The sequence below is a fragment of the Opisthocomus hoazin genome, chromosome 2 (genome assembly GCF_030867145.1).
Source record: "Opisthocomus hoazin isolate bOpiHoa1 chromosome 2, bOpiHoa1.hap1, whole genome shotgun sequence".
Classification (NCBI taxonomy): Eukaryota; Metazoa; Chordata; class Aves; order Opisthocomiformes; family Opisthocomidae; genus Opisthocomus; species Opisthocomus hoazin.
In genome coordinates, this window is record NC_134415.1 from 122,012,892 (window position 1) to 122,084,980 (window position 72,089).

The following is a 72,089-nucleotide window of genomic DNA, read 5'->3' on the forward strand; positions in this document are numbered from 1 at the left end:
GAAATCTTGTGCTGGGAAATCAAAATGAGGTTAGAACTTGTGGTGGGTCTCTGCTCACAGCAAATACCTGGCAAATTCTTCACAACAGAAGCATGGTGTGAGCATCTCACATGACCTTTATTACTTCTGTCAGTTGTTGGTGGTACTGCTTCTCCGTGTGCTTGATCCTCTCACTCTGCCAGTACTCAGACTAGCAGATGACCCTTCTTCAGCCATTCTGAAAAGATCTAATGATGCTGTTTATCCTCCTAACAGCTACCAAAATCACACTGTCAGAATATAAATGGTAGGAATCACAGCATGCTTCTGTGGTCAGTTGCCGTATGCTGGGAAAGCATCCATGGTTTGGTAAGGCAGAGGGGTACTTCTGTGTAAATTGACATGAATTACACAGAAGAGGAAAGATGCAGGACTGGCTCAGAAGATTTCAATTGCTGGAATGCAATGATTGCAAAATTAGTATGGACCAGATAAAGAGTACAAGATACGATTGTGGGGAATGATAGCATTAGCCATGAAGAATTTGTCCTACATTGTTACCTATACTACCCACTTGAGTTTGCAAACTTAGACTCATGTAGGTACATATGCAGTATTATAGGACTGACTGGCTGATTGTGAACACAGTTACATACCCAAATACATAGCAGGCTCACAGAAGAAAAATACTCTAAGGAAGGTACAGAGCAAGCCTTGGCCTGTCCCCACTGCAGAGACTTTCTCATCAGTAAGAGAAACAATGAAGTGTTGCTTCTTGTACAAGAGTAGGTGAAAGAAAAGGTTTCCAACCCTATAAATTAAACCAGGTTTGAAATCTCCTGGTGTCACAGATTCTGGTGGGCCTGGAACCCAGAAATATTAAAGAAAAACTAAGGAATATTTCTGCAGATGATGGTCCAGGTTGATACATTGAGTATCACAGGCACTGAGGGTCACAGGAAATTATGTATTATACCAAAGAATAATATCAGATAGCTGGCAGGTAATACCCTGGGAACCATGCAGTTTGCCAGGGGTTTTGTGTGTTTTATGTATGGTTAAGGATGAAGCTATTTCCTGGAGAGAAGACAGCTGGAATAGAAACATGGTGGAAGAGCTGTTGTAATATTTTCCTGTCAATCTAAAGACAGCAGATCAAGCCTCCTAGCAAACTTGCCCTGACACCTACTTCCCCTTAGTTCAGCCATAACTGGTTATTAAGAGACAAAAGATAGATGGATGTGATCGAGTTTGCCTTGACCACACGTATTTCGGTTTCCGGCTATTGAAATGTGCTTCATCACACCAGTTCGGCAGCATTCAACACTGCCAGCAGTCCTCTAACTGAACTGTTGAATGGTGGATATAAAGGTTTTATCAGAAATACACTGATACGTACATGTGTGGTGTTTGATGATGCCAAAACAGTGGTGGCTAGTGACAGCAAGTATTCAGATTGGTGGTGGCATCTGAGTTTGGCATGGGGACCTACGCATCACGGTTGCAATCAGAATGACAATGCATTTACTTGCAGAGATACCATAAAACTTCTCTGCCTTTATATAATGATATATTAGAATGATGATGAAGCCAATTGCTCACAAACCATTTACCAAAGGGTAAGTATGGTGTTAAGTACAGTAACCTAAAGCCACACCACTTTAGTCACAAAGAATCACAGAGCAACTTAGGTTGAAAGGGACCTTGGGAGGTCAACATCTAGTACAACCTCCTGCTCAAAGCAGGGACAACCTTGAACTCAGACTGGGCTGCTCAAGACTTTGCCCATTTGTGTCTTGCAAACCTCCAATATACACTTTTGTTCTACAGGGTCCCAGTTTCCCTTAATGCCTTGGATGGATAATAAAATGAGGGAAGGGCTGATGAGAGGTATATGGAAATTTTCGAGTTTAAATATGGGACTAGAACACAGGATTCTTGCCCCTGGCAGACTTTCCCTGTGATACTAGGTAAAACTGGGTAAAAATAGATAAAGAGGCTCTGGTTAGTGTTGTGCAGGTAACCTTCATTCTGGCCTGTCTTGAATTTGTTAGTGATTATTTATCCTGTTTGAATGATTTTTCAAAGATATTTTTGTGCAGATTTTTATAGATAATAATATAGCCTTTGTCCTACAAGATCCCAAAGTGCTTCTCAAGTTATACACATAACTGGCCAAAGCCTACTCCTGCTGAGGCCAATAGACGTTTTGCCATTGATTTCATTTAGGCCAGGATTTGGCTGTGTAGAAACAGAATACAAGCAATTCTGTATGTCCGTACGGCCTTTAATAAATTCTGGTTTCCCATATGAACAATAAATCTGCCAGCAGAGGAGTAGTACAAAATTTGGTGTCACTTACTGAACAACTAAATGTTTCAATACAAACTTTGTAAAGTATCAGTAGGCCATAATGACAGTTGCTCTAAAAGTATCAATAGCATAATTTAGAGCCAGAGATGGATGATGTACCGTACCGTGTGTGTGGATGTGGATGCATGTGTAGAATCTCCATACATGCAGCAAATTATACACGTATTTTTACACCACCTAATAAAAGATCGGCTCTCGTTAGTTGCATAATCTAAAATTCTGGAACATTTTTGCTGTCCTACGTCTGCAAAAGTTTTTCATTTAGGAACACACACGTTTCTTGTCAATGCTATTTCTACAATCACTTACTTAGAGCAGGGCATATTGTTCTCTGAATTTCTTGTTAAAATGTTTCTCTTAATTAAACTTTTACAACCAGTTCTGCTCTATGTCTGATACTTGCTGTAAATTATAAAGAAAAGCCCCTCTGGCATTTATGAGAATTCAGCCGATGAAGACTATAGCAAAAAAGAAAAAGAAACAGTGTCACTAAGCCCGAGATAGTTGCTGATTCCCAGTTATCTCCCACAGAATTAAATTTAATATAACATTTCTTAGTGTATAAACTGGACTGAAAAAGAGGCCAAAATAGAACTAATAATATTTTAAATGATTATATTGCAAATTTTTCATCAGTGGAGTGAATTGCAGCATAATTTAAGTAATTGTGGCTTTGTCGACATTTCTGTAACTTATTACATGGAAAATAAGGCTAAAATTTGCTGGATCTAGACAGAAAAACAAACCAATAAACAACCAACAGGAAAAGCCATGGGAATTGAAGTTACACCTGGTTGTATGTGCTGGTGGGACGTACCTACGCACACATGCACACACACACAGCTTTCCTGTGTCAAAACATTGCCTGAGTTTCAAACGGGTGCTTGAGATGACCTCTCTGGCGTGGAGATTTAACAACAGCTAAGTGCCAGCAAGATCTCATTTCTGAGAGCAATGTTCTGCTTCCAGGTCCTCCCAAAACGTACTGCGGGATGACTGCAAGATGGCCGTCACACTGCTGACAGGATTGAGAGCTTTAATCCAATTGGCGGCGACGCTGCTATGAGACTTGGAAATCTCCTCTAACCTCTAACCACAGTTTAGTGTGCAAACTATTGTGTTTGCTCTTGGGAAGTTCCATTGTTGCCAAAGAGAGCCTGTATTTATGCTATTTGGCGTATTTATTATTCAGTTAACCCATTCCTTATAAGTAAATCCTTTTTTAGAATTTATAACCCTCCCAAGAACTATGGATGATGGACAGAAATAAATAGCCATGAGGGAGAAAACAAAAGGAAACAAAACTTTAAATCTCTCTTCTCCCATAACTTTTGTAATTTCTATTGTCCTTCGTTTCACAGGGCTATTTGTCATGACGAAGGGAATCAAGAATCAGACAGTGTCTGAGAAATCTGGTTGTGCTTAAACATTTTTAAAATTCAGGGAAACGAGTTGTGCAATATGACATCAAATCAGGATCAGATGACCCACAGGCTTCAGCTTCCTTGTGAATGAAGGTGAAAGGGCTCTGCAGCCAACATCTTTATTTACCAGGATGCTCAGTAGGACATGTAAACAGGCTTTTTTATACCTCTTGATCCCCTGGGCAGGGTGACATACGGAGATTAGTTCTATTCAGAATGAAAACTCCTTATTTTACAGTTCACAGGGGACTGCTCCATTTCATTATCTGAGAATTATTGCTGTATTTGTGACGGCTGAAAGCTCTAAAGAGAAAATGGATTTACTTTACTTTCTAAGAGATACCCACTCTGCTGACAGCTAGACAGGTGTGTGTATACTACTGCGCTTGGCAGATTCTGATTTTTGGGTTAATGTAGCTCATCCGAGAAAAATCATTACTGGCAGACCTACTTGGGTAATAATATTATCTGGCACCAGGGATATCAAAGTTGTTAGCCCAACTTGCTCTGAGATCTTGCTAGATTGGTGTGGACCAGCTGTGGAGATGGGAGTGTTATTGCTGCATAAACTCAACACCGGCACTGGGCTCTCCCGTTTCCAGGACCTGAGCTAGCATCTTTGCATTGTGCTGCTCTGTGCTGTAAAAATGTATCTGCTGCCACAAAACTTTTTCGGGTATTTGTAAACTGGTGCTCCATTGCTTCACGTATGTGCCCAATCATACCATGGGATGAAACCAGACTCTCTGTTTTCACATTAATGAACAAACAACAACCACATTACAGAGTGAACCGACTGTACCAAAACAGACATGTACACAAAATATTTAGTGCTGTTTGTTAAAGAGTTTATTCTCAAAGAGGCAACATTACTTCAGCTTGAGCATGCCTTTCTCAAGGACTACCTACATAGTATTCCAACAGCTGAAAATAAACGGTAACAGGTGTGTGGACCTCAATAGGTTTTTGATTTTCCACTCAAAAGAAGTCCTGTTTCGTGAGTGAATTCTTCAACATTATTTAAATTCATCTTTAACTTGACAATTCATTTAAATGAGGTCTAGGCTTCAGCCTAGGAGACTGAAAGAAAAACTTTTTGATTCCCATCATATTCAGTGATGTCAATGAAACTTGGACAGTTAACTAAACTTGCAATAACTAAAAGTTAGACAATTTGATGTACAGACAGAAATATCATGGGGAAACAGGTAAGAAAACCCTGTATTTCTGACTCGTAAACTAGCCAGTAGAAAGAAAACCCATCTAAAGTTCTTAGTACAGTTTTCTCAAAACTGATACATGCATAAATTTAATTTTCTTAACAGAACATTGGTATTATTACCTGCAGTATTCCAGAAGCCAGATTTCAATATATGTTGATATTTCTATGGTTTTTTTTCACTTTTTGATGTTATTTTTCATAATTTATTACTTTTTTCCTTCATATTTTTCTACATGCTCTTTTCCTCTTCTTTTTCTCCCAAAGATATCTATGAAGGTCTTTCTATGTTGGGAAATAGACGTGTTTCCAAGCTGTTCTTCAACTGGCTTATGAATGTGACCTGTATCTTAAAACCTGTTTATTCTATGCATTCCATAGCTTTTTTGACTATTTATAATATGTATTGCACATTATTGGTTTGATCCAACATACAGTGAAATCAAAGCAAAGACTTCCCACTGACCTTGACAACTTGCAATAAGCCCTATAGTCCAAGTAAAAGTAGCAGCTGACACAAAAATGCAATAAAGGACTCATTTATTGGCTTATTAAGTTTATTCAAATAACCTAGTATAGATTATTTAGTTTTCACTTACAAATTCAGATTCAAACAGTATCTACCTGAAGCTCCAGTATGTTGATTGCTGTTATTTTTAAATATATTGTGGTACAAACTTAGAACTTCTCCTCTTCTGCATGTCCATTCAAGTCTTCATGCGCTGCTGTATATTTTCCATAATCTGCTGAAGACTCAGTTGCTCAGTGGCAAGTTGTTCGTCAATGAATCTTTGCATTTCTTCCCACTTCCTTGAGCCTTGCTCAATGCCTTGCTGAATCAGCGTGAGTGTTAGTTCCACTTTTTTTCCGAGGGCTTCTCTGCTTTTTTGGGGCATTTGGTATATGGACTGCCAGTCAAATGGCTTGGGCACATCTATTCTAAGCTCTCCTTGACGAACAGCTATATATGGCTTGATGGTCTCAGCTGTTGTTTGCTCAAACCAACGAAGAAGCTCTGAGATATATTGCAGGAATGCAGTGCAATTTTCTATAGTTAGATCAATTAACCTTTTGGCCTCACTGATTAGCTTTTCTTGGGAATGACTAAGCTGCCCATAGATCTCCTGGAGTTTTTCTTTGACTTGCTTGTTATATTCATTGATTTTCCTCTTAGCAGCTGCAGACCAATATCGGATTTTTTCCTGAGCAGCAGATGACAGCTCCATGACCTTCTGTTTTCCTTTTCCTTCAACATCAGTTATAAGGTCATAGTATTCCTGGCTGTAGTTTTCCACCAGCTCTCTTGCTTGGTCTGTTAGGCGTGTAACTGAGTCAGCAAGATCTCCAATATACTTGTTGTGCCAATCCACTAGTGTATCTATTAGATTCTTCAGCCATCCTAGTATCTTGTCTTCCACCTCGTAGTATTTCACCGACCATCCAAGTGTAGTTGGATCAAAATATTCCTCCCGCAATGCCTTTACATAGAGGAGCAGCTGGCGCAGCTTTTCTGAGAGGTCCTGGAACGTCTTCTGGCTAAAATCTTTAAACTGAGAAATGTATTTTTTAACATCTTCTGCCAAGGATCTCAGTTTCTGCACATAGTCTGAAGCCATCGCATCTTTGTACAGCTGTTGTGTTTGGACTTTGATGTCTTCAAAATTTTTGGACTGCAAGCTTCTAACCATTTCTTCTACCTTCTGAAAAACTTGTTGCACTACTTGTTTCAGCTGCTTAAGCCTTCCTGCAAAGTCAGCTTCCCGGAGAGTAGCAAATGTCTGCCTGATTTTTTCCTGCAAATGTTTCAGCATTTCTTTAATTTGATCAAGTACATTACGACCTCTAAGAATTGTTTCAGAAGCAGGAACTCTGACTTCCAGCTCATTGATAGCTGTAATCAAGGCATCAAAATACTCCTGAAGTTTTGAAAGACATAAATCAGCACTTTTTGCTACCTTCTCTGTAGTCATCAGGTATATTTCCTCACCAGTGTACTTTTCAGACAGCCCAGGGACCTGGAATTTTGTGGTCTTCAGGAATTCAATGGCTGAGTCAATTAGGTGTTTTATTCTCTTGTGATACTCTTCTATTACATGAATTGTAGCATCCAAAAGCTTTGCTTTTATTCTTTGATAGTCAAACTGTTCAGCTTGATCTGCTGCTTCTTGATACAGCTGTTTAGCTTTGACCTTCATCTCTTGATATTTGCCAGAGGCCTCATTAGCAGCTGTGCGAAGCTGAGCATCTATTTGATCTATTCGTTTTACAGCAAATGTGTATGCTTTGTCAGCATTATTCTGAATGATATTCTTCATTTTTAAGGTGGCAGCACTAATTTCCAGTCCCATATGCTCCTTATGATATCGATTAACATACCTATAACCTGCATTTGTCATTTTAGATACTTTTTCTTTTAGACCCAACAGCAAGTCTTTGGCAGCATCCTCTTTCCAGTTGAATTTCATTTGAATCTGCTCAGGTTTCTTGAAGGATATTTCACTTTTTAATATGTCGATGTCCTTCTGAGGAGCAGACTGAAAATATAGAACAGGATAAGAAAAATGTAGCATGTATAGAAAACAAATCCGATAATATTTATGACTATATTTCAACACTCTCATCTTTGCATCTTTAATTTTATTACATATTAGGACAAACACACTACAATTTTTTGTCCACTGTAGGTTTGTTTTCATCTTGAAAGGTTATTTTGGAAGAAATTATATCATACCAAGATACCTTGTGCCTCTTCAAACAGCAGGACCAGAACATAACTTAGTCTGGTCTTTTTGAAAATTTGACCGCAAATACGATTTTTCCTTCATTTGTATTAAATGCCTATCATGTCTCGTAAGGCATGTGAATTACTTGGGAAAATGGGCCTTCTACTCATCCTGGAGATCCTTTAAAGTGAATTCAAAAAGCATTTTCTTCATATGAAAATATTAAAGGATTTAATTTTGTCATCATTTAAATCAATGAGACAATTTAGAGAGTTAGAGTAATTAAAGATCTTCAAATGAGAATCTATTTACGTAAACAAATTTTCCAGTTTTCAGTTGTAAATAGTGAATTATCAGTTGCTTGTGATTCTGACATTAGTATAAAATTTTGAAAGGTAAGATTTAAAGTTTGATATTACTGTAGTATGCCAATAATAATAGCATGTTTTGTTAACAAATCTAGTAAGGTTTTTAATTCTCGTAATGTATTATGATATATTAATGGATTAAAAAACACACTCTACAGATGGTCTGACCTCTTCCAGTGGCCTGTTTCCTATAATGGTCACTTTTGTAATAATTGTAGTAGCCTGATGGGTACACATTAAACCTGATGGGTGGCTTATTTAAAACTGTATTTGTACTTTCTTCACGTTCAGTGGGTGTGTGTTCTTGATCATAGTAAAGGGCAAAATTAATTGTGTGGAGGAGCTGAAACAGCTTCACGCAGATGCTACATTTAGTATGGGAAAGGCCAGTGTATGAAACAAAAATTTTAATTACCGATAATATAATTTTTTTTGGACAAAAGGGTGGTTAATTTATATCTTAACATACACATGCACAAACTTTCAAAGGGAACTTTTCCTCTGACCATGCCCAACTTTGTGCTTTTTATTGCATATATCAAGCTTACCTGAGTTCGGTAGTAAACTTTTGCCGTGAGAATGTCAGTGTCCATTTCAATGAGATATCCCAAGGTCCCTGCAGAGGGTGAAGATACTGAGCCGGATAACCTCCTGTCAGTCTCTTGATAACGCATATGAACGTCTGTAAAAGCTGGGCTGATGATGTCTAGCGATACAGTGTTGTCCATGACTCTACAACAACAGTGAATACACAGCTATCAAGGAATGCACAAAGCACAAGTCCAATGCAGTATGCCTAAATACATTACCACCTGTTATTTTATATATATATTTTTATATATATGTGTGTGTGTGTATGTAAACAATGCCTTTGTCATCAAAAGAAAATGTAGGGGTTTACTATCCACATTTCCTAGGATTTAGTCTAACACATTCAAAACTTCACGTCACTCCAATATTCCCGTTTTAGATAAAACTATAATGAGTTCTGTTGAGAATTTTCATTTAATTAGGGCAGCAAAACAAAACCTGTAGCTGTACCACTATCAGCTTTCTACAGATTTCAACAAGCTGACTGCATTTTTTTCCACTGACATAGGTATAGACAGTACTTTTTATCTACATTTGTACTCGCCTTCACAGACTTGTGTCGCTTGGATACGTCAACACAACACTTGCAGATCGAAACAGGCAGTTCAAAGGCCAAGTGCATAATCCTTAGTACTGGTACTTGTGAATAAAAAGTGCTCTTTAATGGCTTGTGGTGCCAGAGGGTTCCAGTGAAAAAAACCCTATATGTTGATGGTCAGATCTAGAACTGCTCTGAACAGAAAATACTGTGTTTACATCTCAGCAGTTTTCTGAAATGGGGCTGCTGAGAAAAGCTATTCTAGAAATGCTGAGAGGGAACAGCTTTCCAGCTATTGAGAGAGAGAAAAAGTCACATCTGATAATGACAGGGTAGCTACATAGGTTCTTAGTAATTACAGCAAAACACTCTGGGGCATTAGAGATCAAAGCAACAATACATCACTGGCAATTCTGTCTATTATAAATTATATTATTAGAGCAAATCTTTACCTAATTCCCGAAACAGTAAGATCTTCCTTGTAGTTTGCGCTCATGTCACGATGTGAAAAGCTGCCAGTTGTTTTCATAACAAACATGCCTTCTTCATACTTGTAGTTTGAAACAACTGTGAAAAAGATTTCAAATGTATGTATTTCCAGAACTTACCAGCAAACAAGACGAAATACATGTCCAGATATATGTTAGATAGCCAATTGTGGGCTGTTTCAGCAGTACGTAAAATTATGCATCAAGAAACTGAATGCTTATAATACCCCAAATAAAAAGCTATGAAAATATTTGTTCAACTGGAGTACTTTAAAATTCAGTTTTCATCTATGTATAGAACAAAATGGATATCACACTTTGCATTCATGGAAATCATAAATGGGAATTCTAATTTCTTGAGATTTTAGAATTTTATTCTGACATATATTTTTAGTATTATTATAAAGTCTAGAACTCAATACTATATGGGACTCCAGAGTTTTCCAAGTTCAAATAATTTTTTTGAAATCAAATATGCTTGGTTCCCAAGGAAAAAGATACGTATTTATTCATCTGAACTGAATCAGATAAAAAGTCAGCCTGCCCTCTCCTTTACATGTGTTGTTGCAAGTAATGGGGGAATGTCATGTTGTGCACAACATAAAGTAAGGAACTGCTACACAGAAAAGAGATCTTTTCCATTTTTTCCACAGTATGCCATTAATTATACATATATCCAGTCATTAGCCTTCAGGGTGACTGACTGAGACTCTGATTAAAGAAATAATCTAATGTCAATGCTAAATAGACAGCAACACCTTCATATGCAAAGTCCTGGGAAAAAAAACCCAAAACACCGAACTGAAAAAAAACCCAGTATATTGTATTTGCTGCAAAACTGTGGCATATAGAATATTAATGTCTTACCATTCAAGTCATATTCCAGGAACTGCAATGTTGAGCTGCAGGTAGAATCAATGGACTGTTCAAAAGAGTCCTTTTTGTTTGCCAAGTCTGTTCTCCAGGTGACATTGTACACAGGGGAAGCAACTTTGAAAGATCCAGTCAAGGCACCAAATGATGGGATGTAAATTCCAGCAGGCAAGGATATTTTGAGAGGAGGGATCTCAATTTTCTGTTCAGGAATTGTAATTGTAGGCAGATCAAAATCTGCAATCTTATTAGCTACTTCATCCAGATCTACATGAAAACTGCCAAGAGAAATACTCTTTGGAAGAGTGAATTGAGACACAGTTATTTGGTATTCAGGTATTGTCACCTCAAAATATGGTATTTTATATTCTTCTAATGTAATATAATCGGTGCCTACATCCACTTTGGGGAATCTTAATTTTGGCAGTGTGGGTAAATTGACATCAAATGGCATTGTGTTTAGTGTCTGTGGAATTTTTATGCTGCGCAAGTCAACGGTGTATGCTGGGACCTGGAGAGTGGTGAAAGGAACTCTGAACTCTGGAGTGCTGAGAACAAGGCTTGGAGCCTTTAGGTGTAACTCAGGAATCCTGAAAGTGAAGCCATCGGTCAGCTTATTCACAGGTATGGGGAAAAAGTAACCATCCTCACTCTTTGTGTACACGAGGGATGCCGAACCATTTAAGTACTGTTTTCTGTCAACACTGGTAGTGACGTCCAACTTCAAGATATCCCATAAGCTCTTCTCAGAAATAGGACACTTTATGTTTTTGAGGAAGTCCATGTATCCTTCCAAAGACCCAGAAATATCAAACTTTGCCTTTGATTTTTCATTTGATAACTGCATATCATGACTGACAGATAATGACTGAATTTGGCCTTTACCCTTCCAGGCAACTTTCTGGTTTGCAGTACTGATTTTCGTTATGACAACTTGATTAACTGAGGCTGTGTCCAGGAAGGAATTTGGCTGAGTGGCTTGAATATGAAGATCTGCTGACATAGCCCAAGGAGTCAGCTCTACGGTTGCTTTGCATCTCTGAGACCCTGTTGTTGTGAAAAGAGGTGTGTATCGTGCATAGTTCCTCCCATTGTGATCCCAGACTGCATAAACACGATGGGTAGATGCTTCAACTGCAAGTATTTCTTTCATTTCACCATTCCAGAGTCCATCCACTTTGGAGTGGGCTTCAAGCTTAAGAGATGATCGAGCTCCATTAGCATTCAGATAGGTGTTTGCCTCATGGTCTAGACTTCCAGAAAATGCATTTCCAGTGTAAAATACTCCGTCAATATCCCCATTTGTAGAAGCTTCTACTGATATGTAAGATGTAAGGCTCTCTAATGCTAGTTTGTGAGCAATTCTTCCCTTAGCACTGGTGCCATATTTAGGAGTATTAAAATCATACATTAATTTTAGCCCTGAGGAAAGAGTGGGTTTAGACTTAGTATTTCCAGAAAGTTCTTGGCTGAAATTAATTTTTAAAACTGGTGTGTTGATTTCTGCATTTGTTGCCACTGAAGCTTCCAAGTTCCTCTTTGTGAGACTAATAGTGCTGTCATGATTTCCTCCTAGAAATTTGTTATTGGTCAGGGACAACGCTGTGGCCAGCTTCAATCCCCTTTTTCTTGTCAAACTTGTTGAACCATCCAGCTTAAACTGCAGTGCATCAAAGAGAGAAGAGGATGAGACACTGAGTTGCCCAGCAATATCTGACTGATTGAACAGCCCGGCATTTGCAGTTAAAGTGATCACACTGGATTTAAATGACAAGTCATAAGTAATATTTCCCATGGCAGGAATTAAGATGTGGTTTGACGAGCTGCTGATTCTGAATCTAGGAAGCTTTAGAGTGCGTAGATCCTGTGGGACGTGAAGAACTGGAAGCTCCAGAGAAGGTAAGACTAGTGTGTAAGAGGGTACTGAAAAGCCAATAAATGGAACTGTGAATCCTGTTGTGCTTATTTCTTTTGGGAGCATGTAACCAAAGGCTGGCATCTCAGCGGTAAAAGGAGAAACCTCAATATTCACAATTGGAATGGTATATCCTGGAATCCTGAAGGTGCGTGGTAGTTTGTTCAGTGATGTCTGTATTTTGTATTTGTCAAATTTTGTTTTGGCTTCATTATATGACTTCGTGAGAAAATCCAAAGCAATGTTTCTTCCTCTCTCAAAATGTTTATTGAAGAAAATGATGTATTTATTAAGTGCTTCATGCACTGTTGCTAAAGGAAGTGGGATTACGTGCATGTCTTTGTTTTTCTCATACCGAGCATTCAAATTTAAGTCAAAGGATTGTCGTGTTGTCTTTAATAAATGCTTCAGGCCTGCCTGTTCCCAGAATGAATAATTTAGCTGAGGAGTTTTGATTCCAGTGTAGGGAACCTGAAGCTGAGGAATGGTTAGAGGAATATTTAGGAAGTCCAGGTTGGCGTCTCCATTCATTTCGACATGAGCTTCAATTCTGTCATCATTGTTGCCAGCAGACATATTATGGAAATATCTGTATTGATTGAACCTGCCAGTAGCTTGCCAGCTGACCTGCTGAACAGAAGAACTGAGTGCAAAACCATAGTTATTCAGGAAGTCAATTTTGCCAGTCAGTTTCATTGGGAAGCTGATTTTCATGTTTCCATCATTGTTTGTTAGTAGACGAATTTCAAAAGGCTGGGCCAAGAAGAAAACCTCATTATTTACAGTTCCAGTAATCCGTCCATTGAGCCGAGCATTATGAGAGCCTGTTAATTCTACTTTCATTCCTCCAAGCTGTGCTGTGCCTTTTATATTGAGAACACTACGTCCCACACGCTGAGACTCAATTTCAGACTGAATCTGAAGTGTTGCATAATTTAGGAAAGCACATTCACATCTCACAGCTTGGTTGACTTTCAGGTACTTATCATTTATTCTGTTGTTGGCAGAAAATGTAATAATGGGACCATCAAACCTGAAAGTGACATGTGAATCATGAGTGCCTTCATCAGAGAAACTAGGAGAAGCCCATTTCCAGTTTCCTTTACCAGTGGATGTAAGTGATATGAGTCCTGCATTTACTTCTGTTGTCACATTGTTGACCAGATCAGCCTGGCTGGAGAAATCAGCTTGTGGAATATTCAGTCTGTGGGAATATGCCGTTCCACTCCATATTGAAATTTTTCTTTGCAGCTTGACCATTAAATTATTCTGTAGTTCTATTGAATTTTTCGTTGTATATAAGTTTGCTCTAGTTTCAGCTTCACCTTCTACCGAAGCCCCTAAAAATATCACTTCATTGGTGTGATCAACTTTAAGGAACCTGTGGTTGACCTTCATGGAATTTTTAAGGTTCAGCTGCTTCATCTCAGGGGCCAAGAGACGTGAATCTACAATAACACTGAAAACTAGGAAGTCTAATTTGGATGTTGTTTGAGCTGAAAGGGACGTCACAAATTCTGGACTGTTTACAGATGTTGTAGTATTATGAACCTCAGCTTGTGTAGACAGTGTAAAGAATGGAGAGATGACTTTGAAAGCACCAGACAATTTGCCAAACATAGGGACAGTCACAGTATGTGGGATATGTGGAAGCTGGAACTCTGGTATCTTCATGTTAGGAATCTGGAGCTCATTTAGATTTAGCTTTGGAACCAAGAATTCTGGTATTTGAAACTGAGGCATTTGTATTTCTGGGAAAGAAATGTTAGAAAAAAGCATATCTCTCATCTTCAGATCTTTAAAATATAAATCAATTGCTGGCAACTGAAATTCACCAGACATGAGTTTGTCTATTGTTCTCATAATCTGAAGTTTAATCTCATTCAAGTCAATTGTGCAGGAAGGAACTTTAAATGTATTTAGAATGGTAAATTCTGGGGTAGTAAATTTCACTGGGATTTTCATGTCCTTTAGTCTCTTAATATTTATCTCATAGGACGGGATATGCAGATCAGTCAGTGGAACAATGAAGTCTGGTGTTCTAAATGTTGCTTCCCGAAGACTTCGGAGACTAACCTCAAAGGCAGGTATAGTGACTATAACAGTTCTGATTTCAGGGACTTTAAATCCTGTTTCAACAAATTGGTTTAAATTTTCAGCCCAATTTTTCAGATCATACTCTTCAGCCAAAGCAACAATTTTCTTAAAAGCTATGTTCCACTGTTCAGAAATGTGTATTACAACAGAATTGTAGAATTGGCTTATCTTCTGAAGATACCACTGGAATTCTTGGGAAATATCCATTTCGGAAATCCTCTCTCGCAGGTCTTCCAGATGTTCATTTACCTTGGCTTTCAGATTAGCAAATGTTGTTGAGTTTATGAGCTCCTTGAACCAGTTAACTATTGCAGCAAGCTTGGTGTCCCGTAGTTGTTCTATGTATTTTGAAATAACGGCTCTAAAATCTCTCAGATACTGTTTCAGTGCTTCTGCTTTCTGTGGAAGTTCTAGATTTCTGAGTTCCTCATTTATTTTCTGGGTCATTTCTCGGATTTTGTTATTTGTGTCATCAACAAACTGGTTATAGTCAAAAGACTTGAGCTTTTTAATAACCATGTCAAGGAACTTGTTGACTTCCTTTATCATCATTTCATAATCAAAGGTTTGCACTTTCTTGACAGCATCATCAATAAAAGCAACAGCTTTATCAAAGCATGACTTCACATCAATATTTTTCAGGTAGATGATCAGTTTCTGTATTGTTTCTTTTATTCTGTACTGGTTAAGCAGGTCTATCACTCTGTCCATTAAAAAATGTAACTGCTTATCAATTTCGTATTTTACAATCAATTTGTGCATATGACCTCGGAAAGCACTGATCTTCTCAGACACTTCATACTCTTCCATCCAATTTAGAATAAAGTCTTTGATTTGTTCAAGAATGTCCTTAATTTTTTCAATTGGCAATGAATGCTTCAATTTCTCTAAAACTTCTTTAGCATCAAACATTTCAATCTGCTGTTTCCAATTTTCTGCAATGCGTCTGACGTCAATATTCTGAACCTGAATCTTGAGTTGTTCTAGGTTTTCCTGAAACCTAGCTGTAATCCTGTACTTCTCATCTACATTTTTAACCCAGGCCAAAGTGCTGCTTCCAATTTTGCTAGGATAATACTGTTGAAAAAAAATTTGCAATCTTTGAATAGTTTCAACTACAGTTGTTCTTATCTTATATTTGTTATCTAGAGCTGTCATTGTTTCAACTATTTGGTCAAGAAGCTGTGCAATAAGTGCTTTAATGTCATACTGCTCATAATGGTCTTTGATGTATTGCTCAACTTGTATCAGATAGACTTGCAGCTGGGATAGTATTTCTTGAAGATTGACCATGGCTTTTTCCAGCATAATTTGGAGATCATCAGATGTTATTCTGTAGTCCTTTGCGAAAGCAACCAAATTATTTTTCATGCTGCTAACTCTGCCTTTCATATCTAATTTATCCATGTAATCATTAATGTGCTGTGGGAGTTGATCCAAAGTTGCCTTGTATTTTCTCATATGTTGTTCTATGTTAATGTTCTTCAGGTAACTTTGGATGGCCTGCAGCATGGACAGAATGGTGCCTCTGATTTGTTCAAAGTAAAGCGGCAAATGTTCCAAGAATGGTAGGTTAATAACATGCATATCTTTATTTTTGTCATACTTCACTGAGCCAGAGATGCTGAATTCCTGAGGCTCTGACACGCTGCCCCTGAGGCCCAATACATCAATTAAATTAACTTCTTCAGATATGAATGGTAATACGACTGATGTGTCCATTACAGCGAGATTTGCTAAAGCTCTCCCACTAAGCTCCACACCAGTCTTTTCTGCATCGTTGTAAGCACTGAGATCTTGTGAATATACATTATTGTTTAGCTGACTTTTCAATTTCCAAGCACTTGACTGCTCTGATGGAGTAAAAAGCATATGAACTTTGTTATCAAGCAGCGTAGTGTATCTTCCTCTAGACTTCAAGCTATGACTGGTAGATCCTCTGTAATCATGGGAGAAGGTGAAAGCAAGAGGCTCTGCTTTAAACAGGAATTTGCTGTAGAGGTCTCCTGTGTGTTCACCCATAGCAACTAGCTTTCCATTACCATTGGTATGTACGTCAGCAGTGATAGCAAATGGGGCCATAGTGGAACGCACAGAATTGCTGAAACGGAGAGATCTGGAATCACAGTTTGTGTTCATAGTAACTGAGGAAGCAAGGCCTGCCACGTTCAGATTAACTCTGTGGCTCACTGCTGCACCTTGAACATTTGCGACTGTATCTGTTTTAAAATTTGCAGCTAGGTCAGCATACGCAATGGTGTAGGTATGCCTGATTTCATCTGCTCCATAGGCTCCTCTGACATTGCCACCCAAGTTCAGCTTCAGAGGTTCGAGAAGCAGTTCAGCTTTGTTGGAAACTTCTGTTTTAGTGTATTTAATATTATTGCTCAGTTTAGCTGTAAGTGAGCTAGGCTGCAGTTGTAGGTCAAAAACATGCTTATGGAACTTGTCAAAGCTGAAGCTGTTGTCTAACTTCGAAGCAAATGTTAAGGATAAGCCAGGAATATTCAAATCATTTGTGTACTCCAACTTAATCTCTTTGAATGATCCTTGCAAATTATTTGAAAACTTGAGTCCTTCTCTGTTAACTCTGAAGTTTAAAACATGTTTGTTGTCCATACCCAGAACTGTACTCTGATATTCAGTTCCCAGTGTTATTTCTGTTAGGCTCACCCTTCCACCTAGATTGAATTTTGCATTGTTTTTACCATAGCGCCCAGAAGATGACAGTGACATGGAGCCTCCAGCAGTATCAAGTTTGGCATTCATTTCACTCTGCATTGTCAATGGACTAAACTGCACATTTGTGGTTGCGCTGCTGGCTAGACCATACTGATTTACATTAAGTGATGACTTATGTGCAGCTCGATTCCTTTGATCAGTCATAGAAATATCAGTGTTGAAAACAAGATCCTGGGAATTGAGAGAACCTGCAAACAAGGCATAATACTGGCTTTGCTTGTAAGTGGCTTGGTACTCGGATCGAAGTGCTGCCATCTTCCTTGACAAAATTAACTCCAGCTTATTGACACCTGCAATATGTCGATACCTCCCATTTGTTTCAGATGTCATTTTCAGCTGGCTGTTTTCATACTTCAGTGAAGCCGTGTTCTTTAATAGTCCACTTTGTACATCAGAAACTGAAGTAATGGAAAACAAATCATCACTGTATCTGCCAGATACCTGATTGGTAGCCTGTAGGTAAGAAGAATCCAACTTCAGATTTGATTTTCCTTCTAAAACTCGTCTCTTTTCATTGTACGAGCTTGACAGAGTGTAAATGCTTCTCGCAAAGACAGAAGCCACTTCCAGCTGTCCTTCCATCTTGACGTTATTGATATTTACATTATTTGTCTTTTCAGAAACAACATCACCGGAAAATGAAAGCTGAGGACCCAGAGTACTGGATGCCATCAGTGACACGGTGTAGTTTGCAACTGGACTAGGATCATAACTCTTTGTCCTGGCCAATTTAAAATTTGATGTTAAGAGTCTGTGCTTCAGGTGATTTTCATATGCACAGGTGAATCCATTTCTACTGTATGATGCTTCTCCAGAACCTGAAATAGGAAAAAGAAGACAAAAGATAACAGTGTAATTTATACCTTTTTGTCTTTAAGACTTTGTCTGATGCCACTAAGCTTTTATCTTACTGCTTGAATTGCTATTACTGTTATACCATTTTGCTTTAGAGGCCAAAATATTTTGGTAAATCCTGAATATTTCTATAAAAATTATTATTTTGATACTTGGGGTTAAAATTTTGAACTATGACTAAATTACAACTATGACTAAATTACATCTCTACACTACTGACCATACTGATGTGAAACAGCATGAAGTTACGTTGTTATTTAAACTTCAGTTGAGAAGATGGACTCTCAAAAATAACACATATCTAACATGCCTGTTTTTTAATGTTTTCTTTATTGTGCTTCATCTACGGTGGGGAGTTTAGGAAAGACTGAAGCTAGCTTGTCCTTTTGCAATTTGAGAACTCAAACTGCAATTTGAGAGGAACTAACTTAAAAATATCAGTTTTAAGACCTATCCAGTCTGAATCTGGGGTAACTGCTATGTAGTTATGGCAGTATATGGACATATATAAATGATAAAAAAATTATATATAAAATTTATATATAAAAAGGCAAGAAATAAACTGTGGTCATACCTACACATACACCTGCACACTTGATTTTGAAAACACTTGACTTGTCCGATATAAATTGCTTACAGAATCACGCCTTCAGTTTTGAAGGACTTTTTCTTCAGTAGGGAATATCTAGGAAAATACGGACCTTAAAAGTCTTTATTGAATTAATCTGACTTCACTTTTTTTGCCTGAATAAACAGATTCACATAATATCTTTAAAAAAAAAAAAGAGAAAATGATTAGAGATTATACAACACTTTAAATAAGGAACAGGAAAATGAATGTGCTGTACCTGATACACGGAAAATAAAGTCATTAAAATAATTTTGCCAATATTGCAGTATGAGCACACATTCTTACCTTTCACACTGTAGGAAAGTAGCTCAAAAATTGAATCAGCTTTCGTGGTATAAGTAGTTCTTATGCTGGATGCCTTCTCTGTGGTGCTATTAGCCAAAGTGTACGCTGCGGTCCAGTTGTAATAGTTGCTGTACACATTAGCAGAGACCTCTAAAGTGCCAAGTAAAGGCACACGTAGAGGATAGGATTCTGGAACAGTAAATGTTGGGATTCTGTATTCCTGAGATGGCACACTTATTCCCATTGACTCCATTACCAGAGGAGGTGTTTTAACAGTCTGTGGCACCCTTATGTCATGGGATGATCTTCCACCAAATGGCAATGGGATATTAATTAGAAAACTGTTTTTATTTAAGCTGTATCTGATCCGGCCTTCACTAGAAAATAAAAGTGACTCTGTTAGAAACTGTAAGTCCAAGAAGCATATACAGAAATTTCCATGATTCCTACTATTCCCACGATACTGAGCTTACTTACATGCTTATATCAATGCCCTGACTTTAGGTTTAGAGAGAAATGTAATGACCATCTATTATTATCAGCATTTTTAAAGCACTCATCTACCAGAATTTACTGAAAGCACTTTAATATCAGTGAATTCTGTCAAAGTTTTTCCCCGTATTTCACAATCAAGGAGATTCATAGGTCAAGTAGTCCAGAAACACATTCATTCGGTAAGACCTTGCCTTGGAATTCAAATGTTCCTGATTCTTTGTTCAGAGCTTAACTTCAGCTCACAGGTGGAGAGTGCCATTCCAGGGGCTAATATACAATGGTTATGAATCTTGTCTTTGATTTTCTATTCTGAAAATCCAAATCTGCTTTCTGAACATTAATGAAAAGATGTATTGACATGAAAATGATCCTCAAAATGAAGGAATCTGAATGAAAATAACTGACACACAGGAAAAAAAAATACTCCAAAAACACTGCTGCACTCGTGCAATGTGGCATGTCAAGTATCAGAAAAGGGGGATTATATTGTTCTTTAAAAAAGTGATGTAGTCTTATAGAAATGCAGAAAAAGTCTTATTAGCATTAGAAGTTATAAGAACCTGAATTATAAAGAATTTGTCTTTCTGATGATAAGCGTTTCAAAAGTTTCATCCAAACACTCAGGATTTATTTTATTCTGAATAAAAATAAATACAAATCTAACCATTTTAGCAGGAGTTAGGACTGGAAAAAACAGATCATTGGCTGAAAAGCTTGTGGGGGAAAAGTGTAATTATGAAAAGGCAAAACAGGAGGAAACGCGGCCTTAATTTGTGCATGAACAATAAGCTGGCAAAGATGCTTTTCTTGTTTGCCTAACCGGTCTTTTATATTACAAAATCTTCTTTTTTACACTTAGAGCTACATCCTAAGATGAAAATTATGGAAACACTTTTGAAATTTGTTCCTTTACATCAAATGGTTAAAAAAATCAACATCACAGAGCAGTAGAAATTCCTATTATTATTATTAAATGTGCAGTGCTGATAAGAACACAGAGGAAAAAGCAGTTTTTTCCTTGTTTATACTTAGCTTAGGAATACACTGGAAGCAATACAGTTGTGTATCATTAACATCCACTTTCATATTACCACAGTGAAAGATAGTACATGGAAAAATAGCGCTAAGAAAGATAAAATGCAAGACTGTTCTCCACCTGTTTTTGCAATCCAACCTTACACTAGCTTCTGTTGTCCTTTACATCTATTTCAGCCATCAATGTGTCCCCAGCTCATGACAAAACTACACAGACATGTTTCTACTTATCACAGTGGTAGCTGTGGATGTATTCTGAAGATACTACCAAACAACACTGTTTCTTGAATTCTTATGCATAGGCAGAGCAGCAATGTGCTATGAACACTAAATGGCAAGAACAATTATGTGCTAGGAACTGTAATGAGAGCAAATCTTGGCAGGTGCACGAGTATTTTAGTCTAGATCTACTCTGGCTGACTTACCGTCTAATTTCCTAGAAATAGAAGAAATACACTATTTATCTGCCTTCCAGTATCCCTTTTTGCTTGTCAAATACTACTTTTTAGACATTTTTAACATATTGGATGATTTGTATCAAATTTGACAGAAGGCTAAAAGCCCCAGGGGTAACTACTTTCATACAAGTTCTGTGAAACTCTCTATTAGCTGGAGGGGATGGGCCCAAACTAGTGCAAGCATCCAGTCCATATGTGTACAACCACAGCACGTGCTGCCTCTGAGCAGGTGACAGATGGAGTCAGACATGGGAAGAGGTCAGTGTACTATACGGGTGGAGGTCATCCAGTATGCGTAGGGGAACAGGAAGAAATGTCCAATAGGACTACACAGGAAAAAGTAGAGATATTAGGATTATGGCCAAAGACAAAGTGTCTGTGGGGGTGCAGGACACAAATCTACGGGAAACCTGGCTTCATTAGTAGCTTAAAGTAAAGATTGTTGAACACTGTATTTTTGTTCCGTTCTCATTACTACATAACACAATACTTCAGGATATATTCGTATACTGCAGGAGTGACTGCTGTAAAGTCAAATCTGTATTAAAGACATGCATCATTTCCTCCATATAATTTCATGTCTCTGGTCTTAAAATTCTTGGTTATGATTCCAATTTTAAGCTAATATTTATAGCAATTCCATGCTGTTTTATAAAACAAAGTAAATTAAAATAACACAAAAATATGAACAAATACCTATTTTCAGTTTCCTGTGTGACTATCCTAATTTCTCTCCCTACCTTTTCAGGAAGAGTTCTTCAGGAATGGTGATAACAGGCAGGTTAATTTTCTGAATGTTCAGTTCCTGCAGTCCACTTAGTTTGTCTTGCAGAATCTGGGCATAGGGGACATCTCTTGATGCCTTTTGCAGCCAGGTGTTGGTTGCCTGCAATGAGGAGACAAGACTTTCAAAGTAAATAACAAGTTTTAGGACTTCCCAGTAAGTTATCTGAAAGCCATTGTAGCTATCCATATACTGAGCACTACGCATCTGATAAAGTGACTGGTTCAATCGAAGTTGGAAATAGACATCTTATTCAATCTGATGAATGCTCTTACAAGTAGTTGCCATTTTGACATCCATGGGGGAGGTAAGAATTCACCAGAGCTATGTGGTCAAGCTGTAATATCTACTGCAGGCTGAAACATACCACAATAAATTGTGACACAATATGTCGCAGTGTCATATCTGTATGAGCCACCTTCCGATCCAGCAGTTCATTGGCATGCTTCTCTAAAGGTTTTGAGTAGTCTGAAAAGTCAACTGGGAAGCCAGAAGACATTTTTTTCACAGCAGCACTGGCACCTGAACTCCACTCTAGCTCAACTTTCTCAGAATCTGAAAAACATGAATTTAAAAGAAATGGGTAAAATTAGTAATATGCTTATTCTATTTAGGGATATACTACAAACTAACGTAATAAGATGTTTAAATTCGTAGGATGTACGTGTGGATCACGTTTTTGCCCCTACCATATCTGACAAGAAGTCTTTCTGAAATTGAGTTTCCATGAGTTGTTGCAGCTGAGCTCAGTTGAAGATATCCTTCAGTTGGTGAATAATTAACCAATGCTTCAGTTGTAAGTTCGGTTTGCAGGCGAGGAATAGAAATGGTGCCCCTTAACATTGCCTCTTCTATTCCAGCATATCTGTGACAGCAAAAAGTAAATGTGAATACAAAACATCTCACTCTACTTTTTCACTTGTGTTTCAGGAGAAATTTCAGCATTTAAATCTACAGTAAAGGCATAATAGATACTATAAAAAAATAGATTGAATCAAACTTGTAAATTTGTTCCAATTCAATGAATGTTTTCAGCTTCTGCTAGTTACTTTGGGAAATCTATGGTAAATTATTATAACGTGCACAGATGCACACAATAATAATTCTGTACTAATTTCATAATACTGAAATGGATGAAAATATATACCTGTCTTGGTAAAGTTATACCTGAACCAAATTCTGAACTACTGGCTCAAGCTGAATTGCCTACTAAGGATACGGCCTGTGACCACAAATCACACAGAAACAAAACACTTGATGAAACATATTATGCCATGGGGCTTCATTTTCCTTTATTCACATTTATTTTATATCTCTGCAACTTTGTTGACTTGAGCAAACTTCTAATATTATGTTAGTGCAAATGAAAGGGAATTCAGGTCCCTGACATCTGTCCAAAGCGCCCACTGATATCAGAGGCAATTCTGCATGAACAGCAAAGACAAAGACTCCCCAGGGCACCATCAAGATCACAGAATTCCATGGAAGACTGAGGTTTATTAAAGAATGTGATCAGCTCATTTCACTATAGGCTTGTGAGGCAGACAGTTTTAGAAACCCTGGCAGGCTGAACATTTTTGTTAGCTCCCCTGTAGATGTTCCCGGAAATATTCTCATCATGAAGCGTGGGAATTTTTACAGGAAGCTCTCAGTTATTTTTGGTTTTGTTGCTTATTGAGTGCCATTAGATTTCTTCACGGGGAGATGTAATAACTTTTTGTTATACTAAAAAGATAATACTTCTCCGAACAAGCCTTGCCTTGTTTATATCCTTGGATTATCACACCTGCAATAACACTACTACAACGTCATTTTTGTAGTCATGTGTGTGCAAACAGGGAAGAACTAACTCAAGGAACCTGTAATACAAACTATATATACATATAGTAGGAAAGATCAGTTGATGTATTAGATGTATTTATTTGATGTATGTGATGGATTACAAGTAAAGTATTTCAAGGGTTCTTAAAGAGGGTTTGAATGACAAGTTTATATGTCTCTCTATATAAGCATTTTCTCCAAAATGGGATAGAATTTCCCAAAATTTTCTACCTTAAATAAAACCTTCAGCTATCTTATTCAAAGATATCTGTAAAAGTCTAAGCGTCTTTCTGAGTTACCTGATCTGGCCAGTAAGAGTAACTTCAGAAATCTTCTTGTTGTTAAAGTCTAAGACAAAGGTATATGCTTTCTTCCCAGAAATGGATTCACCAGTAATTCTGAAGTTTGTACCAAAGTCAACATCAACATCTGGAATGTGGACATCACTGGTCAAAGTCTTTCTGTCTCTGTTGTACCTGAAGGTCAATGTGGCCTCATGCTGCTTTACACCTGGAAAATATAATGTACTTAGGTTCTTTGAAACTATGGAATTTGTTTGGACTTTTCTTAAAAGGAGAATAAAAAGGATCAACTGGAAATTATATCACCCTGAAGATCTAACACAAGCTTTGATGAGTCTGAATCAGTAACTGGGTCATCTTTTTTCTCCTCATCTAAACCCACCATGGGCTGATCCACTAATCATGTCACTACTTTTATTACATAAACTTGTCGTCACACAGATTCTCCCTTTGAAAAAAATTGATGTTCATGCACTTATTCTCAATTTGTATACTTTACTTCCATATTTCATCAGAAATGGTATTATTCTCTTGCTTATATAGAACTCATTAACTTCTCCTCTTCCTTGCTTCCATTCATCAACATAACACTTCTGTTTAAATCAAGGGAAGTGTTTTTGGGTTAAAATAATCAGCTTCTGATCATGAAAAACTTGCACTGGGATTGTATACATGAAATGCGAGTTAAAGTGTTCACCTGTTTGGGTGTGAAAATTCTGTTTTATACTCTAAAGAATTCTGTTATAATTTATTCATACAAATCTTATTCCCATCAAATGACACAGTCTAAAACTGAGCTAAACCACACTGCTTTTTCAAACTCTTACCTTCTGCCTGGACAGCAAACTTTAACGTGTCTATCAGGTCATTTCCCTCTCTCTGCAGGTCATAGTTTGCACTTGCAGAGTATTCCTTCACTTCACCTGTGGACACTACTTCAACTTCAAATCTAAAGAAGGAGTAAACAAACTTCTCGTAAATAATTATTTTGTCCATGAACACAAATAGCAGAAATCTTACAGTTCTCAATAGCTCTAAGCCGCTCCTGCTAGTCTATTTTTAAAGATTCTTAAAGATAAGCTTTATGTGAGAGGGTACTGTAGATACGAACCCCTAAGATGGAAGGTTAGTTAACACAAAATAAACATAGTTAAATCTGATAGGACTTACCTGGATTCTCCAGTCAAGGGATAATATGGAGCTGACTCTGTGGCACTGGCATTAGAGTACAATAATTTAGTGCAGAAATTTAGACCAGCAATGAAAGGCTTGCAAGAAGTCCAGGTTTCTCGGTTCTCAATCAGAGGTGGAATCTCTTCAGTTTTGGCTGGAGACACCAAGTGTAGCGTATTGCTGGAACAGAAAAGTGAGCCTTTTATTCCCAGGACAGGTGTTCAGACATTGTCCTACTAACAATGCTACTTTCTGAATAAAAGTGATTTATTAAGGTAGGGGCTTAATGAAATAATATTTAGTAGTTAAATGATCAAGTGATTTATCACTATAAATATTGTTATTGATAATTATAATTCTGTGTATTGAGCCATTTACCTTCTCTAAAACTAATGCAAGTATTCATTTAAATTCGGTCTAAAAATAGGCTTTGTTACTATAATAATTTTACAAGAAAGAAAACAAAATAATAGAAATGGTGAGAGTCTTGTAGAAAAATTCAGAAAATAGTGATAAATTAAAGAATCTGTAAGCCTTGACTCACAGTCACCACTTATCTGGGCTATTTGCTTATCTTACAAAAGAAGTTATCTCAGTTTCATAATGCCTGGGATTTTTCTGAAATTAGAATTTCTGCATACCTGACCTAGTGTCTCAATTCCATCACAATAAAAATCAAGAAGAGAAGAGAAGAACATCACCTTGAAATTTCTTATTCAGTTCTCATTACCTGATACTGAGGAGCTTTGTTGGAGTCTTTGGAGCAGGAATGCTGAATTTCAGCTGTCCGGCTTTCATACTAACATGTGCTTCAATTCCAGACTCATGGAATATATTAGAATTCACCTCCACGCCACTTCTAGCAAATTCAGGCATGTTTATTCCCAGGTGTGTTACAAATTCAATTGCTACTGAAGGTTTAGCAATGAGTTCTGCTTGCATCTATTTAATGAAAACAAAACAGTATATTTATTTGCCCAACACACTTCTTACTGGTTTTATAAAAAAAAATGCAATATTCTTGATAATCTAGAGGTAGGTTTCTATAATTGATTCTGCTATTCAAAAAATTTGATTCCCAACTCACACAGGCAGAGGGACCACAAGTGGTAACTGTAATGTAACAAATACAGCAAGATGATGGCACCAAGGAACCTTACCTACTTTAATGTAAAAATACTCATGCTTCAGAAAGGTTTTGTACATGGTGCTACTTGCATGTATTTTTAAAACTGAAGACAAGAGCCAGTTTTCCATTGTAAAATAGCAATTTGCAAAAACAATGAGTAAACTATTTGACAAAAAAGAAATCAGTCCAAGATTTTAATTTCTCTAAACAGGAAAGAGCTTATTTTCAAGCTTTTGGTTTGGCCATTACAGAAAGAAGGGACAGAATGCAAAATTCTCAAAAAGAGCCCAAAGGGAACTAAAAATGCAAGCAGTACTAAATTTGAGGACGTATTTTTTTATTTTTACTTAAATCATGTACATGGTGGAAAATTAAAAGTTTCAGTGAACTGAAACTATACAGAAATTTATACAAAATAGTAACTAAATTAGAGCAAAATAGTTACTAATACTGGAAAAAACAATGGAAATATTTAATTTAATTTTTTAAATTTTAACCAGATAATTAATTTTCTGTCACATGCTATTTAACTGTTACAATTTTAAAATGTTTCCTTTCAGATCAAAAAATGTTTCATTTAACTCAATTTTCAATATTTCTTTTAAATCAAAATAAAAATTTTCACTTTTGATTGGCCACATCAAAATTTTTTATTAACTGTTTAGTTTGAACAGCAAATTCACATGCTGTAGCTTTTGTATTATTCTCATCTGAGAGCATGGAGAGAGAACTAAACAGAGATTAAAAGGATTATTTTTGAAAGGGTGATTAAGATACTTTTAATTCATAAATTTTATTATGTCTCATAATTTATTGTATGTATTACTTCTTACTTTTAAGTAAATGTCATCCACAAATTAACTGGAGACCTCTAATTAGTGAGTTGTTTTAGGAATTTCAAGAGTATTTTGTACTTTTTAAAATTCTTCTGGTGTTATAGTTTTTTTTTTCCCTAGATAAGATTGCAGATTATTAGGAGGAGAGAAAATATAGACTGCTGTTGGGACTTACGCTTTTCTGATGAAGCTTCACAGCTACTTTGGCTCCAGGTGTCACTATTCCAGACAAGGCAAACTTCAGCTGCAAACCTGCTCCAGTTGGGAGCTCAAACTCATTGTCCATGAACATGTAGTGGACAAATAAATCCCTGTCAACACCTTTTGAGATGGCTTGTGCAACCTGTGAACCAAACAACAAAATGAACACTAACAAATCTGCACTTTGGAATACTTTAAAACTTGATCATGGAATGACTGTAACTGTCTAATCCAAAAATTAATTTCATGTAGAGTATGGAAACTAATTTCTACAGATTCCTTGCTTCAAAAAATGTACTAAAGACTGTTTATCAAAATCTCATCTTTAAACGAATACTAGATTTTATCACCTGCCTTGATACACACAGATTATCTACCTTGACATACACACACAAAAGTGAATTGATTTAGACAGTATGTGACATTCTGGCTTCCTCCAAGTCAATGGCAAAGTGTTTTTTTTTACTTCAATTACAGAAGGGTTTTACTTCCCAAACTGTACTACCTGTTCTTTTCTTTTTAACATGACAAATTATTGCTTAATAGTAATATATATTTCAATAATTAGAAATGGCCAACACTAAGATTTTGAGCATTGTTCCACTGATATCTCAATCATACAATAAGATCTGAACCTTCCCTTTTCGCTTCCCTTCACCCATCTTCCAGGAGGACTCACTTGGTTATTGAGGAGTCTTCATGGTTTTCTCAGAGTCCTTCAGACTAAACCTAGACATTTTAGTTTAAACAGTTTTATTTTCATGCTGGTCTTGAATAACCATTCTTTGCATCATAGATAAACACAACCTAAATTTTAAAAAAATCCTGTAGAAAAACTTCAAATTAGTAATACACAAATTAGTAATACACATTGGTGCATCAGAAACATACCATTTCGGGAATAGCCTGAAGAGTTTTAATGCTCTTTAAAACCATGCTTCCCAGCAATTTGAAATCATTGAGTTTCATGTACCCAAGTTCTTCTTCCAGGATTCTCAGATACGCTCTTCCTTCAGGAGCTTCCTTGTTGCTCAATTCTTTTATCAATTTTTCAAGGTTAAGCATTATTCCTTTCATGATATCCTGAAAATACAGTCAGAAAGTAGTAAAATGGATTTATGAGAAATCTGTAAGAACATCTATCTAAAACACTTACTTAATGTACATCAGCTAATCTGACAATTCTTACAGATTTGCCTCCAGACAACAGGCCCCTCCCACATACAATTAAAAAAAAAAATGGCTAAACAGCATTAAGGATTTCTATTTTAGCTTACCAAAAGAGGAGAAGGCTTACATATAATAAAGAGGGAATTGCTGCAATTATCGTGTAAAGACAGGAATGCTGTGCTGCGCAGAGAATGTTTTCAAGCCGTACCTGATCCTGCTTGGCATCCTGGGAGTAACCAAAATAGTCGAAAAGCACCTTGGAAACCTTCTCTGGCACTCTGCCATTAACCCAGTACAAGGCCTTGCTCGCCGTGTCTGGGAAAAATCCCTTCTCTCCAAACAAAGCTTCCAGTGTTGGTTCAAACCCTTTTCCATCCAAGCCAAGCTGAAATGAACCAGGACAATACAACAACTAGAGACTGTTTCCTTGCTGCTTTGGAGTTTACAACAAACAGACTTTCTGGGGAACAAACAATGCATTTAAAGTGTATCCTACAAGTCTATGATTCTTAAGGGAAGATACGGAATACTAGGACTTACAATTAATTTTATCTCTGTGGTGAGGTCCAACTGAAAAATGACACATAGGCTGTATCTCACTTAAAATCTACCATGAGTACTTCAGTGTGCCAGTAATGATTCATTAGCATGAAGTCAGTTTGTTACAGCTGGGTTCATTTCACCCTAGCTGAGGCCTTTAATAACTCCAACAGGGTCGGCCATCCAGTCAGTGGCAAGTGACATCACATAACGGATGGCTTGCTCTAAAGCCCATTGAGACCAAATGAAAGTAAATCCCCTTGTAAGCATAGTGATCTTTAGATTTCTCCCAAAGCTTGTAAAAACAATACATTTTTCAGAGAAAGCAGTTATAAGAAAACAGAAATGAGAAAGAAAACATCTGAATACTAGCAAAAGATTTTGATAATTGCTGTACCTCAAAGATATCGCTTGGGGCAAATCCATAAACATTCAGGGTGGTTTTTAGCATAGTCTCTTTAGGAACATAGCCGTTTGGATCAAATATGATATTTCCTTCTACTTTGGCAGAGATGGGATCAATTCCAGGTACAGAAACTGTTTTGGAAATCTGATAATTTTGTGAGAATTTTCTGAAATCTTTGGCTGTTGGAACATGGTTTCCTTTCAGAGCTTCTTCAACTTGGCTTTTTAGACTAGGAAAGAGGATAGCAATGCAAGTATGATTAGCATAAATTCCAAAAACTCAGTCTTAGTTGAGGGATTTCTTGTGGCACTTGCAGACACTCATACAACTGAGGTGACTGTAATGGCTAGCTCTCTGCACATATTAACAGTAAAAATAAGACTTGAGGGAAAGACTCTAACCTGGCACTGCTCTCACAGAGACATAGTTTTACTCAGCTAATGTGCTTGTTCAAACAAAGACAACAAACAAGCAAACAAAAAGAACCAAGGAAAAAATGCACTACTACTGCAGTTACAGTCAGAACTTTGTTCTTCCTAGGACACGAGTATATAACTAAATTTTACTTACCCTTCAATGCCTACTTCTTCAGATTCTAGGATGTTGGCAATGTGTGAGGCAATAAAGCTTTTCACTTGCTCGTTCTTCTCCTTTGTGAGGACTCTCAAAATCTTTGTGAGATCACTTGGGGAAGGATTTTTCATCAGTATGAGATAGGCTGCTAGACGTTTGTCTGTAGGTGCATCCCCTTCTTGGAATGCTTTCAGAAGTGCTGAATGGTCCTGTATAAATAGAGAAAGGTTTACACTGATGAGCTGGCTAGTGGATGATATTGTTAAACTCTTTTGGGAATATATAGGGGGAAATAATTTCCAGGATGAAACTTGTTCAGGAGACTGCATAACTATTCCTATACCTTATTTCTGTAACTGACCAAAAATGTTTCATTGAAGCTATTTTGATAAAGTTTCTTTTGATAGAAAATGTCATAGAAATTATGATTTTATTAAAACCAATTTTCTTATCCTATTATCTGGCAGGTTACTTTTTTGTTTAGAACACTGCGTTTTGATTGTTGGGAATCAGAAGTGTTCTGGTCTGCAGACAAATTCTCAAATTTTGGAAAAAAGATTATTCAGTTTAGGAAAAGAAGGTGATCAAAAACTTCTGCTGCAAGAAAATTAAAAACATAGTTTGAAAATAAATAATAATAAAACAAGTTAAATGCTTTAAATTAAACTGAATCTGAGGACATGAACTCCAGGAGTTTCCAGACTCCCACACTCATTAAGGCCTGTCTGGAAATAAGAGCATGTCTCTCAGACTAGAAATTTGTTGATATCGAAACTATTTCTCTATACTAAGCTGAAGTGCTTTGTACAACAACACCCACTCTGTAGGAGGTGCTTTAATGTCACTGTAATGTAAACACAAATCTAACCAGTACTATTAATAACAATGACAACAAAATGCCAGTATAAAATGGAGACCTATTTTTTCTTTGTTAAATCCACTTAAATCTGGAGTAATTTGTTAGTTAAAGCCACCTTTGAATTAGTAGAACTCCATTTAAGACACTCTAACAGGAACAGATCCAAACTTCCCATTTAAACTGAGACTATCCATACAAAGAAACTGCATCTCAAAGAAACACTACCCACGAAGTCAGAAGTCTGCAGAACTTCTCAGATATGTGTATGGAAACTAAACTAACTAAAGGAGTTCTAAAAAAGCTGCAGACAGCTAAAAGGGAGATAGCAACGCTATAAAATAATGGGAATGTTTTTGCATATTCAATAACTTCTGTGAACAGTCAAGGTGAACTGAAGACAGTTTATGCTCGTTCTTGTGACCCAGTTTACCTCTTCAGTAATAGTCATTTTCCTGAATGCCTGGATGGCTGCTTTCTGAACTGAAAGCGATGCAGCTTCGTTTCTGATACATGTCTTTAGAAAAGATTTCACGTTGGGTTTAGCTTTCTCCATTACTGCACCCATGTTTCCAATAGCCTGTCAGTAATGAAAACACAGAAAGATGGTAAACATTTTTTTCTCCACCAAAAGAAATAGAGTAATATATGCACTAAAATTTAAAATAATAGCCTGCATAAGGAAAGAAGGAAATAAAAATACCCGAAGTGTGAGGTATGTGAGTTCATCTTCCCCAGAACAATCAGTGCCAAGCAGTGATACCATGAAGTCTGCAACATCTATTATTTCCTCTGTCACAATCACCTTTTCATTGTAGAATCTAAAGAAACAGAGAAACACATTAGAAACAAAAGGAGAAAATGGGAAATGTCTATTTATTTTTTATTCCCAAAGACCAAATACACGAGAATAACAAAAAAATCCTCAAAAAGTGACTACTCCTAGGGTTTACTCTAAGCATTGCAATGTTTCCTTGAGGTTATTTTGTACAATGATAAGCTATCATCACTTACTTAGTAACAGAATGACTCAAGCCATAAAAAGTAGCTCTACTTGGCTGATACTGGGCCATGTTCAGAATTTCCCGTATTCTTTTTGGAGTTGGAGAAGGCAATAGTCCCAGGGTATATGTGACCAGGTCTACCACAAGCGGATTCACGTTTCCAGTTCTCAGGATTTGAAGGACTGCGCCATAGCACTCTGGAGTCCCACACTGAGTCAGGGCCTGAACTGTGATGGAACTGAAAGGAAAAGAGATGACTTCAATTAATTAATTCCCTGTTTGTAGCTATCGCTGCATATTGCATGTTTGAAATAAACATTTAACAGGTTTATTAAGGAGTTTTAATATAAATGATGTATGTTTATGCATGACTGTAATAAAATCACACAATTGCTTATCAGAAAGAAGCTGCTTAGTTTTACAAGTTATTTTAATAACTTGATTAGCTCTGAAAAACAGTATTAGTCTGAAAAAAAGTATTAACAATGCCATAATTACACTGACATATCTTTTTTCCTCCACAAGAAACTTTTTCACAACTTTAAGCATTATAATATAAATATTGAACCAGACTGAGGCTCTAGTCCCTCTGCAGACCGAGGGCATAAAGTATGTGTAAATTGACTCAAGTCCAGCTAGGACAGAAGACTAAGGGTGGGGAGTGGATGGCAGGGTCAGATCAAAGAATTGTGCCCTTCCATGTCTCCAAAAATCTTCCTTTCAAAACTGTGTTCTTTGCTATAAGTAAGACTCGGGAGTTTGGAATTCTAGTCATTGTCCTTGAGCAAAACTGCATGAAAGATATTTGGCTATAATAACATATCCACAGGATTATATCTGGCATACACGCTTGGGATGGTGGTGGGGAGAAAATCCCTGTAACTGGGCTGTGTTATCGTCTAATTTATGGCTCAGCTTCTCCAGCAAGTTTGGAAGACTTGATGGGGGAACGATTAAAACAATATTAGTTCTTCATCAAAAGCTAGAACTTTCAGATCTATTTGAATTCTTACACTGTTCTCATATATTTAATGTTCAACTTCCAATTAACAACTGAGAATTTCTGATGAAAAAATGTGAAAGCCACAGGTTTTACCCTCTCTTCGTGATTGCTCTCTCCAGATAATTCTGATGATATTTATCTTTCTGAAAGACACTCTTTACATCTAATCAACCTCTAATTTAAGACCACTTGCAGCAAATCATCACCTTTAGAATCTGCTATGGCATTGTCATGTGGTGTACTTGCACAATGAACTGTTGTAACATACCTTGAAGTTTCCATCATCTTTGGTACAAGAGAGCCAAGAGTGGTGTTATGTAAACTTCTCAGTCCAGAAACAAATCTGTAAAAGAGTCTTGCTCTCTGCTGGTTCTGCTGGGAGGCTGTAAGTATCTGCAATTCCTGAAGGATTTTCAGAACAGCATCCCCCTGCCTGGGAAATTTGGCATCTGTACTTTCCAGTGCAAGTCCCTTCTCTTCCAGTTCATCTAGCAATTAAAAAAATGGCACTCTTTGTGTCTTTATCAAGGAGTTATGTTCATATGTTCATTTTTAACTTCTGTCACACATTCAGTATAAATACAAACTCTATAGATTATTTTATATGATAACTGTTGAAGTTTAACAGCTGAACAGTTTCTAAAAATAATGGAGTGGAAATTAAATGTAACTCTCCCAAATTTAAACAATACCTATTTGCATAAATGCTTTAAAAATTTCATGAGGATGTCTCCTTAACACCTTTTATATTAGCATAGTTTGCTTTTTTTTAACTTTTAATGAATATATCTTAGAAGGAATACGTTATGACTAGGACAACAACTGCATGTCAAAAAAGTTGTTTCAAAACCAAACATATACTAATTATGGACTGTTTACATTTGGCAGCTGAAGCTAGAAGTTGCTTTAAGACATTATGGTTAGCTAAAAAGGGTTCATTAAACTAATTTCCAATAAGATTAAAATTATTTCTCAAGTAAATTAAAAATTCTCAATTATAAAGAATAAATTTCAAAATTAAAATGAAAATACTACCATTATTTAAAATTGCAGTATTTTTAAACTTTTCAGGTTATCCCATTTTATACACCAACCTTTTTCCTGACTAAACTGATCAAATAATTGCATTAAAAATAATAAATTATTTAGTCCCCTCAACTGCATCTTTAAGTGACTCACTGTTTAAAAGATACCTGTCCCTGTATTTAACCTGTATTTATATTTTGACCCTGTATTTGTTTTATTGAGAACTACAGCTATACCTCCATCAAAATTTCTGTTGTTGATCTTTGGGGTATCTTCAAGCTTCAGTGTCTGGTTGACCTCTGTCATCACACCATAGCGATTTCTAGCAAACAAAGAAAAATTCAGTGCTTTAGTTGAGTCTAAGTACTTTTGAGGGTCTTGCCATGCCTCCTGCCTTCTTGAGAACAAAATGCATATGTGGGGATGAAGTCAGGGCAGAATGTGATACATCACCATTTAAAATGAACATTTATAAATAAAGGGTGATGATAAATAGTGAGCAACCTACCGGTATGAGGAAGGCAGAAACAGGTGTCTTTCACTACAGACAACATCTCTTATATGCCTTTTCTTTGCATCAATGTTGTAATGACAGAACTGAGTGCTCTTTAGAAGGGTAGATAATGGCATGTTCTGTAAAATAAATAGTTTGGCAGTCATTTTACTGAATAGTATAGGAAACAAACAGTTTTAAAGGCTGCCACAGTTTTACTATAATATTAACAGTTACAGCATATTGGAAACAAAGGTGCATAACTGGAATCATTCTCACACAAAGACAAAATTGTGCCAGTATCAAACTTTAGTCCTCAGTCTCTTCACAGGCAAAAATCCCACTGAAATTTTCCCTCAGGCCTTACTGAGGTGTTTGGCTTAGTGGTTGCTTCATGATTGATCCCCTGCTGCCTACAACAAAGGACTCCTTCATAGAAACCAGTTTGTAATATTTAGAGTAGTTCAGGCTCCTCGCAACAGCTGACGCTCTTTGTAATGTCACTGTTATTATACAAATTTTAAAAATGTCTACAACAAGCTGCAGAAGTGGCAGAAAGTATAAAATGTGTTTTTAGCATGATATGAAATCCTAATTGTTTTCTTTTTGAGGGAAAACACTCAAAAGCAGATGCCTTGATATGAGGAAGAAATCTGCCAATATTCACACAAGCAAGTGCATTTGATCCTTGTGGATTAACAGGTAGCCTGAACAGCATGTCAAACCATTTACTTCAGGGCATTTAGAGCCCTCTCCTACTGCACATCATACACACATCAGGCTTTTGGTGGACTACGTGTTTTACATGAAATTGGAATGTTCAAAATTTTGACCCACAAAACTAAAAATTTTGATTTGATGTGATGGGTTCTCACGTAACCAATAGTATTAACTGCATCTGTTAAAAGGTCTCCTTTAAAAAATAATGAGAACAACATGAAAGAAGGTAATTACACTTTCTCTACATCTGTTTTTCTGTACTGACTGCAAACAAAACCACAGTATGATCTAATGCAAGGGTGCAGTAAACCTATTTAAGCTTTTAGAAGATAAATACAAAATTCAGTTGTTGTAGTAGTTTATTATTTTAAGTGATGTAGTGAAGAATGTTATATCATGTAATTTTTAATGGGATACTTACTAGTCCCTTTACAATGGCAATAGGGCTGACATAATCTCTGATGGGACTGAAGTTGTCACAGGCTTTCAGGTCCCTGTTAATCGAAATATCTTCTGCAACATTTCCTTTTCTAGATTTGAATTCAACTTCACTGTCACACTTTCCATATACAGTATCCTGGAAAGAAGAAAGAAATCTATGTCTGTTCATGCTGTCAGACATTTTCTGACCTAGCTGAAAGGCATCCTTTCTCATCTGAATTTCCAGGTCTTTTGAAAATCATGTTCAGGAGTAATTCTGTTAGGTGAGGTTTCTTCCATTTGTTAAAGAAAATAAAGGGAATGCTTTCAAAACACCTACCATTGAAATTGTTTTTACGTTTTCTACTGTTTCTGTTGGCACAAGTAGAGCTGAGATGATCCCTCTCTTGAGATTCAGTACATTCAGAGGTTCATCCTTCTCTGGATACAGCTTGACTTTTGTTCCATCCTGAATGCTGAATTTTAGCTCATGCCTGCCCCAAAAAACCCCAACATTAGCATGAAATCACGTTAAAGCCACCCAGTGAAGAATATGTTATCGATAAAGCGCTGGGCTATAGCTAAAGCATGTTTATGTTGGTCTATCATTATTTACTACTCGCTTTTTTTACTATTCAACTTTTTGCTACTGTTAGAGAGTACTACTATTAAAGCAGCAAAATTCTAACCAAGGACATTCTGATATCACCAGACTACGTCATCTAAGGACAAGCAAATATCAAGAGCAATGGCCGGAAGCTGGAATTGCACAAATTTAGAGAGGAGATAAGTAAATTTTCAGAACGAGGCAATTATTAACTACTGCAATAGGCTACAAAATGATGGTAAGGATTCTCTATTAGTTTCAGTCTTTAAATAAAACCTTGATTTCTGAAAAACTAACTTTAACACTGTCTCAAGTTGGTTTGAGATCCATGGCTTGTGAAACAAGATGGAGTGGATACTGAAGCACTGAAACAAGCACGAAGGTGCATGAGTAAAACATGCGTGAGCGGTAGAGACTAGTTGGGTGGAGGGAGTAGTAGCAATAAGTTACGGAAGCAGATAAGTAAGGAAAAGATAAGTTGCATATGTCATTAAAGACTGTGATAGGAAATCTGGACTTCGGTCTTAAATGCCTTTCTGTTGCACAGTCTTTGTACTATGTCAGCAAAAGAAAATTATCTTAAAATGGCTGCACACCGCCATTTGAGAATTTGCTTACCAGACAGAACATTCCACTTGCAACAATATTTTAGGGGACTACCCAAAAGTTCAAGTTAGCCCTAAATTATATCAGGGAGAGTTTTGCTGTGGAATCAGCTTATAAATCTACCATGTTATCATGAAATGTGTCCTATTCCTAGAAAAACATAGAGTAGACTGTAACATTGCAGCCTGCTCCATGTTAAGGGTAGAAGTATTGATAATAATTGATATTGCTTACTTGGACATGGCATTTGCAAAGTCCTCAGAGTTCTTTGACTTCTTCAGCATGGCCCTCCCCTCAGTGTCAACACCAAATGTCTCCCTCAGGGAGCAATGCATTGTCCTCAGGATGAAGTGGCACAGCTGTGGCACCTCCAGTTCAACCTGAAAATACAAACATGATATGTTTATCCTTTTTTATTCTTATGGTTCCAGGATCATCCAGTTACAGTTCTGAAAATACAGTATTCCTTGGGTTTTGTAAAGTGTCAGAATCACCCTGCTGGCAGCTGTTGGGAAAGATTCCAAAGTACTCTAAATAGCTTAAGGTAAGTTCAGGGAGAAGATATGAAAGCAGGTATTTGCTTGGCTAATGGCATGAAATATGCTATACACATGGCAAACAGCTTTTGTTCTGAAAACATATAGTACTAGAAGAATTGTAAGAAAACGTGAGTCATTACACTGATCAATGTTTAGACTCTGTCAGAACAGTGTGTGCTAAACAAAAAATATTTTCCCCAGTTACTCCCTTTCAGAAAAAAAAAAACACCCATGATGGGAACAAACAAGATGGAGGAACGTGGGGACATTCTACTCCTACAGCCCTGATCCTGGCTTGACTGTTACCATCAAGGGGCTATCAAGTAGTCTTTAGGGCATCAATGAGCTGTCTCAGTTCAACTTCTAGAATTGTTTGATAAACATTGGTAGACTCAGCCTGGAAGCTAAGGAAAACTGAACTACCAGGTCTTCCCCCTCTCTTGTGTAAAAGTACAGCCAGATCAGGATGGAAATGCACTGGTACAGTGGTATGAAGGACTTCTGTCATCCTCAGTGCCTTCTATCTAGGACAGCATGGGCTTATCTTCAGGACTCTCAACATGTGCCTTTCCTTGACTGGAAAAACACTGAAGGACGTTCCTCAGCTTCCAGCTCCCATGTTATTTAGTAGTTATACAGTCCCAATGGGTTGTATTTACTCCTCTTTCCCTACCTTGCAAGTGATCTTTGAACCGCTTCGAGAATCTGCTGTTCCCGTGATCCCATTTGACGTTTCTGCTTCGTATAAGTAAACATATTTTCTGAGGTGTTTAAATCTGGTTGCATCTTCTGCAATTAGGAACACAACAGTGCTTTTATGACTTGGGTAGGAAATGCAAATGTAGATCCTTACAATACACACTTAGTGTGGTGTAACTAAAATGAATGCCACACATACAGGAAGCATGAGGGCCCTCCCACTATTTTCTTTTACAGAATATCTTTCAGAGAAAGAAGTAATGTCTTTACGTCAGCTGGATACTTTCTGAAATGTAAGACAAAACTTGGTGGAGGAAACATAAGTTTTGGGGTCTGCTATTCTGTTTGATGAGACCTGACAACAGGACCCCATCTGGCCTTCAAACCATGCCCCATTAAAGTTAATGATAAAAACAGGAGAAAACTTCAGATGTGAAACTGTTTTAAAAATTACCCTATTGCTTCTAAATTAAACCAATCAAATGGTAGTTTTCAAATTGGTAATAAAACGATTCATTTCAGCTCAGATTTTTCCATCATAAGTCAAATGTAAGGAGCTGCTTATCTAAGTCACATGACTGAGACTAACAGCAAATAAACACAGAAAGGGACAGAACACCAAAACTAGCATTCCTCAATACCATTTCATCTGAATCTACAGAGTATCTTTCTGCCCCAGACTCTCCTGAAATACAATCTGGTCTAATTCACTTATTAGATCAGCAAATTTTGCTAGAGTAGACTCTTTTAAATGGAATTAAACTTCAGTTACATGAAGAGCACCCAGAACAAGGCGAAAGCACTAAGTTATGAGTAAGAATAAGGCAGGAGGAAGTATTTGCAGAGGTGTTTCTCTTTTTATCAAAGGAAGCCCCAAAACCTAATGTGCTTCCTCAAAGGCATGAATTTCACCTGTGTTTAATCTGTTCCTGTTGCTTTCAGAGCCAATTCATCTGTGATTTTAAATCCTACAAGCAGGAATGAACGTGGTAATAGAGACACGAATTAAAAATATTTTGTCTCAGTGTCAAATACAGGGATATAAGATCTTCTTTTGGTGTCTGGAATGCATAATGTAGGCCAACCAATGTCCTCAATTCCAATTCACTCTCATTCTAACCGCAGACATCGTGTTAAACTAAACATATGATGATCAGGCATTTCAAGTGTCTGTGTTAGAGCAGCTCAGGTCTATCTGAACCAGCAGCTACTGTTCCCTCTGTTTAGACTGAGCAGCTCACTGGGATTGTCATGCTGTTGTGATGCTGAGTGAATAGCAGTTTCCGAAATTGCTCCTCTATGTTTATTTGTGACTGTCTGAACATATTAGAATCCTGATCTACTTTTATAGAAAAAAGAGTTAACTCATCTCGGTGTAAACCCACACGGCCATCATCAAACCTGTGTGATTTTGCCTGCCTATACCTGCCATGAACATAGCTTACTCCTCCTCTTTTAGAAAACAAATGTCATGTCAGAGGCCAATGGCAACATTATCTTGCCCTTTATATCACAGAATTTCATACTTAGAGAGGAAAACAGAATAGTTCTATAAATCTCTTATTTCCTCCTTGGGCTATCACTTTTAAAAGCTTTACATACTTTATTAGTGTTATAACTGAGACTATTTTAATGTAGTTGCTAAACAGAATTAATATAATTAATACTAGCTATCATACAGTAATCAGCATGTTACAAACATCTGAAAACTGAATTATCTAATTAACCTTAAAATTAACTGCTATAAAAAAATCCAGTGCTATCTCTGTCATTTTTGGCTATGCTAGACTATAACATTGATTAACTGTACATTCTCAGAAATTTTTGCAACACCAGTATCTACTATGCTAAAGCCAAAAGGCGAGTTATTGCTTCATTTCCTTCTTTTAAACAGAAATAAACTGAAAAGGAATAGGGAAATGATAAGATTAGAAATGCAAATACCAAATAATTTATGATATCAAAAATACACAAGAAATTGGCAATGAAGCCCAGAAGTCTTTGAGTTGGTTTAGGCAGCTGAAATAAACCCAAATGCCTGGAGATGGTGCTGAAGTATCCAACGAGGGAAGAAAAAAAAAATCCCGAAGATCCAAAGGGACAAACAAAACAACCCATTCGGTACTTTGACCCTGTGGTGGAACATTATGTATCTAACCAAGCAGTCAGGGCCAGTCAGAGTTCATTATAAAGACAGGGCATAAAGTCAGCATTTCCTGAGTCCTGGTTTAAAGAAATTGCTGTTCTTGCTGACAGAGTTGATTATTTATTCTACAGGTATTTAGTTAGATATCCAAGTGCAGTTCTGTGGGTTTAGCAGCCTCTGTGAAGGGTAAATGAGAAGTGAGATTCAGCCCATGGTAAAGTGTAATGTACATAATCTCACTGCTAAAGCTTCACATCTGATAAACAGGGTTTCCTAGATTAAGAAACTTGCACCTGAGAATTAAGAAATCAACAAAACAGTGGAAAGTAGTTTCTTAATGGGAGCTTTTCTAAAAGTTTAGAAACTGAATCTCAGCTTCTCTGATCTTAGGAAACTTTTGAAATTCTTTGAGCCAAGCCTTATGGATAATTAAATACCTAAAATAAATGGCAATAAAAACTTCAGAATATTGCCATCACTTTTGTTTCACTTATTTCAGAGGAAGAGATTTATCGAATAGGAAAAGTGAAGCTTTCAAATATGTATTCAGTTAATACAGCAACATAAGATAACAAAAGCAGATGCAAGAAATCAGTTACTTGAACATCCTGGGTTTCCACTTTCAGGTGTTTCTTCTTCTGTAAAGAACAAAAACAAGAATTAAAGGCTTGAAAAGCAGTTTCTAGCTATAAAGTACAGGTTATGGAAATATAAATGGACATACTACATTTTCATTGTAAGACTTTTATAATTCATACCAATTTTTGATGTAGTTTGGCACGCTGCTGTAAATAAAGCTACTATTAACACTGACAATACAGAGTCAAATCTTAAGGGAGTTACAGTAGCTGCCTTGATATTGTGAACTAAGTCCTCAGAATAAGATCTTTAAGTCACTGAATTAAATTATTTTGATTTAAACTGAGAATGATCAGCTTCTAGAATAGTAAGTATTTTTAAAGGCTCTATATTACATGAAATCTAAACTTTATAAATGATGGACACAAAATACAGAGGTAGACAGATATAATGTACCATACAGCACGGTTTGCTTCAAAATTTTAGTCTATTTGAGCACACAAAAACACTGCATAATGGATGAATGGCTATATTTTGCTTTTTGTATATTTAAAGAAGGACAACTTTGAGAATACTACAATTCTCTGCTATTAAATATTTTCTGATTATTAAGAGTTCATTCTTTGAAGGAAAAGGACACTGATTGGAAGCCTATTCAAGTCAGGAAGAATAATTTGCTCCAATCTGTCTTGGGTATGTCCCATATGAGTCTACTTAAAATAAAAGCAAAATCAAATCAAATCAAATCAAATCAAAATTTGCTGCATTCATCTGATGCTATGTCATTCTTTGGGATATTACACATGAATTCCATCACTTTTCACAACATTCTCTGCACACTTTCCAAGTTTTCATTCTGGGAATTCTAAGGTTGACCACTATATAGAAATAGAGTGTAACATCAGTTATAGTAACAGCAATAGCAACAGTAGTATAACTGTTACAATAGTAACAGCAGTAACATTAATGACCATTAGAAACAAGAGCATCCTTTAAAATTGTGTGTCAACAACAGAATATTAGTTCAACAGAGGTGTATTTATGATGAATTCGATCTGCATATAAAACCAGACCTGCATAATTGGCCCTAGACTCACTTTCCTCCCTAAGGCTCCTGAAGTCTTAACTAACACAAAGTGTCATATTCTAAAAAGCCACTTCTTGGGAAGCAAGGATAGCTCACAGTCCACAGCACCACATTGATCTAGGCTGACTTTTCTGATCTTAGGAAAAAAAACTCTACCAGCCTACTTCTTTTACTACTACTACTGATGACTCTGTCCCTTTAACACAAAGTTGTATTTTAAATGTCAGTATTGCCTGCCAAATGCATTTTGCTTTACTGCTCTCCATCTTCACACTCGCTGCAAACTAGGTTAGCAACAGCTGAGACAAATCTGTGTGGTATCTCCAAGCTACATTAAATCTAATCAAAAGACCCCAGGCAACATTTGTGACTTTTTCTACGATTGTACAGCCCACAAAGTGAAGAGATTACATCTTTGCCACACTTACCCTCTCTAATTCTATGAGCCACTGTCCTGTTGATTTTTGTATTATTTTTGTTTTCACAGGTTCATAAATAAAGCAGCAAAAAGCACTAGCATAAAAGGCAGTACTTACGTGTGAGAACGCCACTGCTGAGCAGCAGCAAGAGCAGCAAGAGCTGCACAGGGCCCATGGTGAGCCCTGAACCCTCTTGCTACTCTTTCTCTTCCTGTTTTTCCTTCCCTCCCCTTTTTACCTCTTCCCTACCGCCTCAGAGGGAGAATGAGCCTTCTGATTTAGACCTCCATTTATATAGTCTGTAGCAAGCAGCTGAGGCAAACGGTTTAGAAAGTCAGAGCAAATTGCCAAAGGTCCAAAGGTGAGAGTCCCAGATCCTCACAGTGCTCCAGACAATGCTCTGCTTTGGTTGCTAGACTCACAGAATCACAGAATCACACAGAATGGTAGGGGTTGGAAGGGACCTCTGTGGGTCATCTAGTCCAACCCTCCTGCCCAAGCAGGGTCACCTACAGCAGGCTGCACAGGACCTTGTCCAGGCGGGCCTTGAATATCTCCAGAGAAGGAGACTCCACAACCTCCCTGGGCAGCCTGTTCCAGTGCTCCGTCACCCTCAGAGGGAAGAAGTTCTTCCTCATGTTCAGACGGAACTTCCTATGCTTTAGTTTGTGCCCATTGCCCCTTGTCCTGTGGCTGGGCACCACTGAAAAGAGTTTGGCCCCATGTGGTAACATCTTCACTGGACACATCCACTAGAAATTTTGTATTTGTCATTGCATTGTCTTAGGATAAGGTCCTCTTCAATTAACTCATTTAGATTCTTTATTAAGCTTTGCATCTCATTTTTACTCAATGACTTTTGCAAGACAACAATACAGAGAGTTTAAGGAGGCAATTACACTTGGTATGAAGTTGCTTATATTCCAAAGAATCCTTGTGTACCTTCCCTTTCATCCCTCTCTCCCTTCTCTTTGTCCTGCTTCTTTCCTTCCTTCATCTTCCTTTCTCTCCTTCTTCTTCCTTCTTTCTTCTTTTCTTTTCTAAGAAATACACTCACTACACAGTGTTCGTATTCTTAGTGCTATTATTCATTCAGGTCAAGGCCCAGCACTTTGGGTTCTTTGGGAGCTCCTTGGAAACATTGGTCTTAGTCTTCTACTGTGTTTCCCAGATCACAGTGTCATCTGTTTAGGTCTTAGCATGTCCCTCATTACAGAAAAAATGGTTGTATTTTCTGGCAAAACACCTATGGAGCTAAGTATAACCCAATGGCAATTGGAGGAAACCGTGTCTCCCAAAGGAGGTGTTGGAGGTGCATAAACATACACTCTGTTTGTCTAAGAACCACTGCCAGAAGCCTGCTGAGGCATCAAGAGTAGAAAAATATTTGGCATAAGCCATCTCCTCCAGAATTTCTCTCCTTGTAGGTAGTGGAAAATGTTTCCTTTTTACATATTTATTTAGTTCTTTTGAGTCCATTCCTGGGCAAAGGGTCTGTCTTCACACTAACAAGAAAATTTACTGATTCTGTTGAACCTTTTATTCACACTCTCCTTTCAAAGTATTAAACATACCCAGTTCCTTCATTTTGTTTTGTCCCTAGGCAAAGAAATGTATTTTTGAACTGTGGTAGACTGGGATCTCTAAATCTAGTTTTGAATTCTGCTGAGAGATTCCTACAAAGATGTTGCAAACCTCTACTTTATTGTCTCTCATCAACAAGGTGAAATTGTGAAGTGCTTAATGTATTTCTAAATCAGCATTTTTTCCATGTTTTTTTCGTTTCTTCCAATTTCTTACTTACCCATACTTTCCATTCAAATGCTCCATTCTAAGTTCATCACTGGAAGACTGATCTTCTACTGTTTCTTTTAGTACTAATAACACTGGTTCTGGTACTGATGTTCAGTGCAGCTGCAAAAAAGGTAATACTAAGAAATAACCCATTTATTTTCACAATGACAATCCAGGGGTTTCTTGTAGCAAAATTACACGCTGATCTTCCAGTAACTTCCACTGAACCAGTGGCATTTTTTTCATCCTTTTTGTCTAGGTTGTAATGTTCCAGTATTGCCAGCCCTGCCAAAATATCATATTCCAGGGGAGTGTCATGACACAAGTGGTTCAGTGAACCATGGTTTTGGAGAACTCCAGCCTGAAAATCTGTGCACCTTTTTGCTTCGTCTCTCCCATGGTTTCAATCCTCCATCATCTTCATACTGCCAGAGCTCATGCTGTCTCCACAGGCTTTCATGTACACAGGATGCCATCTCTGCCTGCAAAATTCCAACTGCTTTCCCAAAGTTAATTCACACCACCACTGTGCTTTCTATGATGTTTTTCCTCATCTCTGCATCTGGCCACTTCTCAGAGACTCAATTTGTTTTCCAGACTTACAAGTTGAGTTCATCAACACGCAAACCGTTTCTTTCCTTTTTTTTATGCTTCTTTTCAAATATTTATCTGTCACATGTTAATTTTTTACAGAATAACATGTTCCTCAAACAGGCACACTACAGCTAAATACTTAGCCTTCTGCACTTCAATTGAATGGAAGCTTCGAATGTAAGAATTATCATTTATAGAACTACTGCCTTGCTGTTTTTCTTTTTGCTGGCTTCTGCTGCACACAAATACACTGAGGAATAATGTTGAAATCTTTTCCAGTTGTTTTGGGACCTCATTTTTCCACCACTCTGAGCAGTTCATTTTTCTTTCTGCTTTTGAGAGCTGTTCAATAATCACTCAAAGTCAAAGAGTCTGACAGGTCTCCTTCACTCAGCGTCTGAGCTGATTCACAAATTTTGTATTTTTAACTTATGGATATTGTGCAACACAAATTTCTACACAATACTACATGGAATTTTACTAGATGATTCCTGAGCCTTTCAAGGCACTGTTGTGCTTAGATAAGGAAAAAAATTCTGTCTTTATATTAGCAATAGAGAATAGAACCATAAAAGGACTACTTTGCCTTACAGAGCACAGGAATCCCTCACTACTAGCTTTCTCCTAATGTTAGGTAATTAATACTGCAGAAGATGCCCCCTGTGACATACTAGCTGCTTGAGGGTCACAGGAAGGCTCTATGGACTGCGCTTGCACATGATAGTTAAGGAAATAGTTAGGTTTACTCAATGTCTCATCTGAGGACGAGAAACAGATTTTTTTGTTTGTTTCATTTTACTAAGGCGCTGATGCTATACAAGGAAGAAGAAAAACCCCGAGTCAATACTTTTTGCATGACATTACCAGCAACGATAACGAAACGTATGCAGCCACAAGAGTGATAGTAGATAGGACTGTCAGGTGGAGACTGAACTTTAATCTATATACAGACCAGGTTATAAATTTCATTACTGGATGGTGAACTGCACCTGTTCGGCTTGAGGCTCTGAAAAGTTAGAAAGGAAGGGGACATGTCATTCACATTATTGGTACTGACATCAAAGGCTATTCACTTTCTGGTCACCTTCGTAAATATAGCCTTCATGAGTGGTGGGTTCATTTTCCTTCCCAGGGTAAAAACATTTTCAAAATTAGAAACGTTATTGTAGTGATTGTGATTTTAAATTCTAAGACAGCCCAAGAGTCACAGAGATTTGAGAAAAAAACCCTGCCTCTTATTCCTAAAGACCCTTTGTATTATATCGTGGAAATGTCTTCAGCTTACCCATACTCCTGAGTATTCTGCTGATCAAAAAGCACAATTCTACTGATGATACCAAAACTCTTGATATTTAGAAAAGCCCTCTGAGAAGAAAAGTCTTTTTACCCTCTGTCTAGGTTCCTTTCTAAACTCGGTATAGCAGTATATTATTACACAAGTGACTCGAATCAAATTAATATTTTAAAGAGAGATATTTGGGATATTTTAAATTATTAAATACTTATACCCTTACTTATCTGGGGCAATGTTGTGTGGCAGGAAAATACCACATACGTCCTCTTCACATGTATAACTCATCTAAAATGTGCCATGGAATCTTCAACACTTTCAATGTATTTTTTTAAGTAAAGCATTTTTCTGTGCTTCATGAATTTTTCAGTTTACTGGTAAGTATCCTCTTTCCTGTTATTTGTTAATTTCTTATCACTCTCTTTCTGTTCTACTGTGAATATCTCACATGTGGAATGATTATTTCCTCACTCATCTACAGATACACACTTCCATGCATTGATTAATATAGACTTCTGCCAAAATCAAAGGGTTTCCAAATCTGAAATTTTTGGCTAAAACTTATTTCCAATATTAGCACATTTTTATTAGTAAGATCATGTTATTTTTGTCAACTCCACCATACAGTCAGAAAGAATGGTGTTGGAAATAAGCATGCTACCTCTTACTGGCTTTGCCTACACATCTGATGATGTCCCAAGGGCTAGAGTGACATCATACCATTATTCCAATTTTAAGTATCAAATTCCGTGGTCAGATTCTCACATTGGCCATGGAATTCCTTCTGCACACAGCTTCAGTTCTGGGATGTTTGAGAATCAGCCCGTGTTGTTGTGGAAAAATGTGTCTCTGGATAATAAAGGGTTGCAAACAGTCACCACTTAAGCTAAAACTCCTTTACATGAAGGATTCAGTGAAGATGGAGCATTTTGTTTTATGTTTGTGTATGGCTGTCCAATTGTCTCTGCTGTCAACAAAGTAGTGATTCATTACGCAGATCACTCAAATGAAACCAAATCTCATTTAACACTAAGATAAGGTATAAACTGAAAAAATAGGTTAAAGTTGATCTTTCAACAGCAGCTGGAGCTCAGAAAAGAAAAGGGAACATCCTGTTGTTCAGACGTTATTTAGTTCAGATGTTACTTAGTAACAGAAGGAAAACTTCTAGAAGTTAATTTTTTATAAGTTCTTTGAAAACATGCTTAATCAAGTTTAATAAAACATCTAAATATCTATTTCATTGGCAAGAATGAAGATTTCTGAATTATACGTTTTGTCATAAAACCCAACTTATCAACATGCTAATTATGACATAGTTTAATGAAAAGGACAGGTTTCTTAGAATAATGTAACACTAAGAGTCACTTTATCTGCAGGAATGAGTATGTTGACAATGATGGAGTTATGTTACTCTACCTGATGTGAGGATTTGGCTCAATTCTGAAGCTGCCTCTTTGTTCTTATTTGATGCTCTCAGCAGCTACTTCTTTGCTGACTGCTCCACCATTTGCTTTTCTGTTCCTTGACCTTTCGCTATCTTTCCCTTTGTATCCGGTATCTCTGTTTGATTTTTCATTGCCACAATTGCACTTAAAGAAATTTATTTTTCAGTGTTCTTTCATGTCTCCTTCCTATTTTCTCTGTTTCAGCACATCACCTATACCCTGCACTATCCCAATGTTACCTTTATTTCTTCTTCCTCATAGTTAGAATTTTGCTAAGTCTTGCTTTGGTGTTAGACTGCTGAAAACTTCTCTTCATCTTCCTGTTCACTAAGCCCTTGTAATCCATGATCCTATCTAGAATTCCTTCATAAGAACAGCCTAGCAGATTCTCACAAACCACTTCAACTCCTTACAATGGCCACTTCCATTGCATTAAATCATGCATAACCTCAAGAGTGTTTCCTGAAATAACGCTCTGCCCATTTCCTAAGCTTAAGATGCAACTGGTTTCTAGTCTAGTGTAGACTTCAGACCTACAATGTTCAGATGGTAAGTTCAGGTAAGATGTATTCCACTGTAATGGTAAGGATTTGGTGGACAGAGAAGGTGCACATGGTTGTGTGCAATTCAGAATTGTGGTCAATGTGTAGAGGTGGGCAAAAAAGCAAAGCAGTAACATAATGAAGGAAGAGCATGGAGAACAGTGTCAAAGTATTACAACAGTATTATAGTAATGCAAACAATGGTTTGTTCTCAACAGTAACAATAATAACAATAGAAGCAAACAGCCATTATTCAGTTACTGTGGTTCTAGTTCAAAGAATATATAGTGGAAACTCAGAAGCATCAGAGACAGTCAGGTCAGAGCCATGGAAAATATTCCTATCAGAGAGACTGAAGAGACTGTAATTGTTTGCTTTGAAGAGGAGATAAGAAGAGATAAGATAAAGGCACACAAACCAATTACAAAATACAGAGAAAGATGAAAAGCACTGAGTCTCTTTTTCTTGCAGTACTAGAAGACATCTGGGGGGCACTTGTGTGTGGAATCCGTTCTTGAAACATAGCCACCCAATTTTATTTTCAACTCTTTGGGTATCAAGGACATCTGTATGGTGGTTGGAGATAAGGATCTTACAGGAGATTTTCACCCTTCTCAGTTAGCAACTGAAGGTCCAAAAAGATCATCCACCAAGTAAAAAATGGAAAATGGTACTAGATGCCCAAGTCTATTTAATCTCGCTTTCAGTGAATTTGAAAGTTGGCAATAAATCTGAATGTAAAACCTAATATAACTAAATAAAAACGAGTATTAAACATGATCCACAGGTAGCTTTGGAGACCTCTGTTTCAAGTCTACTCATTTATGTACCTCTTGGTTTAACTCATCTATCTCCTGGATGTCCTCTTCTAGCTGGACTGTGACGTTATCATCTTTACAAAGACAGAAAAGAATATTTCTTTCCTTGACTGTGCTAGTCGTCTAAATACAAACAAAAGAGACTGAAACAAGGAGATACAATAATACGATGCAGAAAGGACGCAATTTATGTATTTACCAAAACTTGGATGTCTTCAGTCATTTCATATACTAGAGTATCTTGCCTGGTGTTCAGCTGCCTCTTCAAAAGGGTAAGAACCTCTTGTAGATACTGCATCATAACTGCCATTACTTCAGTAACAAGGAAACTCAAATAGCATCAGACACTCATGATTAGGCATCTGACTAAATGTGCAGATCTCCACTGACTGTAACGGAAACTCAGACATTTAGAATACCTGAAGACACCTACATCGCAGACAACATAATTTTGAAATTATCCAAATTTTCATGCTTAAGCATGTGAGCTAAGAATTCTCCTTCAGAGGAAGGTAATTCTGTAGTTCCTCCTGATAGTTTCTAGCATGTCTCTGTGAATCACCTAACATTGCTGCGGAAAGACTGCAGCTGATTCTTGTATGTCTACTTTATACTCTATAAAAATCCATCTTTTAATCTGAATACTAATTCATAAAGCACGGTTCTTGTAGAGCTAGAATATAAATTTCAAAGTTTCAATTATGTTCTTACATAAAATTTGCTCTCAACAGACTTACATCGATAGACATTTGTTTTCCCGTATCTTAAGTAAAATAATTCCCAATGCACCCTAGTGCAGAATGTAAATTAAGGAATAATGCAGAATGTATAATCAGGTTCCTCAGGGATGTACAGTAGAGTTTGAAATGGGTGAAAGCTGAGAATGTAAAACCTCTCCAATTCTTTGAAATGGCAACTGTGCTTAGAATGTCAGATGTTAGCATTTTCATTATTCAGTTTCACTGGATTAATATCAAGACTAATGCTGAATTTCAGTTATCTGAGATTTATATTGGGAAAGTGTTTGAAATTTTCCCAAGACTTTAGACTTTAGTAAAAAAATATTCTGAAATGAAGTTACACATGCGCTTAACATTTCCATGTGAGCTCTCAGCTGAGTCTGTGCTGGAAGCTCTCTGCCTTTAATCACTGCTGATGGACATCTAACTCAGCCACAGCACAGAAGTAGGACTAGATTGAAACACCAAATGGTCAGCAGTCAAACAGACCACAAACAGACTACTTTAGACAGGAATTTTTCCCTATTTCTTTAACGTTCGGGTTCACAGAGAGATGATGATGATGGTTAGGACACAGTAGGTCCATAAAGCTAGAATGTATATTATCTTTGGATGGGGACCTGAATGAAGCTACTTATTTTAAAAAATAGAATATAAGGGGAAAAAAGTCTGAGGAGTGGAAAGGTGGTGTCCAAATAGGGACAGAACACAGGAATGAGGAGAGTGAATGGGCCACTCAATTATTCACACAACTCAAGATGCCTAGAAATGCTAACAGGAACTTTCATAAAAAGAAATTAAGACACTACAGAAAGACTGACTCGACAAACGGATCTGCTGTAGTGGAGAATAAGAAAGAGACACAAACAGAAAAAGTCTAGCAAAGAAGAATAGAAATGAAACTAGTTCCAGGTGAAAAGGGTTATGAGGACAATTGGGTTTGTTTGTACTAAAAAATGAAATGGGCCAAGGATCACTTTTTGGCTCCGAGGCCAAGGGTCATGGTACAGTTCATGTCCATCAAGTTAAATTCTCTCATGTCACCAAACAAGGTTCTCACATACTATATGCGTATTGGGAATGGTTCCTGACTGGAGATAAGTCTGAAGCAGTACCTGGGCATTATTTGGGAAAGTGCTTGTTGGGCAGGGCTATTTAGATGTGAGAAAAAGTAAGACCCAACTGCCATAGTTCTATTTAGTTTACTAGTGTAGGCGTAGCCTGGGAGAGTAGAGTCCAAGGAGACATGAAGATAGTATGCAAAGAACTGCAAGCTTAAATGGAATGCCATGATCTGAGGACCAAACAAAGAAGGGAGGAAAAATGGTGGGATTCCTCTCAACTCCAGGAGAGGTCAGGTCTAAAAACCTGGGAAGCATCTTACAAGAAATACTTAATAACCCATCAAAGCCACTATATTTTGTCATCAAAGTGTATCCAGTGTATAAGCATGCAATATTTGCCAAAAGTAAAGATATGAGATATGAATGTGAGGAAGTCTGAAAAAAGTCTGTCTTCATTTTTAGGTACACTGGAAAGCAATGATTCTTCTGGTTTCATAGTGGAATAAGTCTAGATTATGTCAGTTTAGGGAAAACATTCATGAAAGTGGTATTATTTCCAGTGATTCTTCTACTGGAATTTCAGAGAATTTTTTCTTCTGAAGGAGGACAATAGAGATTTGACAAAGGAAGGAAAATAGGTAGATTATTGGCTAGCATTCCCAGGAAACTGAGAAATGTTCAGCCACTGACAAGCATTTATGAAAAGAGAACTGTTTTCAGGGAAAAAAAAATCAAATTAAGAGCGTGATCTTAAGTATGTGAAAGACAAATGTAATTTCTTTACTGCAGTATAACTTTGGAATTTCCGTATTAAACTAGAGGGAAAAACTTGAAAGGAAGAACTCCAAGCCTAATTGAATAAATAACTATGTCAGAAAATACTATTAAAATAAGCAGAACATTAACAATTAATAAGAAAAAGGAGCAGATCAGCAAAAGATTTAGATCTTGGAAGGGTTAAGGGAGAACTGCCAAAACTCCAGATGGAATTTAGCTGTAAAAAAAAAATGAAAGCAAAGGAAGGATAGGAAGAAAGGGGTTGACAGAAAGATGCTGTTAAGCTTGATCTTCAAATTAAATTGACATCAGCCTCAATTCTCACTATCAAAGCTTGGGGCACATGCAGGAACAGCATTGCTATGGTACTTTCTAGTGATACAGCGAGGTACTTAGCAACGACAATGCCATCAGAAATAGTGAGCTACTCAAGCAAAATCAGCGAACCTAAAATTTGTCTAAATACTACCATATATTTCTGTGGATCTAGCCTACAGTCAACACAGAAGAGATTAGAAGGTCACACAGGAAGGAACTAAATGATCTTAAGAACTAGAACATTAAGAATAGCATGAATTTCAGTAGTACAAAGGGAAAGGTCATTAATTTAAGAACAGATAGGAGGAACTTCTGCTTTAAGCTAGAAACTTGTATACTGGGAAAAAAAGGGAAGGGAAGGATTTATATATATTGTTTATGGGCAGGATAACTGTGAAGAGTGAGCTGTGACGTAAGTGGAGAGCATCTGCCATCTTAGGCTTTAGCAGTGAAGAATTTGTACTAGTGATAGGGATGTATCGTCTATTACCCATTAGAATATAACAGTAATTACTGATTATTTTCCCTGGTACTGCTGAGAGTTCACATAGAACATTCTAAGCACTTCTTGCTACTCATATTCAGCAAACATGAAATCAAAACTAGATGGGAACTGAAGGACTACTCAAATCAATACGGAAATGAAAAGTGTGGGTTTTTTCAAGAGGAGACAAAGCAGCCTGACACTTCTGTCCTACAAAGGTCTGAGGGCTATAAGTGATCCCTGTAAATTCACAGGCAAAGAGAAGAGCCATACAAGCTTAAGGATGATGTCGTTACAGGTCCGAAATAAAGCAATCAAATATACACCAAGACTGAAGACTGGAAATTATGCATCAGTCTACAAGTCTTTGCAGAGGAATGGTAGTATCTAAAAGACCAAACAAACCTAAACACTTTTAGAGTCTAGTTTAACACACTTATGACTAGCATAAGAGAACACAGTTGCCTGTGATGGCAGGCAGGACTCTGGTCCTAAGGATTTCAATAGTCCTTTCCAGTTTTATACTTCAGAAATGCTGCAGAACTTTGCTAAGCAGAAATGAATTAAGAGAATGATGAAAATACACAGTGGTTACTTCCTTGACAAGATCAGTAGACTAAATCTACAGAGTTTTTACAGAAGAACTTCTCTGTTTGCGTATACTTACACCTAAGGTTAAAAATTACCCTGAAAGGTGAAGCCCCTCATTGCAACATCAGATGGTATTTTTCCTCAAACACCAATGGACTCTTAAAAAACAAAAAGACTAAAAATCCCACAAAAATCTACACCAAAGATTTCAGGAATGTTGTTTCTAAAATAGGAACTGTGTCTAGTGTCAGTTGCTCACAACTATGCAGAAAACCGCAGATTATTAAACTGTTATGACATTGAAATACTCTGCCCCAGTATTGCACTTTTTATGTCTTCTTATTAGATGCATAATTATGTCAGGGAACGCATAAACAGAAAAGAAGACAAAAAGCAAGATTTTCACAGGCACCAAGAACAGTTTGTCAATGGAAGTTAAGTGCCTAAGGAGTATTATACATTTGCATATGGATTCCATAATCTCTGCAATTAATAATGTGCATAATGCTACCAATATATGTAAAACCACATGCAATCATAGTAATAAATTTGGGAGTTCTGCCAGAGCAACTGGTCTACAATGGATACATTCTTTCTCTGAGAGATTCTTTCCCTTAAAACCTTTGTCAAATTTTGCCTTGACAAAAGAAATTGGCCTCATCCCATCTCAGATAAAAATCCATGCTTTTATAATGCAAAAAAGAATATTAAACCCGACCTGTTTTTCCAAAATAACTAGAATTGGTAGAAAACACCAGTTTTCAAGGAGTTATCTAGTTTAGTGTAACAATATTATCCTTCTAAACTATCTGATAAACCTAAGTTAGTCAGCCTGCTCCCAAGAACTCTGCCGATATAAACCGCTGTTTTTATTAAACACTCCATAGTATAAATTAATGTAGAGGAATGACATTTTAAAATAATTTCCTCTAAACTATGTAATAAGGTCTGGAGTAAGTTCTGGACAGTATTTCAGGAGAGTCATTCCCATGGATGCAGATTTCAACGCTGTAAGAAGCCACCCATGGATCATCCCAACTTTCTTTAGCAGGAGAGTTAGCCACCTCTGTTGACAGTCACACCTTGCCAGGTCTCATTTTGCCCTTCACTGTTTTTTCTCCCAAAATGCTTTTAAAAATTTTTTCCAACGATGGGTCTTTTTATTAAGAAAACCAACCTTTTAGATCACTGTTTATTAGAAAATGCTTGATGATTTGTACAAGTCTGTGGCAAAAAAAGAATTATGAAGCATAGAAGGCAGTTCAATCAAGTGCTGAACTATAGCAGAGCTCATCAAACTCTCTTTGAACTTTAATTTATCTTTCTGTTGTAATTCGGGCAATGTGATGGCGATGCAAAGAGCTTCATAAAGCAGTTAATGATGTAAATGAATGCTGACACTTTACTGGTAGAAAGTAGTGACTACTGTCATATTTGCAGGGGGAGTCTATTAATCTACAATGCTGCCATTAGACAAGATAATTCCTAGGAATATTTTTTTAAGATTGTTTAAGATTTCTTTCCATTGGCTTACAGTTAGCTACTTACATCAGTCTAGCAATGATTTCCAAGTGATGTGGGGGGACAACATGCACATCATGTTTCACTAGCACAGGCATAAATTCAACAGTGAAAAACTCATGATGTCATGAACACTGTTAAAAGAGAGACGTTCTTAAGCTACATATTTATTGGGTTTTGATATAGATAGATTCATAAAAGTTCATGATGGAAAAGATCTGAGCCAAGATTTTGAAAAACAGCAATAATTAAAATGAGGCTGCTACGTGTGCTAAATATGTGTGTGCATATTTAACCAATTAAAATAAATGCCACAGATTTTTTCAGAATCTAGTAGCCTCCATTAAATTTTAAAAAGTTGATTAAAAAGGTAGTTGCAATGAAAATCAGGCTACTAGTGACCAATACTAAATACAGACTTGGGAGCTTAACTTTTTGAAAACATTTGGCCTTGTTAGACTAATAACTGATTGCCACTCAGTGATTCTTTCATTCTTTTTTTGTGGTGGATTTTTAAAGACACTAGTGAGATGCTTTGTGTTCACTAATGTATTTGGAGACCTGTGGCGTAAATTAATTCTAGCAGTTCTTGGCCACAACAGTGAAATTTCTTCAAGTATCTGAAATTGCTTAAAGGTAATAATTCTTGATGTATAATTTCACTGCATGTGAAATGCGTGCCTTGTGTTGACTGGGAATTCATTCATGTGAAACTCAGGAGAGAGGCACAGACTCAGACCAACTGCTTCTTGGACAGAGCAGTAGCTGCTTCCATGGAATAGCTCCAAGAAAGTAAGCAGTGCCATCAAAAATACTTTGTTTTTGAATTTGCACTCCTTTTAGTACAATGTATTTCTGCATTTATGGACATTAAAAAAAAATGCACAGAGTCAATTCTGTCTGCATCAGCAAAGCTGCTAAGATAATAATTGTCTTTCTACAATCCAAGTATCAATTTTGGTTTTTAACAGTAAAATAGAGGGAAGGGCAATTTTAGATTGTTATCAATCATGACAACAAAGCTGAGAGAAAGCAGAAAAATCCACCTCATGAAGCTGGGTGAATGATTGGGCAGTGAAGTTGCACTAAGGTCTGCCCTGCCTTGGCTCTGCTTGAGAACAGAACTCCGATTACCAAGTTCAGGATCATCTCCAGACACTGCAGTCCTTATTACACAGATACATGCCAAGCCCAGCTCAGCCTAACTGAGGAAGGGGTCAAGGAGCAAAGTGCATGGGATAAAAAGAACAATCAAAGTAAAGAAACTCAGCGTAAACTTGTTAATCTAACAGATAATAAAGGTGTTAAAAAAGAATAAACCAAATAAATAATATTCTGATATGAGGAAGTTTGCCATGATACAGTTGATTGTCAGAATCTATTTTACTAGATATAAAAGAGCCAGACCTGATGGAAAGAACTTCAGGGGATATCAGGGCAAGCTCCATTACAGCTGATATGGTCTCACAACACTTACATGGCACCACCAGTATGTTCCATGGAAGTAGACAAGGATGTTTTGTGTCCTAAAAAAATGGATAACTAAATGCCTTTTTATGGTTCATCCTATACTAATTTTTGTCAAATGTGCTGCAGGCATTACTAAAGTCTCCGGACAGCGATGGCTTTCTGAACTACAGGTTTGTCATTTGACAAAAAGATAACCTAAGGACACAGACAAATCAAAGCCAACAAATGTGACCACTGCTTCCATGCTGATTCTTTGTTTGGAAGCCCAGCTGAAGACTGCAGATGATGTTTCCAGAGCTGAGGAGTAAGCAAACAAGTCCTTTGAGAAAATGATGCTCAGCATCTTAAAAAATGAGGACAGGCATACAAAAATTCACAGAAGATTACAGTTTGTTACTCAGAAGTATGTGTGAGTAGGGGGGCTGCACTGGGCCCATGGTGAAATAATCTGACATGATGCCGAAGTATTCTTAACTGTTCAATTCAGTAAAACCGATGCAAGATTTTCGTACCATACCTCATCCATTACGATAAGGTTTGCAAGCCATCTTCTATCAAAATTTCCATTCTTTTTGCTTTCTCTTCTATTCTTTTCTCATTTTTAAAATATATATTTCCTCAGTGCCATGAGCCTTTGTGGTCTTCTAGTTAGGGTAAAAATAGATTTTCCAGAGGGTTCCAAATACAGCCAGAGTTCATCCACAGATAACCAGTTACTAGCAGACCAGTCTCATTACACACCTTATGGCCAGAGAAAACGCTGAATTGTTAGAACTTCATACAGAAGGAACAAAATTAAGATTCTCATTTTTAAATGACTCTCTTCCTCACGATGAGCACACAAAATGGAATATGTGCAAATGAAAGGATTAAAACAGGTTGGAAAAGACCTCTAAGATCATCGAGTCCAACTGTCAGCCTAACACCATGCCTACTAAACCATGTCCCACAGCGCCACATCTACACGTTTTTTCAACAACTCCAGGGATGTGGAGTCAACCACTTCCCTGGGCAGCCTGTTCCAATGCCTGACCACTCTTTCTGTGAAGAAATTTTTCCTAATATCAAGTCTGAGCTTCCCCTGATGCAACTTGAGGCCATTTCCTCTCATCCTATGCTAGTTACTTGGGAGAAGAGACCAACACCCACCTCACTACAATCTTTCAGGTAGTTGTACAGAGCAATAAGGTCTGCCCTCAGTCTCTTCTCCAGACTAAACAGCCCCAGCTCCCTCAGCTGCTCCTAGTAAGACTTGTTCTCTGCAAAGAGTGTTCATCTGCACAGCCTTCCTACCCTCAAGCAGATCGACACTCCCGCCCAGCTTGGTGTCATCTGCAAACTTACTGAGGGAGCACTTAACCCCCTCATCCAGATCATGGACAAAGATATTAAACAAGACTGGCCCCAAAACTGAGCCCTGGGGAACACCACTTGTGACTGGCCACCAGCTGGATTTAACTCTGTTCACCTCCACTCTCTGCGCTCGGCCATCCAGCCAGTGTTTTACTCAGCAAAGAGTACACCTGTCTTTGCCATGAGCCACCAGCTTCTCCAGGAGAATGCTGTGAGAAGACAGTATCAAAGTCTTTACTAAAGTCCAGGTAGACAACATTCACAGCCTTTCCCTCATCCACTAGGTGGGTCACCTATTCATAGAAGGAGATCAGGATGGTCAAGCAGGACCTGCCTTTCATGAACCCATGTTGGCTGGGCCTGAACTCTTGGTTGTCCTTCACATGCCTGGTGAGTGCACTCAGGATGAACCACTCCCTAATCTTCCCCGGTACCGAGGTCAGGCTGACTGGCCTGTAGTTCCCTGGATCCTCTTTCTGGATCTTCTTGTAGATGGGGCATCACACTGGCAAGCCTGCAGTTGTCCAGGACCTCCCCCATTAACCAGGACCTCTGATAAGTGCTGGAGAGTGGCTTGGCCTCAAATAATTAGTAGATGACCTGATTCTGTGTCAGGGTTTCGTGTGTAGCGGTGTAGCAACCTTGCTGAGATCTATTGAGAATCAGCCCTCAAAACAGATGTGCTGTATAAGCCTGTTGGTTCCTCTGAAAAGAACTAGCATAACTTTTTTATTTTTTTCTATGCAGAGAAGGGACCTGAATGTCTGTTTCCAACAAACCAAGCAGATGCTCTAATCACAGTGTTACAAGTAGAAAAAGCAGTAAAGCAAAGCATAGAAAAAATTCTGTGGGAAATTATCAATTTATCCACCTCATTCCAAAAAACATTTAGATGTACACTAGATACTAAATTTTGTCCTTGTCTGTGAAGTCTACTGTTTAACCTAGGAGGGTATTTCCCTACTCAAGCGTGAGTATTTTACTTTCAACTACTTCAAAATTCCTAGGCTTGTAGAGGAATACCCTACACCAGAAGATTCCACTTTGTAGCAAGACGCTTTATGTTAAAACACCTCCGGTTTGCTGTTAATTTTGATTTCTCTTGATTTACATCCTCAGGCAACTTTCTAATTGCATTGAGTTACCTACAGGTATAGAATTAAAATGGGATTATTTTAACCTAATTTTAGGTATCCATAATTTTAAATTGGCCGTCTAGATCAATCTGACCAAACATTTCTGATACAAATCTATGTATTTCATCTAGAACCTAGGTTCTTCCCAGATCTAATGGGAGAAAAAGGGACCTCTAGGCAGAACTCATCTCCTAAAGTTAAATCTGAAACAGAGCAGGTGACTCATGCTAAACATGTCCACTTCTTTCCACTGAATATTAAGCTATCTTGGACAGCTAGTTCAGATTGTAATGCTAGACACTAAATATTTATAAGATGCACTTTCCTAAATCCCAAAGTATAAAAAGATTTTACAAAATCTCAGAAAGTGCATATTTTCTCATTTTGGTGTCTAAGAATTTTTACCATCCCTCAGGAGCCTTAAGTCTTGATGAAATTAAATGGGATTACAAATACCTTAATTACCTAGGAATTATTTCATCTAACTTTGTGCGTCTAACCTAGTCTAACTTTGATGAGTCACTTAAGATAGACACCTAAAGATTATGTGTTCACAGTTACATAAATTGAGCTGAATTTCAACCCCTGGGTGTTCTTAAATGGTCTAAACTTTTACCTCTCCTCCTTATAAGAAAAACTATGGAACATGAGATTAAGTTACTGCTCCATAGACAGCTAAGTTGTTTTTGTATATGCTTTCTATGTTTATGTCACCATTCCCAGCTCTTTCTAAACCAGTAATAAAACATTTACTACTTTGGAGAATGAATAAAATATTAATTGCCTTTTATAATCTGAAATAGGACCTTTTACCATTCCTTCAGGAAAGCAGTGTAAAGGAAATTGCACTGCTTGTATCAAGGAGAATGAATTCACTGTAAACTACTATTCACTTCATGTGTAAAGTTCCCGACTCTTAACATAAATTATAATAGAGAGGACGTCAGCGTTTGCTCGTGTTTGATACCTACAGAATTGAGCACTGCTCCAAGCCCAGTGTCACAAGCAGATGTGTGAATTTTGAGTGGTGGTCTTATACATATGTATGATACCTCTTTTTATGATTGTACAAACTGGAGAAAAATTCATTTTCTTGAACTAAAATCACATAGTAATCAGTGCAAAGAAATTTTTTTTACTGAGTACCCGCCTCCCTGACTTGCAAATGCTTTCAGTATAAGACAGGGCAGTGGAAATGATTAGACAAAAGGTGATTACTTCACAGGCTAATCAGACCTCTGTTAAAAGGTTGTTGCTGCAACCCCTGGTTAGGGTCACCAGTCCTCCAAAGATAGGATAAAAAACCCCGGAAAAAACAACTTACATAAAAGGATTCTCTCTTTCCTCTCCCCCTCTCTCTCTTTTAATGCATGAAGCATCTTCTCTGTGGCCCTTACAGGTATGAAGAATGATTTTAAGACTCCTCTTTGATAAGAGACATTGAAAAGTAACATGCGAATTGAACTATTATATACGACAATTTTCTCATTTGCATTAAGTTACTTAGAAAATGCATTCCTTTGCAGCACTGAGAAAATGAGCAGACCACTGCACTCAGCCACAGTTACACTGCATATAGGAAAGACGTCCCCGTACTAAATCCAATCGACAAAAGACGTATTACTCGTTTGTTTTGTAGAAAGCGGTCAGTAGTGGGATTATCATCTCTAACTCAAACATATACACAAACACCAATTTGTAGGGACAGCTATAAAATGGAAAGCAAATTAATTAAAATCTTCATCTTCTCTCATGTTTTTAAATCACAGTTTCAAAATTTCCTGACACTTTCATCTGCACTTTGTTAACTGCAGTTGTTATTTTTCAATTTCTCTTGGAAAAAGGTGGAATAAGGACCGTACAAAAAGAATCCAGCTCTCACTTAAACATTAAAAAATAGCTCATAATCACTATAAAGTCCTGTGGCATTAGATATACAGCACCACTCTGCCACTTTCCCTTTATTAATTATTTCCTTTTGAATAGCGATCAGTGAAGCCAGATGTCTAAATGTGAGAGATCTTAGCTGTGGCATCTGGATCTTTCACAGATTCCAAGAGTAAGTCTGCTATTGGCATTTAAACTGAATCACACTCTGTCTAAGCATTTATACTGCTTTTGGCTTGCTGTGTTATGGTGCATTTATTAATAAGCCAGTGTGCTTACATTCTGACTTGGGAATACTCTATGCACTGTGGAAGAAATCCTATCCCCACTGAAGTCAACGGGAGTTTTGCCACCAACTACAAGAGAGCCAGGATTTCATCCTTTGAGTTCTTGTTCTCAGAGAGGAATAGAGCTCGCCTTAGGCAGGGTCTTCAAAAATCTTTCAGTCCTGTAAGCCTTCATTACTTATCCATTAAAAATGCCTGCTAAGGGAAGAGGTTAAACTAAAAAAATCCTGTTTGCTCTGTCTTTATATTATCAGTACACTCATAGATTTCTGATCTGGACAAGGGTTGGCATAGAACATGCTCAGACTGAGACCCTCAAACTGCTCACAGAATAGGTGACAGCAGGTAAAGGCTACTGAAATATAAAGTTTTTGGCCCAAAGTTACAGTCAGGGTCTATTGGGTTCATAGCTCTGCTAGATCCCTCTTGCTAACACCAGTCATGTGCCACGTTGCCACAGGCCCTCCCAGTGGTGGGTTTGCACTTCTGCTCCCTTCCAACACTATGTGGAATCCACAAATATTTATAGTTAAAGATGCTTGATTAAAAAAAAGGTAAACCACTGAACTCCAATCTTTTAAACTGAGATTCATCACATGAGCTTTTAGAAGCCTTTTGAACGGAACACTTATCCTAGAAAACCCTCCACAGATTTAAGAATTTCTCATGAACAAATTCTAACAGAAAGCAAAGTATTTTGAGAATAGAGCTCCTTTTCTTTAATTTTAAACCACTGTTTTCCATGAAAAGGGAATGAAAAGTGCTGGGAAAACTTCTGTGCACATTTCAGTGTCCTGGTTGTTTTGCCAAAGCAATCTAGGGCAAATTTATTTTAGTTAAACATTTATTTGGTGGCCACTGTTTCTACAAAGATTACTTTGCTATCCTCACCATTAACCATTTGTTTCTCTTAATGCCAGTAAGTGCCACCACACTATTCATCTACAATGAGGTGTAAAGAAGTATTGTTTGTTCAAGATAAATTGCAGAACTAGTCTTCATGGTTCGAAATCTGCAGTTTTGCAGCTCAGTATAATTTAGGTCATGAATCATTCCCACTGTGAATTATAGAAACTATCAATCCCCATTACCCTAAAGAGAAGAAATAATAATAATATGCAAGGTACATGGCTGTCTTTTTTTTTTTTTCATACAGTTCCATGCTTATCCACTAGGAACAGAATGAAAGTTTAGTCGAACAGCGAAGTTACCAGAGTAATTCTTCATGTGCTCACCACTAGCTTGCAGCAAATGAAAACTCAACATCAGGTTAAGTTCAAGTCTCCTTAGGGTTAAGCATGTGTGTGTTGACAGCTCGGTCAGCTTAGCTGACATGAAATAACATCTGATGCCAGAATAAATTGAGCTTATATCCGAGTTGAAAGTTGAACTCTAATATTTAGTATTTATTTACTTTTATCTTAATAAATATAGTATTTTGGTCATGGATTTCTGAAATGGAGTAGTATTTGGTTACAATCCTTATGATCTGTCTGCACTTTCTATGTACTGCTCCTCCAAGCTGCAAAAGCTTTAATCTTTTTGGACTGCTGTTGTACTCCAAAGCTTTGTCTATTTATTTTAGCTTTCTGTTTCTAAGTTACAAGGTATTCTGATTACAGAAACATGCCTGGCTCATGTATTTTAAATTTCCATCAGAAATTATCTTTCTCATCAATTCTTTCTGACATTGCTTCAAGCATCTCTTACAGAGCTTGCTCTTCTCTACTTTGCCCACTGTCGGCAGTTATCCAGCACTGGTCTCCTATCTTGTCATACGGTGTTATCATTTTAAGCTGGCACATTTTGTCCACTTTTGCATACCTTGTCTTTGGATCAGTCCTTCTCTGGGGATTCACATGAAAACTGTGGGAGAGCTCAATACTGCTTATTGCTCTCTCCACTAACCCAGGCAGAATGGATTCTGAGGTAGCCATGGAAGTGCTAATGAATGATCAACACACTCCTACCAGGACAAAAATTATGTAAATGCACAACGAATGCTGAGGAAGGAAACAACTTCATATTAATTTTCAAGCAATTCCTAACTATGGTACATTTTTGGAACTGAACTTTGGCTTTGCCAGACATTGACAAAGAGCTGGAGGATTACGTGGTGGCTAATGGCCAAACCAGAAAAAAATAATGAGATTCACTGAGCCATCTACTCTTAGGCACTGACCTACAGTCAGCAGAAAGATGTACTTTCTTCGTGGGCATTAATCATGTTATACCTTCACCATCAAGTATTGCAGATCAAAAGGAGGGAAGGAGGACCTAGCAGCCATAATATGCACTTTTTGTGGACTTCAGACTAGTTTTGATCTGGTCCCACAGACAATACAAGTTGGGACTGGGAAGCTTAAGGTGCACACCTGGTTTAATCTCATTTGAAAGCAATCCAGTTTGTGCACTCCGAGACAGCTCTGCAATGTGAAAAAAAACACAGTAAGCAGGAGGTTTGCTTTAGGAGCACATACTGGATCCAGATTAAGAAGTGAATGTAGTTGTATCTTCAGTCATCTGAAGTGATTCACTCCTGTTTTGAGTACCTACTTGCATCACAACCTACTTCTCATTCCCCTGTCTCTTCCTTGTACTAGAGATAGCTAGAGTAATAACCTAAAGAAGTGTCTTGTATCTCCCCTTACCCCTGCAACACTGCCAGCTGTCACTGGGAAAATTCAGCTGTTTCTCTGATTCCTTGACTGTTCAATGATTTGGTTGCTTCTTTTTCATTTTTTTGCTTTGATTTTGTGTACTTTGGAAAGCAAAAGGGTTACCATGTCTCTTCCAGTAAAGAGCACATAAGATTAAGCATCACTTCTCACAAAGTGGTATTTTAACCTGAGTTTTGTTCAAGGAATCAGTATGGCATCTCTATTATTATCATCTCCCTAGAAACTGAAAAGATGGTGTAGCCTGTCAATGGTACCTTTGTAAGAAACAAAGTTTAGCCTTGTGTTCTTTGCTTGCTCAGGACTTCTTATCTAGCTAGGAATTTTGACTTAGCACAAAATGCTGGGCTATGCTACACAGATAATATAGCTGAGTAAAAGTAAAAAAAAAAGCTCTTCAAATTTATTTACTAAATTATCTAGTAAGCAGAGTCGTGACTGGTTCACATTGCGTTTTGTCTATCAGCTAAGGGATAGAGCAGTCACCTGAAAGCTGAACAAAGTCAGATAGAAGATATATGGACTGAGGAGAGTCTGGAAATCCTGACTTCCATTTCCTGGACAATTGGTTTAACTCTCTAGACTGTTATACACAAGTCTGATGCTTCCTCCAGCTGTACTTTTGGATGAAACTGTGACTGCTGTACTTTGTGTTGAAATAAATGCTATCGACGTGTGTTAGAGGTGCCGAGAGACCACTGACTGAACTGACCTCCCAAAGGAGCTGACGTTGAAATGCCTTGTTTGTAAATCATAAACAGCCTTAAGGGAGAGAGTCGCACTGAGAAGCCAAGACGGTGATGCTTCAGGGAACATAAACCATTTTGGCACCAAACTAAGTTTTCACTAAAATAATAAGCGCTCACAAAACCTCAGGTGCCCAAATGAGATTTATATAAACAACTGTAATGAACTCAGTTGCCTAAAATCCTAACTGCATTGAAATTCACATGTCCAAAGGTCTTTTTTCACCTTGCCCTTTGAAAGCAAATGGATGAAATGCAGACTTTTAGTCCAATGCACTTCCATGCACAGTATTCTACACTATCTCCCTGTAAAACATGTCTGGTAAAAATAACCAGATGAGTTGGAACACTGGGAATTAACAAATGGGAATATTTGTGAAATTTACACCTCGATTGCTTTTTTAAAGAAAAAAAGAATACTGACTTGAGAATAGTTTGCATTTCTTTTTCTAATCTAAAACAATTAAAACCAATGAAAATAGAATAATGGATAGAGACAGCTTTCCAGAAGCATTTAAGAATCTTGTGATACAAAAAGGCACCTAATGGGAATATCAGTTTATGTTTTCCACTTATGACACTACTTCAAGCAATCCTATTTATGTCACTTGTACTTCGCTGTCTGGATGTTTTAAGAAATTCTCTTCCAGGCCCCCTTAAAAATTCCAACTCTTAACATTATAACTCTAGGGCTGTTTACTTGACTGAAAAGTGCAGATGGGAAATTTGTGAAAATATCATGTCTAATTTCTCTGCTTTTCCCAGGAAAAAAAAAAAGTTTAGGTGAAAACAAATACAATACAATTTGAAATATTTATCTGGTTTTAGTTTCCAAAAAGTGTACATTAGTACAGCTGGCATTGCAGTTGGCACATATTAATTTTTTTCCTAGCAAAAAGGTACTTTTTTTTTGTTTGCTTATATCTGACTTCTGTGTCTGAATAAAATTCAAATATTGCTATAAAACTATGATTAATTAACAGTATTGAAAGACAAAGACTTTTTTCCTCTACTAAGATAATTTCTTTATTCAAATAAATCACAGCATACATTTGCTGTAAAGCAGTGGTTCCTTCTGCATTTAAGAGTATTTTTACATGACTAACTTCAAACCATTTGTTTTTCTGTTACTAACTCAATGAGCTCACTGTCACACAGCAGACATATTTATTGTGCTGTGCAAAGGTTGCAGCCAACAGAGATTGGTTATGTGCAAAGTCCAGGTATCTGGGATCTTAGTAATTAAAGCACGGTATTTCTTTTTGCTTCTTTATAATCCAAATAGGTTCAGATAGAACAGCTTCTTTATAACTTCTCTGATAAGGACTGGGGTAAACAGGAGGTACAGGCAGACACTGGTTTCAGGCTTGAGTTCATTCCTTCCCTGACACCAGTTTTAACCTACATGCACAATACTGATAAACAGTGGTAGAGTCAGCACTATTGATAAGACTCCTGTTCCCTGTACAAATACTGCAGAGGTCTTGCAGTTGAAAAAATTCACAAGGGTGCTTGTCAAAGTCATTTTTGGCTAAGAACCTACTACACGGTACTTGCACCTACAGAGTCTAACCTGCCTGAGCTCCTCCAAGCCCATATAGTAGACAGGAAATACCAGGAGACAGTGTTGTAGTCTCTCCAATGAAACTAAATCTGAACCATTGTATCTAGGACAGTTTCATTGTTTTGCCATTAACTAGAGATCATAAGTATTCCTTTGACCTCATTCTCCACTGGATGATAAAAGTACGGAGAGGAAAAAAATTCACAGAACAAATTGTAAAATCTAGACAGAAAAGTGACATAACCAAGTGAGCAAGCATACACTCATCAACAACTGTTTACATACACACACTCCTGACTAAGACAGTACAGAAAACAACTGACTTATGTTCTACTCCCAGATAATGGTCTTAGTGTTACCAGGAAACACTACAAATTTATTAAAATCTCATTATTATTGTGTCCATTTTGTGGTTTTCAGAGCTGTCACTGTGACGCTTTCTAATTACTTGCAAGACCACCATACGCTATAGGTAACTGGTACTGAAGTCCTTCTATTCCAAATAACAGGTTCCCTTTAATTTCTTATGACAGCTGGAGATACAGTTGTGGTTCTGCCCAGTACTGTTTCATGGCTCAGATATGTGCTGATGCATAAGACTACAACAGGGCCTAACTTGATTTCAGTTTCGTTTCTGCCCCACTATCCATTTTCTAGCACTACACATAGATAGGCTCAGCACATGCTCATTTCTTCCACCCCCAGGTGGGGAGGAAATAAACAGAAAAAAAGAGAGTAACAAAACTTTGGCTCCACCCTACCGAAGAATCAGGCAATAGACTGCTACTGGAAAGGGCCAAAAGCAAATTACCTCCTCTTCAAGAACCCGTTCCTATGACAAACAGTTATTTATCATTTCTGCATGGAACTGGCAGTCAAAACAACCGATGCCTGAAGCACTTAAGAGTTTTAGTAAAGGTATGCCGTGAATATGTTACATTGCATATTTTAGTTAAAAAGCACCAGCATGAATGACAACGCCGTTAGCAATACTGGACATATTGATTTGTGGCAGGAACAGAATCCTATTATCCAAACTGTGTACAAGAAAGCCCATAAACTGTGGAAGCAGAGCACTGAGTGGTTGATCCCCTTTACTGGTTAGATCATAGAACCATACAGGAAATTAGGCTGGCAGGGATCTCAGGAGGCCATCCGGTCCAACCACTTCTCAAAACAGAGCTGACTTCAAAGTTAGATCAGGTTGCTTAGGGCTATTTCCAGCTGAGTTTTAAACAGTCTCTAAGGATGGAGATTCCACAACCTTTCTGGGAAACCTGTGCTATCATTTGATCACATTCCACCCCCCTCCCCCCTCCTTTTTTTGTATCTAACAGGAATTTCCCTTGCTGCACTTTATCCCCCTTAGCCTTCCACTGTTTTACTCTACTCCAGATATAAGACCCTGTACTTAGCTTTGCGGAACTTCAAAAGGTTCCTGTCAGTCTGCTTCTCTAGCTTGTCAAAGTCCTTCTCAGTAGAAGCCCTGCCCTCCAGCGTATCTATCATCCCCTCTATTCGTTGTTACTCATGTACTTTCTAAGAGTGCCTCCTGTTCAGTCATCCAGGTTAATAAAGACGCTGAACAGTTTTGCGCAACGTATTAAGCCCCCAGGAAAGTCACTAGTAACCAACTATCACCTAGACTTCTAACCACTGACTGTTACTCTCTGAAGCACTGCAGTGTAGCCAAGTCTTCTAGGCTAGTCTAGTCCCACCTTACCCAGTACACACCTTATTTGTTTGGCTTCAAGATGCAATGAAACACTATTTTGAAACCTTGCCTCAGTCTATATGAACAATAGGCACTTGCTGACACAATGATAGCTTTCTTCCAGTTCTTAAGAAGTATCTGAAGACTTATTAAAATCAGTACTAAAAGTACAGAGGCCTCCTCTGGCAGCTTTAAAAAAACCCAACCAAAACACGTTTGGATACAAATTATCCCTATATGCTTGTTTTAAAGTATGCATTATAATGGGTGACATCTAATATCTTTATTAGTTACTGGTGCATTGGAAAAAATTTGGGCATGACCTTACTGTAGAGTCACCTAATATGCTTTCCAAAAATGAAAATAACAATATTTCTAGAAGACTTCTGTCTGTTCTGCATGATTATCGGCAGCATATCTTCGCATTCGTAGAAACTGACAAAAACCATTAACAGAAATCCTTTTATTCCCGATACAGTTAAAACTTCTAAAATTGTCTTGAAGTCTTCTGAACATGGTTTTGTCCTTGTGTCTTTTTACTTTTTTTACAACCTTTCTTCACTGTCTGCCTTCTCAGTTAAATCCATTCCTGCGAGTTCCTCCTTTCTGCATAATTGATCCCATTGTATTTGCGTGTGTGTGTGTTCGTGTGTGTGTGTGTGTGTCCCCTTATATTTTCAGCTTTTTTGGTTTTCCAGGACCTAGTATACTATCGAAATAATGTCAGTTACCACTAATACTTTCCTATTTGGATTTATAATTAATTGGCACATGATTGTTCCCTACTTTTAAGATGTTATGAGGATGCTTTAATACTGGTGGAATGATGTCTCTAGTATTTTGCTTGTATTGAAATGTCCATAGACTCTCCTTAAGTAATCTAAAGAAGAGATACAGACGGGTTATTCTTCTAAGTTCCACTGACAGCATAAATTCTGTGGAAGGCAGCAAAAGTCACTGTCATGGTTAGATGAAGACAGCTTATGCTGAAGACAAAGGGCTGTAACAGCCTTATGTTACTATCTGGTCTGCTTCTATTGCCTCCGCTCCTCCCAGGTCTCACAGAAGCGGAAGGCTGGATGAGCCCACAGTAGCAGCCAACTTTTATCTGCTGTTTATTGGAGGTGGTTGACGTTCTCTTTCCAGTCATGTGATAGGCATGTAGGCAGCCTGATGATTAGTGAGGTACTGAGACGCTAGCAGCTGAAGTTGAGGAACAGAAATGCTGTCATCTGAACAGTTCATGCAGACTTCTGCCTGTCTTTACCCAGATTTTCAACTGAGCTGACAGAAGCCGCCTACTCCCAGTCACCATCTTTCTAAGTTGCTCTATCGGCATAGGCGGGAGCAGTTTATGGGCAATGGATATGTGCCTGTGCTATACAGTCACGGTGTGGTGCGATTCATCACAAAAAAAGTGCTGTTTCAGAGAAGCACTCAGAAACACACTGGACTTGCATGGGTTTTCTGTGTTTCCGGTACCTCTGCTCATGTGACAGTAAAGAAAGAACACCATACAGCTGGGGACACTGAGGGGAGAAGTATCTGTTCATGACATTTAGGCACTACACAGTCAGAACAGCTATCTGCAGGCGTTCATTGTCAGTTGATACAGAGCTGTCGGCAGCACAGAAATAGTTATTATGACTTTGTATACAAACTGCTGCTCCCTCTTCTTCTGCCTAATGTTCGCCACTGCTCAAAAAACAACCCACTAAATCTAACCTTCCCAGGTCTCAGTAACATCAACTGATTAAATTCAGTTCCTTTCATTATTCTGACTCCTGGAATTAATACTGGCAATTAAATATATTGGCCAAGAAATCTGGCATTAGTAGGATAAACTGCATGAACAAGGAGTACCCACATACGTAAGGACAGGGTCATGATATCAACATACGTACTTTTTAGGGCAACGTCTATGTTTTTTATCTCCATGATACCCGATTGCTAAATAATTTATATTAATTACAATGTAATATTTTTGTTTTGTCACAGTCTGAGACTTGGACCAGTGCTCTTGGTAAGCACTGAATCAATGAATGATAAAAGACACTTTCTATATCTCTGACCCAGAAAAATAAAAATGCAAATTAGTGATTACCAAGGCCAAGGAAGATAATGAATGTAATTAACAGCATCATTAATTGCACAGTAATAATCTACAAGGAATAGCAACATAGCAATCTTCAAGATAAACTCGGGATTTGCTGCTTCTAGATAGGTGCAATTTCTACTGTGAGTTAGCTCTAACAGTTACAGTGTACGTGTTTACCAAATTCAAGGGACAGTCTCACAGGTTTTAAGGTGCTGTTTTGCAGTTTGAACAATCTCCATTTATTCTGCTTTATCATTCGGTTAGGTATACTGTTTATCTTCATTGATTTACTCCCTGAAAGTACCATGACTCTGACTTAATTTATTGATTCCAAGAAAGGATTCATGTGAGAAGTCACATAGACTAGCATCATTTCCCTTTAGCCTATTTTCTGTAGACCTGTTTGTGAAGCCTGTCTGCAAAATGTTGGTGTTTTGTTTTTTTTTTTTTCCTTGAAAATTATCAATACATCCTTACCTTTCAGGTTTGTTTACAAGGACGCTTTTCTCAAGTCACTGTTTTATTAGGTGTTAGATAACTCTTGAAACATAGCCTCAGTCTGTCTGGGCAAACAGATTTAATTAGCACACATTAAGCTTCACCATCTCCTACCAGGCAAAAATAAAACAATCAGATGAATATATACTTAAGAAGCATCTATGAATTTCTTAGACACTGAGACTTTCCTAGAGCAGGCATACTTAAGAGATGCCAGTTACCAAGTCTTCTTCAGTTTTGAAGTAGCTGGAAACAAAGATGTCGAGTTGGATCTGCCCCTCCCAAGACGGCTTTTAGTTTTATAGAAAACCATAGTCACCATTTTGCATGGCATTAAATATCACTTGCGGTTAATTCTACATGAATTTTTCCTACCCAGGGTGAAACAAAGCTTTTGAAACAATTTCAGCTCAGCTCATGAAGGTGGAAGCCTTGTGAGATGAACTGATCTTAAGAGAACCATTGATATTACAGCACTGCCCTATCCCTCAGTTAGCACTTACGTCAGATTTCCAATTAGAATCTGAGTATAGTTAGACTTTTTCGATATATATTAAAGCTCTACATGAAAAGAAATTTCTCAGGACTGGGCTGTCTCCACACCTGTGATTTCAAAGGCATCTATGTGAATGGCTGTTATTCTAAGGCAAATAATGTGGCAAATAAATATTAAGTTTGATGTAGCACTGGTGAAGAGAGAAAGCATTAGTCTGCTTAAAAAGAACTGAGAAAAGATACCACAAAGACAGTTTGGTATTTAAAATGCAAACTAGGCAGGATTTATTTGCTTGAGAAATCTAGAAAGTCTATGCAACCTGAAAACCCATTAAGCTGTTAAGTTTATGCAACTTCAAAATCTGTATCAGTGCATTACGTACATTTCGGTCCCAAAATTTCCTGGTCTCATTGTAAGCATCCAGGTCAAGGACAAAGGCAGATCAGGACAGAGTTCTGAATGAGTCTCAGAAGTTCATAGCTCATGTGACAGAAACATATTAATTGGTATTCATGGAAAATTTAAAACAGGAACAAAAATCCTTCTAAGGCTATTTTTCTTTTATTTAGCAGAAATTTTTCCCAGTCTGTTAAAGCTATTAGCAGGTTTCTGGATTGTAAAAAAGAGGGTTTTTTTCATACTTGTGCTTGATTTTCAGTTTTTAGTAATGTTTTATTTGCTCCCAGATATGTATTTGTCAGGATTTTCTTTTCTTTTTTTGGGGGGGAGGAGGAAAGTCCCCAAAATGCCAAGACTGTTAAGAAAAACATACGTCTCCAAAAAATTATTTTTCACTGAAACAATCTCTGGATCCATTTTTTACACATTTATGAATAGTGCAACTCAAAGTACCTAGTACGTAATTTGACTTTCAGTCTAGTCGTTTTCTGAGAATTCACAGCAGCTTTTCTCTGATGTATGTTGACACTGCAATTGAAGGTGTGACTGCAGTGGAGAATGATTTAGGCAAGCACCAGATACATTATTTGAAGACTGTAGATGTCAGAGCAGGAGAGCAACTAAGTTATATGCCTGAGGTCCCCAGCGCAATTGCACAATCCATGGTGAAGTCTGTGCAACCACCTTTTTCCTGCTGTTTACCCATGGTAGCCAGTTCAAAGCTACTACATTTATGAACTTGCTTATATTCAATACATATTTATATTCTGATTTTTATTTTGCTGGATATGTACTCCCAGTGGTATATAATTCTTGAATAATTCTATATTTTGTCAATTACTTACATTTTTGCCTTTTAAGGCTTGACTATTCTTGCAACAAAAGATTCCTGATAAGATCTTTTGAGATATTGCACATTATGTAATTCTTTGAGGGGGGAAGGGTGTGTGACGATAAGAATCATTCAAAGCAAACACTTTAGGGCTCAGATCAACAGATAACGCTCAATTTCAGACCACACTGACCTGTCCAGCCAAAAGATCACCCTGACATAGAACACATGAAAAAAAATGAACCCCTTCCATGAATCACTATGACCACTTGAATGAATGTGACCTCAAGCTCCTCCTACCTTTTCCAGTCCCATGCATTACCCCATGTAACAACGAAAATTGCAGTAACAACCCGTCGGGCTAAGCTTCAAATCGATTTTGTTTGGACAAAATGGAAGCTGATTGCTTTCTTCCAATTGGGATGTGCTTTCTGCAGAAGCGAAGGAGACTGAGTAATTTCTACTTTTAATAACTCTTCTTTTACATTAGGGAAGTGATGATGTAGTTTTTCCAAGGAAACATCTAAAAAAGTCACCATGTACGTACCCTTTTCAGTGGGAATGAAATCAAGTTCTTAGAAATCCACACACAGAGGCTACATCTGTGCCCCAGGTGTGCCAGACAGGACCTGGCATCATTCTCTGGCCCTTCACTCGACTGATTTAATCCATTTCCACCCTCATCACAAAATTGCCTTACTCTCCAAAACAAGGTGACTGC

General features: G+C 37.5%; 1 protein-coding gene across 1 annotated transcript; it reads right to left on the reverse strand.

Moving 5' to 3' along the window:
• Positions 1-4,602: 4,602 nt before the first annotated feature.
• APOB (apolipoprotein B) lies at positions 4,603-42,475 on the reverse strand. The gene is made up of 29 exons (XM_075414906.1): positions 42,346-42,475; positions 40,743-40,781; positions 37,972-38,087; positions 36,994-37,139; positions 35,887-36,040; positions 35,548-35,703; positions 34,422-34,546; positions 34,150-34,235; positions 33,156-33,375; positions 31,895-32,122; positions 31,584-31,701; positions 31,314-31,460; positions 30,022-30,233; positions 29,443-29,680; positions 28,714-28,890; positions 28,227-28,418; positions 27,310-27,477; positions 25,900-26,111; positions 25,167-25,349; positions 24,824-24,945; positions 23,994-24,204; positions 22,563-22,738; positions 22,241-22,428; positions 21,830-21,975; positions 19,102-19,478; positions 10,571-18,148; positions 9,668-9,782; positions 8,635-8,818; positions 4,603-7,529 (listed from the first exon to the last, which is right to left on the reverse strand). The coding sequence occupies exons 1-29, from the start codon at positions 42,401-42,403 to the stop codon at positions 5,703-5,705; spliced, it is 13,899 nt and encodes a 4,632-aa protein (XP_075271021.1). The 5' UTR covers positions 42,404-42,475; the 3' UTR covers positions 4,603-5,702.
• Between the last annotated feature and the right edge of the window lie 29,614 nt (positions 42,476-72,089).

What these genes read in the sequence shown, in the direction of transcription:
- APOB (XM_075414906.1), bottom strand. Translation starts at nt 42,403, where the DNA reads ATGGGCCCTGTGCAGCTCTTGCTGCTCTTGCTGCTGCTCAGCAGTGGC. An exon ending in CCCCAAGCGATATCTTTGAG is followed by an intron (nt 28,891 to 29,442) that starts GTACAGCAATTA and finishes GGTTCATTTCAG; the next exon opens with CTTGGCTTGGATGGAAAAGG. An exon ending in CCTGGAATATGACTTGAATG is followed by an intron (nt 9,783 to 10,570) that starts GTAAGACATTAA and finishes TCTTTTTCACAG; the next exon opens with TTGTTTCAAACTACAAGTAT.